Source organism: Dermochelys coriacea, chromosome 1 (genome assembly GCF_009764565.3).
Source record: "Dermochelys coriacea isolate rDerCor1 chromosome 1, rDerCor1.pri.v4, whole genome shotgun sequence".
Classification (NCBI taxonomy): domain Eukaryota; kingdom Metazoa; phylum Chordata; order Testudines; family Dermochelyidae; genus Dermochelys; species Dermochelys coriacea.
This window is the reverse complement of record NC_050068.2, coordinates 247,074,443-247,146,531: the sequence shown is the minus strand read 5'-3', so window position 1 is coordinate 247,146,531 and position 72,089 is coordinate 247,074,443. Positions and strand designations below refer to the sequence as shown.

The 72,089-nt window shown below is 40.1% G+C and overlaps 1 protein-coding gene across 3 annotated transcripts; it reads left to right on the top strand.

Annotated features, from left to right (window-relative positions):
* Positions 1-18,783: 18,783 nt before the first annotated feature.
* Positions 18,784-71,049, top strand: MTPN (myotrophin). Of its 3 annotated transcripts, none has more exons than XM_043518544.1 (5): positions 18,919-19,283; positions 20,083-20,112; positions 43,445-43,558; positions 44,624-44,707; positions 68,795-71,049. In XM_043518544.1, exons 1-5 carry the CDS (start codon positions 19,212-19,214, stop codon positions 68,879-68,881), a joined length of 387 nt encoding a protein of 128 aa, XP_043374479.1. In that variant the 5' UTR covers positions 18,919-19,211; the 3' UTR covers positions 68,882-71,049. The 3 variants fall into 3 exon arrangements, with proteins under 3 accessions (XP_038266013.1, XP_043374479.1, XP_038266022.1); XM_038410094.2 differs by lacking the exons at positions 18,919-19,283; positions 20,083-20,112 and adding exons at positions 36,637-36,741; positions 38,808-38,966; XM_038410085.2 differs by lacking the exon at positions 20,083-20,112 and having other exon boundaries at positions 18,784-19,283.
* The last annotated feature ends 1,040 nt before the right edge of the window (positions 71,050-72,089 follow it).

Sequence of the window (72,089 nt, the reverse complement as noted above, 5' to 3'; positions counted from 1 at the left end):
CTCAGTCCCTGGAAAAATCATGGAGCAGGTCCTCAAAGAATCAATCCTGAAGCACTTAGAGGAGAGGAAAGTGATCAGGAACAGTCAACATGGATTCACCAAGGGAAGGTCATGCCTGACTAATCTAATCGCCTTTTATGATGAGATTACTGGTTCTGTGGATGAAGGGAAAGCAGTGGATGTATTGTTTCTTGACTTTAGCAAAGCTTTTGACACGGTCTCCCACAGCATTCTTGTCAGCAAGTTAAGGAAGTATGGGCTGGATGAATGCACTATAAGGTGGGTAGAAAGCTGGCTAGATTGTCGGGCTCAACGGGTAGTGATCAATGGCTCCATGTCTAGTTGGCAGCCGGTGTCAAGTGGAGTGCCCCAGGGGTCGGTCCTGGGGCCCGTTTTGTTCAATATCTTCATAAATGATCTGGAGGATGGTGTGGATTGCACTCTCAGCAAATTTGCGGATGATACTAAACTGGGAGGAGTGGTAGATACGCTGGAGGGGAGGGATAGGATACAGAAGGACCTAGACAAATTGGAGGATTGGGCCAAAAGAAATCTAATGAGGTTCAATAAGGATAAATGCAGGGTCCTGCACTTAGGATGGAAGAATCCAATGCACCGCTACAGACTAGGGACCGAATGGCTCGGCAGCAGTTCTGTGGAAAAGGACCTAGGGGTGACAGTGGACGAGAAGCTGGATATGAGTCAGCAGTGTGCCCTTGTTGCCAAGAAGGCCAATGGCATTTTGGGATGTATAAGTAGGGGCATAGCGAGCAGATCGAGGGACGTGATCGTTCCCCTCTATTCGACACTGGTGAGGCCTCATCTGGAGTACTGTGTCCAGTTTTGGGCCCCACACTACAGGAAGGATGTGGATAAATTGGAAAGAGTGCAACGAAGGGCAACGAAAATGATTAGGGGTCTAGAGCACATGACTTATGAGGAGAGGCTGAGGGAGCTGGGATTGTTTAGTCTGCAGAAGAGAAGAATGAGGGGGGATTTGATAGCTGCTTTCAACTACCTGAAAGGGGGTTTCAAAGAGGATGGCTCTAGACTGTTCTCAATGGTAGCAGATGACAGAACGAGGAGTAATGGTCTCAAGTTGCAATGGGGGAGGTTTAGATTGGATATTAGGAAAAACTTTTTCACTAAGAGGGTGGTGAAACACTGGAATGCGTTACCTAGGGAGGTGGTAGAATCTCCTTCCTTAGAGGTTTTTAAGGTCAGGCTTGACAAAGCCCTGGCTGGGATGATTTAACTGGGACTTGGTCCTGCTTTGAGCAGGGGGTTGGACTAGATGACCTTCTGGGGTCCCTTCCAACCCTGATATTCTATGATTCTATGATTCTATGATTCTATTACACATGAATCTACTCACACAAGGAAGTTCTCTTTCAACTGATTGTTTTATGATGAATAATGAATTTAGATACTATTCCCATTTACTTTCCAATCTCCTTAACAAATGGGAAGATAGTCAAAGTTGCACCGAGCTTAGAATGATACTTTATTAATATTTTGACCTGCAATCAACATTTGCAGTATTTTTTTAAGAGGAAAATTCAATGATGGAGAATCCACCATTGTCAGTAACAAGGGGAAGAAAAAGATTTCCAAGAAGCTATAGCAAAGAAGAAAATGTACAGATAAAAATTGCTATACATATTCAAATGTTAGTTGACATATTAAGATAAATGGGTGGGTCAAAGTTAGATAAAGTAATTTGAACAATTAGTGAGCAGGACAATATTTTCTAAACGATCAGCAAGAGCACGGTGTGCCATCAGCCATAACAAAAAGTATCTAAAATGTCCTCATGTATTTCTTTTTTGGACTGTTTCCTCAGATAAGTACCACTTTTTTCTGACTCCCTCAGCGTCCTGGTAGGCTGCTGGCAGGGAACAACAGTGTTTACTGCTGAGTCATACTGCTGTAATATAAATAAATTGCCTGGCTTATGCTGCAGCCTATAACAGTTATAATGTGGGATTCTTTAGTTTTACAATATTTTTGATTAGCCTGGAATGCTGCATACAAGTTAGTTCTCCCATTGGCCATGATCCAAAATTTGTTGAAGTCAATGAAAAGACTCCCATGGACTCCAGTAGGTTTTTGATCAGGCTCTTAGGGCTTGATCCTGCACCCACTAAAGTCAATGTTAAAGCTCCTATTGATTTCAATAAGCTAGATTCAAGTACTTAAAGGGCAATTTCCTCATTAGGTAACTTCTCTTTCCCCTACCTATCATTGGAACTATAGATCAGTTCATCTCTCATGTAAGCACATTGAAGTAAATGGTTTTACTCCAAAGGTTAGCTTGGTACACAAAGTTTGAAAAAAAACCCTTCCAATTAAAAAATGTTATCATGAATCAAAGTTTACCAACCCAGCTGAAACAGGTTCTTGCTTAAAGTTTGTGCACAATGCCAAGCTGGTAATGGTCGCAAGTGGTTTGGAGGAGAGGATTAAAATTCAAAATGATCTGGACAAACTGGAGAAATGGTCTGAAGTAAATAGAATGAAATTCAATAAGGACAAATGCAAAGTACTCCACCTAGGAAGGAACAATCACTTGCATGCATACAAAATGGGAAATGACTGCCTAGGAAGGAGTTCTGAGGAAAGGGACCTGGTCATAGTGGACCATGAACTAAATATGAGTCAACAGTCTAACGCTGTTGCCAAAAAAAGTGAACATCATTCTGGGATGTATTAGCAAAAGTGTTGTAAGCAAGACACAAGGAGTAATTCTTCTGCTCTACTCTGTGCTGATTAGGGCTCAGCTGGAGTATTGTGTCTAGTTCTGGACGTCATATTTCAGGAAAGATGTGGACAAATTGGAGAAAGTCCAGAGAAGAGCAACAAAATGATTAAAGGTCTAGAAAACATGACCTATAAGGGAAGATTGAAAAAATTGGGTTTGTTTAGTCTGGAAAAGAGAAGACTGAGAGGGGACATGATAACAGTTTTCAAGTACATAAAAGGTTGTTACAAGGAGGAGGGAGAAAAATTGTTCTTCTTAATCTCTGAGGCTAGGACAAGAAGCAATGGGTTTAAATTGCAGCAAGGGAGGTTTAGGTTGGACATTAGGAAAAACTTCCTAACTGTCAGGGTGGTTAAGCACTGGAATAAATTGCCTAGGAAGGTTGTGGAATCTCCATCATTGGAGACTTTTAAGTGCAGGTTAGACAAACATCTGTCCGGCATGGTCTAAGTCTAGACAATACTTAGCTCTGACATGAGTGCAGGGGACTGGACTCTCAAGATCCCTTCAAGTCCTATGATTCTATGATTGAACCTATGACCCAGGTATTAATTCACCTGTCTATAGTGGGCTTGATTCACCCCTCCTGATGCATTCAGTAGCTCTACAATCTAACTTACTAGATTTATTTTTTAAAAAATAATGAGGTGCAACATCTGTAAACAAAGACACAAAAGACTATGTTTATCTCTTGGCTGATAATTTCAATTATAAAAATAAGCATCATGGATCTCAGTCGAAGAGTAAATAATTTTCGTCAAATGTAAAGAAAATCAGCTAGGTCATTTTTAGGTCTGAAGTAGAAACTTTAAATATGAGAGCCACATATGAGAGTATGCATAGAATCCTTGAGCAATCATCTGTGGATAAAAAGGAGGAATACATACCTACCTCTATACCGAGCAAGAGAGAGAAAGCTAGTATACAATGCTAAGTTGTGGAAGCTATTGTGAAAATAGATAACTTTTCAAATCCACTTATCAAAGTGGTTGCATTTTTCATTTTTGAAAATTATATATATAGGCTCAAACCCAGAGGCTGGATCTGAACCCCATCTATTCTGACAGAGTCTGAATCCAGATCCCAGTTTTGCAGCGCAGGCCTGTCCATCTTTTATAAAATGGATTAAACCTGGAACACTGGATTCGACATATCCCTTCAGCAGCGTCTGCTGTTGAGTGGAGTGATTTATCTCTTCATTCCCAGTCCTGAGATCCAAATAAAGAGTGTTAGTAGCCCTTTCTACCCTTCCTCAATGCAAACCTGGAGACACAAAGGTTTAAGATGGTTATGGGAAGATTCATTTATATCTAACTGTTCCAGTTTTGATTAATCTGGCCTCTTAATGGTAAACAGACTTATTTTTAGTTTTGACATTATGTACAATTCTCTGTGGAGTAAAAGTCTCCTTCTAAGGATGACATATTATCTATTATTCTGAATTTCCTTAATTTATATTCTTCACTGCTGGATGTTTCACCTCCTTCCAACTCCTGAACTGCTGCTTTAAATTCATGTGCCAGTGTGCCACTGAAATTAATGGAAAGTTAGGAGAAGAGGCTACTTTGGATAATACAGGTGATATGTGGTTGTCAAACTAGTCCATTTACACCGTTCATCTGATAGCATTTGAATAACCCTTAACATTATTTTAGTATAGTTTTTAAAAATCCAGTATTAATGCATTTTCACTTAATTTCTAAGTATGTTTCATTCCTTTGACATTACAATATTACAGATAATATTTTAAATCTTCTGTCCATTTAACATCCCATTGTTGATGTTTTGCTAGAGATTACTTGTAATGTATGGTGTGAAATCTGAGTGTCTGATCTGGAAATAACAAGATCTAAATTGTATACAAAAGGGTTTTCTGCAAATGCACTGTCTCTATCTCCTGCATCTGAAAGGCCCAACCAATTCCCAATCAGTAAAACATGCTTCAGCCACAGTTCACAGAGTAAATACTAATAAAGCAAAAGCAATCACCGGGAGAAAAAAAAAATTAAATCTGAAGTGGAAGAAGTGTTACTCAAAGAGAAATACAGAGAAAGAAATGAGAATTCTTAGGGTCTGATCTTGCAGTCTTCATGCTAGCAAAACTGTGATTGATGTCACGTTAATTTTTCTGCATCATCAGTTCACGTGGATGTAAGTTGGACAGGGAGCTCCAGCAGTGATATTTTAATTTTTCCTTTTTTCTCTTTGGAATTTGAGGTAAATGGAAGTTTGACATCAGTGTCCTCTCATCAATTAAGTAGGGTACCAACTCAGCATCCTATCCTTAAAATATATCTCCACATGTTCTTCCCCTCTCCTCTACCCCCAACAATTGTACAATTCCACAAAATGCTCAGTTTAAGGTTGCACCAATGATGTGCACATGGCTAAATATTACATTATGCAGATATTGTCCAAAAGAACACAATGTTGAGTCCATTCAGTCTAACACTGTACAGACATTTCATTGCATTCACATTGTTTGGGCTAGCAAAAAAAGCAGCTGAAAGACCCCTTCATGTGAGCACCATTATATATGCTTTGCTGACAGGGATGGATCAACCCTTTTTGTTGCGTTGAATCAAAACTGAAAATATTGCCCTCTGGCCCACTCCACTAAGAGCAACAAATACATATAAATAAATAAATAAAAATGCTCCCACGATATGTATCTTTTGGGGGTAAATAAGAAATCAGTAGCAAGGAAAAAAGTTTGTATTTGAAGAACATAATTAAACCTGCATGCCAATACATACTATTTCAAGTAATATACTGCATTATGACTACACACTATTAACTATTCACATGTTTTGTTTTGAACACAATGCACATTATATCCAATATACATTTCAGTTCTTACATTAGGGGTTTTTTTCTAGACTATAAATTAGAAAATGAATCCACAGCATCATCAAAAACATGGCTCTATTGAAAATACCAAAAGTGAATTTGATCTATTCTAGGTCATCTGCTTCTTATTATAGATAGAGCTGGTAGCATAGCCTATAGTTAAGGTTGTCTGATACTTCCCATTATAAATCCTGTTTTCAATTGCTTGTAACTTTGCCAAGGTTTTACCACCGGTGAAACTGATGGTTTAATCATTGGTTGCCTGGCATAGGTTCTGGAATTGGGGGTGCTACCACACCCCCTGGCTAAAGTGGTTTCCTTTATATACAGGGTTTACAGTTTGGTTCAATGCCTCTCAGAACCCCAACTATGCAAATTGTTCTAGCACCCCATTACCTGGGCAACCTTAACTCAAGCATTTCTTAATTGTTGAGCGTTTAACTTTGCAACTTTATCATCCTTTCAATATAGTGGGGTTTTTTTACATAATTAATAATATATAGCCTGGTTACTACTCCTCATGGTCAAAACACTGTACAAACATTATCTAATTAAATCTCACAACTTCCAGGTTGGAGAAACTGAGCCAGAGATGTTAAGTGACTTATTCAAGACCGCAAGAAGCATTAGGACTCAGAAATCCGAGATTCCCAGCCTCATGCTCAATCCACTAGAACACACCTTTCTATTAAATGTAATTGTTAAATCTGATTTTGTTCTCTTTGTTTTCCATAGTATTCATGTGAAGCAATGACCATTTTGCTGAGGTCACAGTGAAGTATTACGTGGAAGCTTGTTATCTGCTCCAAAACTGAAGTTTATAGACAAAGTTAATGAAGCCAGTATCAGAGCTGTACCATCAGTTTCACAGCATAAAAGAGCAGAATAAACCATTTAGGATCAAATTTACCTGTGCAGCAGTTAGATACTGGAGTGAGGGGCTCCATAGAAAACCTAACATAAAAAGATCTTCCTGAATCCCCCATGTATTTATTATTACTAGAATACCTAAGCCCCCCACAGGCATTCTATGAATTTTCCCCCATAACACACCTGGGAACCATTAGCTCCATTTTATATATATGAGGAAACTGAGGCACTGAGCATTTATATTATTTGCCCAAAGTCACACAGCAAGGCTGCAGAAACAGAATCCAGATATCCTGAGCTTTAACCAGAAGAATGTCCTTTTTCACCAACTGCAGTGCCTAGGGTACACCAGAAAAATAAAATTTTCCTGCTAAGGAAAGCTGTAATAGCAAAAAAAAGGCATGGCTGTGAAGCTGCTCTACCTTTGTTATAACCTCAAAACACCCAGCAATGATTAGCAGCAGATAGAAAATTAGCACGTGGTGACATTTAATGATCTGCTGCCATATCTCATTCACAGAAAAGAACAGCTACAAAAAAAGGTTCTTTTTCAGAGTGTACCCAGTTGGAAGCAGTTATTCCTTTGCCGATATATTATATTCAAGATATTTGTTCTATTGATGAGGCCACTATACCAAAATGGATTCTAGACATAGGATTGCAGCAGCATCTGGAAGGTCACTGGGATTTGGTAAGGCACAAATCACTAGTACAGAAATATAAACATATGTTCCCTGGCCCTATCAGGTAACTGTAGGTCACTGTGTCTGTCCTTGTAGAATCAAAATGTATGTCCCTCATCCACAGTTCTGTACAGCACTTATAATTGTTAAATATGCAGATAGTTATGAAGCACTCAAATATAGCTGCACACAATACTCTGTTTAGGAATGTATAATAACTAATATATTAGGAACAGTAAGTTTCAGAACATATCAAATTTGTACTTACAGAAGTAGGATTATATCATGCCAGAATCTCACTCAGTATATACATATATGGATTTAGAGGATGCCATTACTGCCTATAATTTCAGGTCAAAATATCTTCTCAATTATGTGCCCTACCTGTATATTAGTGGGTGATATACAATATTTCATATAGCACTTATATGTGAAAAGTGCTTTGAGATCGATGGATAAGTAAGCATTACTGTCCCCATTTTACAGAAGGGTGAATGGATGCAGAGAGAACTTAAATGATGTGCCTAGGCTCACACAGTGAGTCAGTGGCTAAAATGGAATAGAAGGCAAGATCTTCCCCTATTGTAAATCAGCATAGCACCATTTATGTTAATGGAGCAATGCCAATTTGGCCCAGATTGAGGATCTGGTCAAGAATCCTGACTCCTAGTCTGCTCCCTTATCCACTATATCATATTGCCTCCCAACTGGTGGGGTCTAATCACTCATTTTAGTGCTCTAAAAATGCATGTACCATAGTCTGTAAATGTGTAGCTCACTTGCACTTCCATACATCCTTCAAAGCCATGTATATTTGCAATTACATGTATATTTTTTAAAAGAACCCTCTTCAAATAAACCATATATGCTCACTCCCAGAACAACGTGTTTAGCATATGTTTCACATACACTTTTTGCGGTTGGAAACATATTTGACAGAATAGGAAGTGATGTTATGCTCATGCATTTACAGATGTGGCTTTTTATGGTCTGCATAGAATAGATTACCCTGTTTGTAGGAAATCCATTACATCCAGACCCCTTCTCCTCATTCAGGCCTTATGTAACCTCTTTACCTTATGATTGAACTAATCTTATGCCTTTAGTCATCTCATTTTCCTTAACTATCTACTAGATGTTCATGAACAAGGTACCTGTCAACCATAAAAGGATACTTACTATATCATACAATGCCCTGTAATAGAATCATATATAATTTGCCTATATTACCATTAGAGGTCAGACAATATAGCATGACGAGATGTAGTATCTCTAACAGGACTATATGTCCAAATATATCTAGCAAGAAAAGCATATTACAAGTGTAATACATATATAAGAAGAAAAAGACTTCCTTTTCCCATCAAAAAACAAAACTGTATTCTTGAAACCTCATAACATTAGATACCAATATAGTGGTTAAGCAAACACAATTCTATAAAATATAAAGCCTATTTGAGTATGGATCTTCTTTGAAAGTATAAACTAGCACAGAGTTAAAGGTCCCAATCCTCACAGTGCCTCAAATCTATCCAAAATTGAAAGAGTTAACCAATCATGGGTTGCCATCACTATTGAGGTAATATTTTACTGGAATACTTTCTTTATACATTTAGCACAAGAAAACAAAACCTTCTGACATTTTTGTCTCAATGAGAAATGCAGCCCCAACCTTGGGGTATACATATGGAAGGTATCAAATTTTAATAATATCTGAAATCATGAACAGCTACTTCCCTGAAATACATTCTTAGGTTACATACTATCATACATTGCACAAAAAGTGAAAAGAAGGGAAATATTTTTTTAAAATTTGGTACCAACTTCTTAATATGCACAGTTGCCTGTGGGCTCCTTGGTCTCTGGTTCTTGAATATTGCTTAATATCTGTAACTGATAACTCTGCCAAAACACAGCAGATAGATTTGTCTGCTATGAAGGTATGTATGGTTTTAGTTAAGGCAGACCATTATAAGCGTTCTCTATCCACTGTGTAATGAATCAGTTATGTTTTAACCAGGTTTTAACTTTAGTGGTTATTAGGCATACTAATGTATTACAAAGGAAATTTAGGTTTACTTACAATTACATAAGATGTAAAATAATAAGCAAAAGACCTGTGTATAAATGGTCAGTTCACATACATATATTACCAGTGATAAGACAGACTAGTGACTTATTAATACTTGTGAGCTAGCCTTCATAATCTTGTTCCTCCTTAAACATTTCTAATACCTACAAAAGCGTAGGCCTTACATATTCCATATGGCTGCTCTAGATGTTAGAAATAGCATCAACTGTAGCAGGAGAATCACAAGACCCAACAATTCTGAACTTGTATCTGAACACATAAACAAAAAGGAAGGCCTAAATGTAAATGCTGTGGGCCTGCCCCTGCACGCTGAATAGTAGTTACTTGTATGAATAGCAATATTGCAGTCACTGGTGAATAAGGATTGTAGAATTAGGCCCAACATTTACAGTAAAAATCTTGTTCTGAAATGCTGCAGAATACATATCTCTTCTGTTCAGGTACTCTCTTATTCTTTTCAGAGTAGCAGCAGTGTTAGTCTGTATTCGCAAAAAGAAAAGAAGCACTTGTGGCACCTTAGAGACTAACACATTTATTTGAGCATAAGCTTTTGTGAGCTAGAGCTCACTTCATTGGATGCATTCAGTGGTTTTCCGATGAAGTGAGCTGTAGCTCACGAAAGCTTATGCTCAAATAAATATGTTAGTCTCTAAGGTGCCACAAGTACTCCTTTTCTTTTCTCTTATTCTTGTGTTCCTTGGTAGATGTTTCACATACACTGCATTGCAGTTTTATCAAAGCCAAGTCATGTGCACACAGCAAATGTCTCTGTAATGTTAATCCTCCTTGAATTCCTCCAAGGAAACCACCAGGTAAGGCCAAATGATTGGCAGTTTCCATGGAGAGATGCAAGCAGATGTCAAGCCGTAGTGAAACGCACAGTTTGTCACTCGCCTTTGTCACCACCTCCACTGTGAAACCACACTGAGTTTGACACTGCACAGCAGTTTCTAGTTGGAGAGTAACACCTGGTGGATAGAAAGAGAAGCAAGTATTACAAAGTTTTGCATAGGAAAATGCAAGCTTAATTATTAGCATATACAAATGTGACCTGAAATCAAATTTTAAAAGTGAACTGTGGTTAATACTACTAGCAGTCAGTCTGCTGCTCTGGGCTCCAGCAGAATAACAGAAGATACAACAACAACAAAAGAATGGCTATGCAGTAAGACATGCACAACAAGTGGCCAGTATATGTCTATTTACCCTTTTATGGCATAGCCATGCTGCTTCTATACGCTTTCCACCCATAGAGAAGTAGGTCGCTTGTTTTTAAAGTAAACTCATACAACTATAGTGGCACAGTAACTTAGCATATTGATCTATGTGAACCAAGCATGAATGACAGGAAACTTCATCACTTCATAGTGGATGAGCAGCCAGTACTGTACAGAGTCATCCTTCTAGATGAGATCTGGATACACGACCCCTTTATTCTTCACTGAGCCCTCAATATCTCAAGGCTCTGCTGAGAAATTTTAAAAATGGCATTAGTTAACTATTACGGGCATATTTCTAAATATTTAGAAATAGTAAGAAAAAGCAAAATATGTTAACTGTACCAACAGCTCTTTATTGTAGGATACTATACTTACTGCCACAAATGCTATGTCCCCAGCTTGTTGGGCATCATCCATGTTGAGGCCATAAGTGATCTGACAGAACACATTGCACATTCTTTGGACATACTGTTATTGTTGTAAGGCACTTGACCTACTCTCATGTAGAATATGGACATTATTGCTGTGTGAGGCTCTGCAATAGCGTTCCCAACATATCATTTCACCAAGAGGTGTAAATTAGAGAATAATTTATTTAGCCCCAAGATTGTTTAGGATACAGCAGAGGTTCTCAAACTATGGTCCGTGGACCACCAGTGGATAGTTCCCTCTAAGGTGTGTGCTTGGGTTGCCGTACACAAGGGAATGAAGGGCCACCCACCTAATTAGGTGGCTGGATCCTGGAGAAGACGCACATGTAAGGTGAGCTGGTGGCCTTGGAGGGGGAATAGGAGGTAGGTGGGAGGGGGCCGTGGGGTGAGAAGAGGGGGTGGGGGGAATTTGGGACATGCAGGGCTATGGCAGCGAGAAAAAGAGGAGACTTTCCCCAGCTCCAGGGCTGCGGATGCCAGGGAGAGATGGCTCTCCTCCCCAGCTTCAGCTCTGTGGCTGCTGTGGCAGGGGAGAGACACCTTCCCCCCTCCCTCGTTCCCAGCCCCAGCTCAGGGGCTGCCATGGTGGGTGAGAGAGGGAGAGATCCCCACACTCCTTCCCAGACCTAGCTCAGGGGTTGCCGCAGTGGGGCAGAGAGGGCACATCCATCGCATTAGAAAGGTAAGACTACTGACATTAAAATAGGAGTTGTGTGCTTTTATTTGTAGAACAAAAAAGGTTAATTATTATTAAGTTTCTTTATCTAGCACTTTTATCCAAAGTGCTTTACAATAGTTAGCTACCGGCACAAACAACATTTGGAAAGATCATTAAGCGGTCTGCCGAGACCCTCAGCAATTTTCAAGTGGTCCACACAAAAAAAATAAAAATAAAAAAATAAAAAAAATTTGAGAACCACTGGGCTACTGCATGACCATATTTGGCTAGAATGGAAGAGGCAGCATAGCATATGAAACAGCCCCAGAAAGATCTATGACTGGAGAGCATTACCAAATGTCCAGCAGAGCCTGTGTAATCTGCACAGCCCACGTCATGAGCACAGATGTACACCTACTCAGAAAAGCTATTCCCCTCTTCAAGCGTGTGAAAGGCGAACCCAGCCTATGCCGTGTGTGTAGATAGATAGATAGATAGATAGATAGATAGATAGATGATGGTGAGAGCATTATAACAGCTCTGCCTCGGCTAACAGGGAGCACAGTCAATGCATTAAATAACAAGAGGCCCAGGAGAGTGGGAAAAATAAGGAAAGGAGGAAAACATATCAAGGAAGACAAAAATAAATAGGATAGCATTTGAAGCCAGCAAAAGTTGCTGATTAAAAACTAACATCTGCTACTTAAAGTGACACTTGTGCTTGTGATATATTAGGATAGAAACTTCATGCTGAGAGAAATTAATGTTATAGCAATAATTTAGATTCCATCTCCTGTCCACATTCATACCACAAAGAGAGAAATATAAACAGAAAGGTTTGTAATAAAAAATTATGTCGACTCGGGGACAATAGTTGTGAAAGCATTGGATGAAATTCTGTTAGAATAGAAAAAAAATTCTAAATGTTCTATCGACAGCAAAAAGACATCTATGGGTTTGGCTAAGGACTTTCTTGACTTGTATATTTTCATATATGTTGGTCCTTAGACATGAATGTTCTTCAATAGCAGAATACATTCTATTTTGGAAGCTAATTCTCCTTTCGCAAACATGTTCTGACACATTTCTATAAAACTTTTTCTCCAAAGATTAGTAGTAGTAATAATTGATTTTCCACACCTAGAACTCAAGTATCTTGGCATATGACTGCCAGGATCTCCTATGTCACCCCTGCATTAATATTACTTTTCACTTACATAGCACCTTTCATCTGAGACTTACAAAGCACTTTACAACAGTGGGGAGGTTTCATCATCCTCAGATAGCTAATGGGGAAACTAAGCCATAGAAAGGTAAGGTTGGAGAAAAAAGTGTCCCTGTGGTATTGTGACTGATTGCTATTATTATTATGTATTGATTGTTAAATGCCAACAGTGTGATCTTCAGTGTCAAAAACACAAAAGAAGATATGGTCCCTGCCTTGAGGGACTTACAGTCAAAGATCCAATCATGTCAAAACACCTAAGTATATACATAATAACGTTTCTCACATAAGTAGACTGTTCAAGTAAGCAAAGTTATTCATATGCTTAAATGCTAGGCAGGATTGGGGTTTACGGGTCCTAATTCTGCATGAGATTCTGCAAGTACAGATCCCCTGAACATGTGCAGAGGCTCATTGAAGTCATGGGTGTAAGAGTCCCTGCTATCAGGTTTGGATGCAGAATAGGGAGCATGGGAAAGGATGTTAGGCCCCTGCAGTTTTGCCAGAAATGTTCCTCATATATGACTCAGAAGTCTGTGCTTACTGAGACAATCAAAACACACAGTAGACATTCAAACTGTAAAAGCATAGGACAGGCGACTGTATTTGCCAGAAATGCTCACAGCTAGATCCCTAAATATAGTTCCAGAAAACTCAAAAGGCTGAACATAATATAAATTCCTCTGCTCATATAGGGTCAAATTCAGGGGTGACATAAATGTTGTGTGTAACACATAAGCTAATCAGCCTGTCACACATTGAGTGCATGGAAGTGGGGGGTGTCTGGCAGGAAACACAACCAGCAGCTGTATATTAGATGATGTTGGAGAAAGCAAGCTTGACACTGGCTTATCTTGCACTTTTTTACACCCTTCTTTCAGTTTCTTTTTCTGCTAAAACCCACCCTTCCACTCTCTTATCATGTAAGTTACACCAACTTGCCCTCTCTTTTCAAAGTGCAATGTTCACCACCATTTAGGTTTCCTCTGACTAAAGTGCACAAGGATGTGTCAATATTTTTCTCTTTGGCATTTTTTTCTACAAAAGGGCAGAATTTCAGCCATAATATTTTAGCATTTGGAATTCCTACTGAGCAATGTCAGTACTATAAAATGTATTTTAATGGTAAAAAAACCCATATCTGGACTGTGTCTTAGGTTAGCAGTTAGATGTTGATCCAGATATTGCTTTAAGTGTGGTGATGGTGAAAAGTCTTATTGTGAAAATATCATCTTGTTACTTTACACATGTGTATCATCTTGTTACATTCCCTATGTGTCCAAATCTTATTTGCTTACTGGCAAAGGATTTCACCATAGTCAGAATGGCAAAGCCAACAGAGTTGTGAAAAAGAGAGCTGCATTCTATTACAACTCATTCATTATCAGCCAAACTATGAGCTAAATTCTTCTGAGTGTTACTTTCAGCTACACTGAACAATCACACACTTTAGGATCAGACCTCTATCTCTCTGATGCAAGCCTGAGGCTACCTGATGTTTAACTTTAATAACAACAACAGTGTTACAGCCAATTTAAAGAAATTATTCTGAAGAATGTGTTGTACTTTCTTCCCTTTTGCATTTCAGAGAGGTAGCTCAGTGGACTAAGCCTCAGATATTAAATACTTAGGTTTTATCTACCTTAGGTGTTTGCGTTGATTCTACCAGTCAGTAAATAGTTACCAATATAGATGCACTGGTGCAAACCCTTAGTGCACAATTTGTACTAGTTGAGCTCATCTTGGTTTTGAGCAGGGGTAAGCTTCATTGGTGCAAATTACAACTTTGTTTACACATGTGGTTTGCATTGATGCAATTACGCCAGTGCCTGACCACTGATCACTGAAATCTGGGTAAATTCCCAATGCAGACAAGGTCTTATGCATCCTGAACATGCTTGTTTAACTCAATCCAGGGTCAAGTGATTTCTTCATTTTTCCAAGATAGATAAACTCATGGAGAATATATAATTCCCTATATGTATTCTTTTACTGGAATTTGTAGTATAGGAGTTTCCTTGGTGCAACCTTCCCCAAAAATGCAAGTCTCAAGGAATCCACTGGAAGAAAGAGCCATTCACATAGTGGCCCTGTGCCACATTGGTTCTTAGGAAACCCTATCTCCTCCAAAGACTTCATCCAGGAACGCTCATACTGGCTGCTGTACCTGGAAATTCCCTCATCCCACTGTGGTTTCCACAGCACAGGGAGGTGAGGCACAAAAGTTAATACTGCTCTGTCATTACTAATTTTAATTTGGAGCCTTGGTTTCCCCAAACCTTCCATGTGCAGATTCCCAACTCCTTGGAGGGGCTTCCATGAGGTGTTGGAGAAATGGAAAATTATGTCACAGAAGCAGGACTTCCTCTTCCAGACTCCTTGGGTGAAGGCCTAAGTGGTTTTAGCACTTTCTAGCCACAGAGATGGAGAAGACAATTTGGACCTGTGCTTTTGTAAACCTGAAATAGTCAAAGCAGTCTATCGAGCATGTTGGCATCTATAAATGATATTGATACAGAAGAGAATTCAAGGCTGCAAGAATACTTGTTTCATGAGATGATTGGTAAGCCTACCATACTGATTTAGGGTTTGATCCTGCAAACCCTTACTCATGTGAGTAGTCTCACTGATCTTACTGAGACTAATTATGTGAGTATTGATACACTCAGTTTGCAGAATCAGGCTCTTATTTAGTAACTGCTTCACTAAGTGATATGTTATGGGGTATTAGGCATTGCCAAGGATTACAGGCAGTGAGAAGCAGCACCAGCCCAGGGAGGCACATGGATGTATTCATTTCTATTTCAAGGAAGCAGAATACCATTCTTCTCTGCTGCAGGAGGGGAGCACAACTACTCTTACACTTCTTTATAGGGTGCAGCCCCAAGTGAGCTGTAGCTCACGAAAGCTTATGCTCTAATAAATTTGTTAGTCTCTAAGGTGCCACAAGTACTCCTTTTCTTTTTGTGAGCCCCTTACTTAGGGATTCATGGGCCAGTGCAGAGAGGGTGGGGCCATGGCCTCATCTCATTCTGGTCCCTTTTGTTGTGCCAAACACCCTTGTGGGAATAGAGTGAACAGTTCTTGACCCTCCAAATGCAATTCTGCTCTCAGAAAAGTGAGGAGAGGAGAACGTTGTATACCCCCTCCTTCCCTCTCTCTATGCATATTATATTAGGGCCAAGCAAAAGGATAAGAATAAATTTATTTCCAACAGCAACAAACTCTATTCAATCAAGTCATCAAAGATTCATGCAGCTGAAGAAAGGATTTATTTCCATTTTCTATGTTGATAAATTATGGGTTCAAATTGGTGGGAGAAAAAAAAATCTTTGTTCTGACCATGATGAGGTGAAACAATTGCTTGATGCACAACGTGCAGAGAATACTTCAGAATTTCCTCTCCAGTGATTTTAATGGGAGACAAAGTGTATCAAATCCGTTAGAAACGTAGCAAACTACTGAACGAAAATAATTATGTTCCCCAGTTTTCACACCTGTCACTCCAAGAACTCTGGTAACATTTTAATAACCGTACTGAATTTAGAGTGGTGTTAAGAATTTAGTGTATTATTTCCTGAGATGGTTTGATTTCTCTCTCTTGAGAAAAGGATTTTACATTAGATTGTATTTTGCATTTATGTTTGCTTATTACCTCTAATATAACTATTGTCTTTAATGAATTCTATGGTGCTATGGCTCGAGGTAGTATATGGTAGATTTCTTCTTTGACCAAACAGATGTAGTTCTCTCTTGAGCAAACAGAGCTTTTAAAATAAAGTATGGAGGGGTATAAATAGGTGCCTGTGTCTCCTGCTTGTTTTTTTAATTGGATAATTAAAACAGTTGGATAATCTTTGATTCTAGAAAATTTGAATAATTTATTGTGCTTATTTTATTCCTTCCTACCTTTATGATTTATTTATTTGTTGAAACATATTATTGCCCTTTTTTGACCTGAGCAGCTAGTCGTCATTTCAGGGCCCTTGGGATGTTCTGGTTGGAAGTAGAAATTGATGGAATCTGGTACTTTCTTTGATATATTTTTATTTACAAAGAATGTACAAAGTCCTGTCTCTGAAGGAAACAAACAGCAGAAAACAGTTTCAGTTGCTGAGAGCACCAAAAGCACTCTTTTCAGCCTGTACCCTGAACCAAAAACCTCTCCCCAGGTTTCTTCCAGGTTCACCCATAGTTCTTTAAGCTGCTCCTTTAGGTAGTCAGGCTCTCTCTCTCTCTCTCAGTTATTCTGTTCTGCCTTCCTTCCCACCCCACATACCCCCTTCCTACCCAAAATAATACTCAGTCAATGCTCCTGGGCAGGTTCACAAACTCCTTTTGTTTTAGGTGGGAATTTTCACTCAATTCATAACAAGGCTCCACCCAGCTCATGACAATTTAAAGAAAAAATGTTATTTAAGCTAGATATTTATATTTAACAAAAGAGAAATTCACTCTTGTGCAGAGGGCTTTGCACCACTTAAGTAACCACGGAAGCCTTCGAAAAAGGGTGTGAGTGGGAGACATAGCACAAGGATGAATTTAATTTCATCAGAAGTAATGGGGCTGGAAGCAAAGCAGCATTAACTTCTGGCACAGCCACTTACCAACCTTCTTATGCCTGGCCTCAGCACCTTTCTGCTGCCTGCTCCAATCTCATGGGGGATGTATGAGCATTTCCCATGCTTCTTCCACATAGTCAACCTGCTACAGTCCCACTAATCAGTGCTCCCCAATTCTTATTTACCTGAAGTACATACACAGAGTAGGGAATGGCATTCAGATTAGAGAAATGAGTGTAAGTGAACTATTGTGTCTGCCTCACCATCTCATGCAAACGAAGCAGAGCTTCCAATTCTCTATTTTTTGCATGGATTTTCTCTTTTTTTGCCCATTTTATAACAAAGTTGCTGTTTTAAAATATTTACACTTTTCCACACAATAGTTGGAGAAGTTGCACTTGAAATATTTCTGGTTTCAAAAGTGCAATCTCCATATGGCACTGTTTGCCATATCAGGCTAGAAAGGGATGACTGATAGAGGTAGGGACTGCCTCAAACACTGCCTCATAAATATAAACTACAGTACTTGGTTTCAAAAATCAGTTACATTTACAAAGTGGCAATTTATCACATTGTTTCTAAAACACAAGCACTTACATTGTGTTCAGTGGTGCGGAAGGTAGTGTCTATAACCGGTAGACATCATCCCAGTCTATAAAGAGTTTAAAATCTATGAGTCAGACTCTGTAGATCTGGGCTGTCCCACACACTCTATGCCACGTGGGTCCACTTGCAAGATCCTGCCCTAAATTTTAGACTGGAAGCAACAATCGAGGGACAAAAGAAAATAGGGGGGAGCTGAATGAGGATGTAAATATGATGTTGGTGTCACTCTGTGCACAATTTTAGCAACTTGATTTTCGTTTACATGTTAAATGGTTTGCTTTTGTAGGTCTTGTGCCAAGTACCTAGGAGTCCCTTGGATGAGGTTTAGGACAGTGGCTTGGTTGAGCAGGTTTTTGGAGTCTGTTCCAGATACCAGGGGCAGCTTAGAAAAGAGAGAATTGGGTTTCATTGGCTGCTACTTGGATGTTTCAGAGTAGCAGCCGTGTTAGTCTGTATTCGCAAAAAGAAAAGGAGGACTTGTGGCACCTTAGAGACTAACAAATTTATTAGAGCATAAGCTTTCGTGAGCTACAGCTCACTTCATCGGATGCATCCGATGAAGTGAGCTGTAGCTCACGAACGCTTATGCTCTAATAAATTTGTTAGTCTCTAAGGTGCCACAAGTCCTCCTTTTCTTTTTACTTGGATGTTATAAACTTCAGTTGTCTACAGAGTCTCTTTAGGGAAATGGGACATATAAGTCTCGGTTTTCTAGCAACAACAAAAGAGATGAGCAGCCTTCTCAGCCCTTTACTTCAAACAAATCAGGGCAGGGGCCGAGGCAGAGTTACAAGGGCGCAAGCAGCGGGGCGGGGAGCCCGCGAGAGGGTGGCGCTTAAGAACCCTTGAGCCAGGCACAGCACTGCGGCAAGCGCTCACGCCCTCAGGCTCCGGAGGCGCATGCTCAGTGAGGCAAGCCCGGAGGCGCATGCGTAGTTGAGTGGCCTTTCTCCGTTTGGGTGGAAGGGGCGGACCGAAGGAAACCCGGAAGCGGAAACGCTGCGGGGAAAACCGCTTTTCCCTTCCGTTAGGCGGATTCCCCTTCCCCGTCTCTGTTTCCGGCGCAGAGCGAGAGCTGCGGGCCCCGGAGTGTTGGGTTATAACCGCCGCTCGCCTGTGTCCCCTCCCGTGGCAGAGCGAGAGCCGGCCGGAGAAGGCTCCCTCCCCGCGACCTGATTCGCGCTGCCCCGCCTGCCCCTCTCCGTGTGGGTGCTGGGCCCTCGCCGCTCCCGCGTCTCTGTCAGGCGGCCGCGATGTCTGACAAGGAGTTTATGTGGGCCCTCAAAAATGGAGACCTGGATGAGGTGAAGGACTATGTGGCTAAGGTAAGAGTCGGGCGGGGCCCTGGGGGGGGGAGCAGCGCCCCGACTGTGCGCTTGGGTATAGTGGTGGGTGCGAGAGAGAGAGCATAGGCCTCCGCTAGCCCCACGTTGCCGGGGGCCAGGCTGGGCGCTTGCAGGGGTGACAGCGCTGTGGGGAGCGCGGGGTGTAACAGGCCCGGCGGCGAGGAGCGAGCGGGGCCGGGAGTTGTTTGCTGCCGGGCGCGCGGCGCCCAGAGGCGGGGAGGAGCGAGCGGGCCTTGGCGCGCGCGCGCGGGGAGGTAGGTGTCCGGGCCTGGGGGGTTGCGCGCGCGCGCCCCCGGGTAGCGGCTGTACGCCCTGCCCAGCGAGCTGAGGGCTAGCTCGATGCTGGGCTCTCCTGACTTACCAGGACTGTCTCTACGGCTTTGGGCTGGTCTCGCTCCCATCCTGAGGATTGGGGCCCCAGCAGTACCGAGCATGTCCCTTAGATGCAGGAGAAGGGTAATAAACATCTGTGTAGTTACTGTAAGGCCTTCCTGTGCACTCCAGGGATGAACTCTGCCCTCAAGCTGTTGCTGCTACCATTGAGGATTGGGAATTGCACACATTGGAGGTGGGGGAGGGAATTTTGCCTTGACAAATCTTCAAGATGTTGTGGGAGGTAGATGTGCTCTCTACCAAGGTGGTAGAGATGATTCTAGCAGAGTTTCTCAAACTCATTGCATGGACCTGCATCTTAGTGTCTTGCAGGCCATCTTTCCTCCTGACAATTGCTTCCAGTAAATACTTCCCTAATATTACATGTATCTTTATTGTAGTATAGGCAATAAGTGTTTTAATTTCTCTGAAAAAGGTAATTGTCTTTTGATAATTTATCTCCTCTTAACTTGAAGTAGTCAGACACTAGGTTGGTTTGATTTTTTTGTTTCTAGTAGCTTTTGTAGGCCTCCAGGTTGTTGTTTTCAGTGAATATCCAGGGTATCTGCAAAAACTGTTGAAAGGAGCCAGCACTGTGTGAATAGAGAGCTCTCCATGGGCCACTGTTTGAACACCTGTGAAGAATGTCAGATATACGTTGATGCTTTAGCAATCTCCAACTTTAGGAGCAATCTTGAAATGGAAAGTAATTAAAATGGGGGAAGACCTGTTTTGTTTTTGTTTTTTTGCTGCTGATTGCTGCTGTTTATTCTTCCTTCCCACCTCAATTTGAAGCCACCTTTATTTTTTTATGTTGAGCGCTTCTGATAGAGCATACTAGCTAGTGATAGAAAGACTTGACTTAATAGATGTAGTGACTCTTTCTTTCTCCCCTACCTATTAGTTGTGTCCATCAGATTGTTGTGAGGAATTTTTTTTCTTCTCCTCTCTCCGGACACACATTCTGCCTCTTTGGTCCTCTTCCTTCTGTCCATTGCTTTCCCACCACTAGCATGATGTAGCCCTCAAGAATCTTACCAGACTCACGTAAACTTTATATTACTGTAGCAGAGATTTCCACTCTGTATGAGAGAATGCTTTTTACTGGCTGTGCACTCAGAAAACTGAGTACTGTTCATTTTCCCCCTTCACCTCAGTCCTGGTGACTCCCATCAGCACTTCTGAAAGTCTTCCAGCTGCCCTAAACAAAGCCATCCTTTGTTCCAGTTTGTTGTTATTCTAATCTTAATTATGCACATTACCTCCAATGCTGCAGTCATGCCCTTTCTTTTCATGTAAGGAGCTCAATCTTCTACCATGTTAATAACTGATTGGTAAATGTTTTCAAGCCCTGACAGAAAACTACAAATAATCATGAAAGACAAGTGTTGGGGTGGGCTGCACCAGTGTGGTACAGAAGCAAAACCTTGTTGAGAAGCTCAGGCTCCCCTCCACTTGTGGCCCTGCAGGTTTTAAAGATTCTGTACCCTGGATGTGCAGTTCTCTTTTACGTCATCCACTGGGCTGGCTATTAGGCGTTCAATATAATTTAAACTACACACTTTCATTTTCTGCTTAGAAGTGAGAAGGAGCCATAGGCCAATAATGTCATTGCTGTTATTTAGCCGAAGTGTAGCAGCACTAGAGTCACCTGTCTGCATACTTGGAAAGACAACACTGCATTGGCTTATGTTCAGTTAATATTCGGAATGTTATTGGTCTAACTGTAAAGATCAGAAATGTTCATTATTTAAAATGAAAGCTTAAATTCTGCAGAAGTTGAGGGCTTAGGCCTCTGTGTTTGCTAGTGAAAGCTTCCCATTGGCAAGTAAATGTTTTAATCCTTCCTTAGCGTTTCCTTTATGCTTAACATTGTTATGTTCAGCAGCTGCAGTCTTCTGTTTTGACTCTTCTATTTCGATTACCTAATTTTTACTAGAGATGGAGTTCTTGTGCTTTATTGTATAGGCCAGGGGTCAGCAACCTTTTAGAAGTGGTGTGCCGGGTCTTCATTTATTCACTTTAATTTAAGGTTTCGCATGCCAATAATACATGTTTTTTAGAAGGTCTCTCTCTATAAGTCTATATATTATATAACTAAATATTGTCATATGTAAACAAGATTTTCAAAATGTTAAGAAGCTTAATTTAAAATTTAAATTAAAATGCTGATCTTACGCTGCCAGCCCGCTCAGCCTGTTGGGGGCCTGGGGTTCTGTTCACCTAGGCCGGCAGCTGGCTGAGCGGGGCCTATGGCCGGGACCCCAGCTGGTAAGGGGTAGGCAGCCAGAACCCCAGACCGGCAGTGGGCTGAGCGGGGCTGGCAGCCGGGACCTCAGACTGGCAGTGGGCTGAGCAGCTCAGCCCGCTGCTGGTCTGGGGTTCTGTCCGCCAGCTTCTGCCAGCCAGGGTCCTGACTGCCAGCCCCAGTCAGCCTGCTGCCGGTCTGGAGTCCCAGCCCTGTCAACATAGAGTAGGTACCTACCTTCTCCCTGGTTCTAGCCATTCTCTTCCTCTCTCTGCACTGAGATGAGGGTGGGAGTGTGCTGAGAACAGGGCTGGGGGTGAAAGAGCAGGCTGGGGGTTGGGATGCAGGGTCTGACCAGGAGCTAGAATGAGGGAGGGGGCTCAGGATGGGAGTGGGGATGTGGGGGAGTGCAGGAGTCAGGGCAGAGAGCTGGGCATGTGGGCTGGGGTCGTGGGGGTGCTCCCAGCCCCCTGCCCTGAGCGGCTCACAGCAGGGGGCTGGCGGGGATATGCCCTGATTCCACCCCCTTCCCCAAGGTCCCTGGAGCAGAGACCATGCTGCGGCTCCGCTTTTACCTCCCACTCCGTAGCAAGTGCCGTCAGCTGCAGGGAGGGAGAGAAGGAGGGACAGGAACTGAGCACGCTGGGGGAAGAGGCTGGGGGAGGGGGAAGCTTGCCTGCCCTGCAAGGAGTGGGTAGGGGGCGGAAAAGAGCGGGCTGGGCAAGATTTTTAGTGGCACGTTGCTGTCTGCCCATGTCCGGCAGACAGCAGCATGCCATTAAAAATTGGCTCGTGTGCCATAGGTTGCAGACCCCTGGTATAGGCCATTGGATAAGAAGCAACAGCAAATTTTTACTTTGTTGCACCCTTGTTCCTTGGCTGTCTATGGCTAATCATTTCCCTTTTCCTTTTTGAAAATGAATAGTGTCTATTGGCTTCAGATATGCCTTTGCTGGAGATTGTAGGATGGTAAGAATTCTGTGTGATCTCTCCCTCCTGCCTTACCCACTCAAATTCTTAAAATTCCATTACAGGAAGGACCATGGAATAAGGTCACTGCTGTTGTGTTGAGAACGGTCCTATGTGCAGTAATGTAGAAGTGATTCTCCCTGGGCAGAAGGGAACCCAAACAGAATGGAGAAGTGGACGGCATACATGGGGAAATAAATGACTACTCAAAAGAAGTGAATGGGGGGGTTAGCTTTCTGGCAGGGCATATACAGCTTTTACAGGGCTAGGTAACTTTCCCCCTCTCTTGGAACAGGAGTACTTCTGTATTTCTTTAGTAAAGGATTTGGGTAATGTTGTTGAGTCTGTTATTCTAGCCTTAATCACTGGATGGATGGATGGAAGTACTGGTGCAAACATTTTTATAATAATCTTTTGATCTATACTTATCAAAGCTTCTGTACTTTGATGGCTGAGACTGACATCCTCTCCAGGCTGGCCTGGAACATCACCCATGTTGTTCCCCTCTAAAAATGCTGAAGTTTGTATCCTCATTTGGCAAACCATCTAGTTTACCAGCTGTAAGACAGATCAGCAGGTAGCTTGTGAAACTGGAACTCTCAGCCAGCAAACCAGAGTTGGCTCACTGACTGAGAGTAGTGTAATGGGAAAGTTGGAGATGGGCAACATTTCTAGGTGGCATTCAACTGGTGGGCATGGCTGGTGTGGGATTCTTGGTTAGTGAAAAAAGGTGGTTCAGGCTGCTGTGGAGTGCAGCTAATAGCTATGCTTCCTCCCCCATGATGGGAATGGGTACAAAGAGGGCCTTGGATTGAATTAAGAGAGTGCTAGTGGGGACACAAGACAAGACTAAAACAAGTTCACTGACTTGTGTGGAACACTGCTTCCACCAGTTGATTACAATTGTTTGGAGCATAATATTAGGTCTTAGAATGAGAGAGAACTTGGATCTTTGCTTGCTAAGGCTGTCTCAATGTAATGCAAATCTAACACAAAAAAATTGTTCTAAAGCACTGGTGGCTGGAACTATTCTTCTAACTGGTAAATTTAAACTTCTAAACCAGTTAGAAGAACAGTTCCAGCCACCAGAACCTTGTCATAGATGTTGATCCACCTGGTTTAAACCAAGTTAGATTCCTCCCCCCCTCCCTGGGGTGATGGTAAGGCGTCTACCCTGGGGAAAACAGCCAAAGTTGGCAGGTTTGAGAGTTATCTTTATCCTGCACAGTGTAGCCATAGCCTAAAGTGATGCATCTTCCAATGTAAGTGTGTAGCCGCTCTTTATCACTGGGAGAGAGCTCTCCCAGTGACAAAATAAAACCACCCCAAACAAGGGGCAGTAGCTTCGTCAACAGGAGAGCAGGTCCTGCCAACGAAGCGCTGTCCACACTGATGCTTTTTGTCCTTAAAACTTTTGTTGTCAGGGGTGTGTCTTTTTCACACCCCTGAGCGACAAGTTTTAATGATGAAAATGCAGTATAGACAAAGTCTTGTATTGCTTTTCTTAACTTCCCTTTAGTTGACTGAAAGAGTATTGTTGACAAGCTCCAGAGGGAGCAATGTCAACACTTGAACAGAGGGAGGAAGTAAAATCTCATAAGGGGCTTCTTGAGATAAGGAATCTTGGCAGACAGCTTCTCCAAAAACAAATTGGAAAGACTGAAGAAAAGAGCATGATTTGAAAGCAAATTTAATAGAAAAAGAGTAGCAGAAAGAAGAGATAAGGTAGAGGGGGGTGGGAAGTAGGTGGAAAGGGTTGGTGGGATTTTTTTTTTTAATTTATAAAAGTCGAGGACAAATGAGAACGAAGAAATTAGTTGCTTAATTTTAGATCATGTTTTCAATTTTTTTGAGTTTCTGCTCAATGTATCCACCTCTTTGTTCCCAGGACAAACAGAACTAAACATCATACAAGATATTGTCCTGTCTGCCTTCTTAACGCCACATACTTCTTACACTCGGCCCGAAGTTTCAACATCTTGTGGTCTGTAACATGAGCCAAGATTTTCTTGTGTTCAGTAGTACACTCAGTTACATCTGTACCATCCCAGTTTTCTAAGGGGATGGGGGTTGGAAAAACCTTTTTCCTATTGTGTAATCATGATGGATTCTAATGTTTGTTATTTTGTGGCTCTTAAAATACATTTAATTGTACTGGGCCAATGTAAAATAATTTTCTGTAGTACACAGCGTTGATCATAGTGCATAAAGACAGGTCCAGCCACAACTGGTATGATGTGGAGAAGTACATGTAAACTTGTTTATAATATGAGAAAAACAAAAGTCACTTAAAGATGGGCAGTCAAATAATTCACTTTTTCTTAAAACTGTTAGGTTGTGGATGGCAAACTTAGAGTAGGACATGAATGCAGCAGTAAGGGAGCATCAAGCAAAGCCCTGCAAATGAGTGTAGGAATGGACTATAGAAGAGTTAATACTAACCAGAAAAGCCCTGACAAAAATGTAAATGAAAACACCTCCGTAGCCCATGTGGAGATAGAATATATAGGCTAGAAGTATTAACACAATCCTGTCACTGTTCAACAGTAAATGTTAAACAAGATCTGGGATTTGGCATACAGAGACCACAGCCTGCTTAGTACCATGGCATAAGCATCATTGTATCTTTAATAAAAGATTTTAGAAAAGAAGGAAAAATAGGTAAAGCCTTTGGAAATGAAAGCATTATTTAATGACATCTCTTGTTTCCTTTCTCTTTAGCTGGAGAGAGTTTTTTAAAAGGGGGAGGGGAAAACCTTGTTGACAGTCTCTTAAATGGTGGTAACTGTCCTTTTTGGGAAAAGAAATTAGTTGGTATGAGCTGGAGCTGTTGCTGTTGAAGTCTTTTCATCCCAGTTGGTGGTTATGATTCAGCTGGTGGTTATAGGGATGGTGATGTTATCTAGCTCCCTCTCTCTGGCCTGGTCTGGTCAGGATATTTTTCAGGATCAGGTTAATGAAGGCACGGGGACCCTGGAAATGGGGGCAGTGTTGGTCATGATAGCAAAGCTTATTCCAGTAGTCTGTCTGTCCTTTCCGTTCTTTTGTATGTGACCCACAAAATTTTTCTTTTAAGGACCCTAAAATTGTGTGATGATTGGAATAGCCCATCCCCTCATTATTTTGTCCACCTATTAGGCCTACTATCTGACATCAGTTTTATTTTATTAACTTTTGGCTCCATATCATTTGTTTTTAACGAACATAATTTCAACAGTCCTTGGAGATAACAATGTTGCCTTTTTGGTTTACACTAATTCAGTTTGTCTGTCTGGTTTTTCTTGTACCTGTTCCCATTCACATTCGCTGTTATAGGTTATTGTGACATTTTATTAATGTACTCACAATTAGGGTGAATTTGTAGGCCCAGTTGCCACAACAGTGCCCAGATGGGCTTCCAAGCATGTCCTAAGGTCAAAGGTTTGACTTAATTCAGGGAAAGGCAAGTTCCATAGTTGAAAGACCTTCATAGATATTGCCCTGCCGGAGACCTTTTTTTTTTTTTTTTTTTTTTCTTCCCTCTTCTGTCTGAAACTATCCCTGTATCACACAGGGAAGTTGTAGTCTCTTGGATAGGTAGGTCCCAGGTCATTGAATTCTTTCTTGTAGGTCAAAGTCAATACCTTAAATACCAACTGGAAATCAATAGGTGACTACTGTATACCATAGCAATATAATACGCACATAGTATTTATTGATTAACAATTAGAAAGCTGAATTCTGCACCAACTTCAGTTTCAGGAAGGACTTAAGATCTATTTTAACTCACTTAGAGTACATCGCTTCAAAAGGCATAAAATAGCAAGATCCATATCCAAAATAAAACGTTTCAACTTTCTGGTCATACAAAAGTCAGTGTTGGCCTTTGCTGCCACTTGTCTAGTGACTTTCTTGTGTAGTATCTGTGTGTGATTCTTAGACCAGGTAGCTGGCTTTCATCATACTCAAGGATGGCTAAATAATTTCCAGTTGGCTCAGTTGTTCCCTGATGGCCTTCACCAGCCATGAAGGACATGAGTCTTCAGCATTTTAGTAACGTACTTAGCACCTCTCATAGCTCAGATTCTGAAAGAAACTCAGAGAAGACTAACACACTACTGAGGTTTATTTCACTTGTCACTTTTAATAATTAAGAAAAATCAGCAATTTGAGGTCAATCAGGTTACAGTTCTTACATGGGAAGAAGCATTATATAGGAAGATTTAGGGTTGTGTGTGTGTTGGGGATGAGAGGTAGGGGTACTGATCCTGTAAAGGCTGTGTCATAATGCATGTGCATAAGGGGGGCAAATTTAAGATTGCACAGGCAACCTAAATTCTAGCACTTCCTAACATTCAAGTGCTCGATTTTTTGGTAAGCATGAATGGGGATCAAATTTATGAATTTACTCAATTTAATTTATAGCTAAATATATTTAAAGCTGAAATCTAAGAAGTTGAATCTGCCAATTTGATAAGTGTTGGTCAATATTTGAATCTAATTTAATCAGGGTTGACCCCTCTTTACTGAGTGAGGAAGTACTGGCAAACTGATCATGATGATGCTAGATTCCTTTTAGATCAGGTCTTGAACAGTATTTCTCAAATTGGGTGTTTGGCGCTCTTAACCAACCAACAGTTTAAATCGCTCAAAAGCACTTAATTATAGACTCAACAGTTTATAGATCAAGTTTAGGTACACCAAATGTTCTAAGCATGTACTGAATATGTAACAGTCTTGTGAGCAGTAGTCCTAGACTAGGGTTGAGGTACAGTGATTACACCATGTAACAAATCACCAAAATGTCTGATTACTTATCAATTCTTTAGTACCTTTAATACATTTATCACACTTCCAGTACTTCTCTGAGCAGTAATGCTATTTTAAGGCACTCTTAGGAATGGAATCCCTGTTTGAATTGTTTGGTATGAATTGGAGAAATTTTAAGTAACTGCTTAAAGCTGTATTTTGTGGTTCTTGCAACAATTTACTTAGCCATTGTTTCCCTTTTATAAGCCTATAACATTACGTACAAAAAAATCAAAATATAATTCATTGGAGTCTCATCAGACAGCATGTATACTCACCAAGAAATATTCTGTTAGTTAAAATAACTGAAAGAAAATCTCTAAAATTAAATCTCTTCACTACTTCTTCTCAAGCCCGGTAACTCTTGCAGGGGGGAGATTTGGACCTCATTTCTGTTCCAAATGTCCAGTAACATTTCTAGTTTTGCTGCAGCTTCGGTGGGTTCATCAACTATGGGGTCCACACAGTGGCCTCAAGTTTATATATTCTGTTTCAGGGTCCATTGGAGGAGGGCAATCCACTTCTTTTCTATTGGACTCTGTTTGGGACAGTGTTCTGATTTCAGCTCTGTTTCGTCATCTACTGGATACCAATGGAAGAATCAGTGCAATAAGTTTTTTTCAATTCTTTTATCAGTAGAGCCCTGCAAATCCATAGATATCCGCATCTGTGGACCATTTTTGTGGATTGCAGATCGGATGCAGATACAAGTTTTGTATCCACGCAGGGCTTTTATTGGAGGTCTTTTATGTTTGAAGTGAGTTAAAGATTGTATTTCAGTGTTAATCAGACTATTAACTGGAATCCACATTCATAGCAAGTACTTTTAATATTCTGAAGTTATGTCCTGGTTATCTTTCAGAGCCGCTGTGCCCTTTGGGTTGCATCTAAAATACAATAAAATACCTGTGGCTGGCCCTGATCAGCTGGCTGAGGCTGCAGGGCTAAAAATATCTGTGTACACTTTTGGACCCATCTCAAGCCCAAATGTCTGTGCTACGGTTTTATAGCCCCACAGGCCAAGCCCAGCAAGCCCAAGTGAGTTGATCTGGACTCTGAGACTGTGTTGCAAAAATTTGTTTGTTGTGGTGCAGACTTACCCTGTGTGTTTGTGTTTAAAGTTGAAGGTGGGGGAAGTTCATCTAGGGGTGGTGACCTTTTTGGCCATACATGCTCTATGCAGTTACTTAGAGATACAAAATGGTGAGTTAATATCTTTTATTGGACCAGCTACTTTTGATGAGAGAGACAAGCTTTCGAGCCACACAGAGCTGCTCTTTAGGTCTGGCTGCAGTTACTGAGAATCGTAGTGGATTGATTTAAATCAAAGTGACTTTAATCACTACTCTTTAATCATGATTGAAATCAGGAAGCAGGAAACCTAAATTTAAATGTATTTAATCTTGTTTTGCATTTGTACTTTAGCTTTCTTTCCCCTAAAGAGAGGTTGATTCTCATTGGTTGGTAACCATTAAAACATTCACCACTAATTTAGTCTTTACACGAAAGTTTGTACTTCTTGCTAACCAGGAGTATACACAGGATCTTTACATTTATTTGAGCCATTGTATAGTTTAAGATAGTTGTTTGGATTTTTTTTTCAGTTTTACGTTCATTAATAAAATGATGGATGATTCATTTCTTGCATACTAGATAAATTTCTTAATAGTGATGTGTCAGACTGTATTTGGATGGAAATTGGAATTCAATTACATTCACAAAATCAGCATTTTATAACATAGTTAAATAAAGGTTACATTAAATGTGCTGGATACATAAGAAAAGTAAGTTCATCAAAACATGTTTTGCATTTAAAACTACTTTTATTAAACAAAGAAAGTATTGTCTGTAGTTAGTATGAAGTGAGATGTACTAGTTCTAATCTTGAAAGAAATGATAACCAGAAACAATCAGTTCAGTTCACCAAGTTTTTATTTATAGTTGGATTGAGGAGAAAAACAAGCTTTCCTTTTTAAACTTCAGGTTTATGGAAATGACTGGAATAAACTAGTTGTGATGGGTTCGGTCACAGAGACCCCCTTGGGCCTGTCACCTGACATGCTGGAATTACCTCAGAGCCCATTTTCCCTGCCAGCTTGAGACTCCAGAACCATGCCTTGTTGAACCAGACACGGTAGCCTGCTGCAACACAGACCCAGGTCTGGTCCATGGCCCCAAAGTTGCAGACTTTAACCAAAAACTGCTCAGCAGGTTACCTGCCTCCAGCATCCAGACACCCAGCTCCCTATGGGATCCAAACCCCAAATAAATCAGTTTTACTCTGTATAAAGTTTATACAGGGTAAACTCCATAAATTGTCCGCCTTCTATAATACTGATAGAGAGATGCACGGCTTTTTGCTCCTCCAGGTATTAATCACTTTGAGTTAAAGAAATAAAAGTGATTTTATTAAGTATTAAAAAGTAGGATTTAAGTGGTTTCAAGTAATAACAAAATAAGTTACTAAGCAAAATAAAACAAAACACGCAAGTCTAAGCCTAACACATTAAGAGACTAACTACAGGTAAATCTCACCCTCAGATGTTCCAATAAGCTTCTTTCACAGACTAGACTCCTTCCTACTCTGGGCCCAGTCCTTTCTCTTGGTACAGTCCTTGTTAGTTCCTTCTTTTCACCTAAGATGCCTGCTGGAACTTTCTCATGACTGGGACCACCTCTTTGTTCTCTTCCACCCTCTTTTATATCTTTGGCACAAGGCAGGAATCTTTTGTCTCTCTGGATCCCCACCCGTCCTTCTAAATGGAAAAGCACCAGGTTTAAGAGAAATTCCACCATTCTTCCTGGGATGGCTTACAGGTACACAGGAAGGCTTGCAAGTAAACAGCCATTTACAACCAATTGTCCTAGTCAGTAGAGCCATCAAGATTCTAAACAATCATTAGTGGCCCACACTTTGCATAATTACAGTATTCAGAGTAGCAAACCTGTTAGTCTGTATGCACAAAAAGAAAAGAAAAGTACTTGTGGCACCTTAGAGACTAACAACTTTATTTGAGCATAAGCTTTCATGAGCTACAGCTCACTTCATCGGATGCATGATATAATTACAGTAATACCTCAGAGTTCTTTTATATTTCTAGCTTCAGATACAAGAATGATACATACAAATAGGATGAACATGCTCAGTAAATTATAAACTTTGTAATGATACCTTACAAGAGACCTTTTGCATAAGGCATAGTCCAGTTACATCATATTTACATTCATAAGCATATTTCTATAAAACATTATGGAGTGCAATGTCACACTAGTCATTGAACTGAACTACCTGAATAAAATGAAGTGAGGAATGTTCTCTTTGCTCCTGCAGAAGAGTCTATTGCAGTCAGAAGATGGTATAATCTTCAACAAACTCTTGTTCTAGGTGCTTAGCCAGTGACTTATACCAGTTCGGTGATTTGACTTTCTTTAAAACTTTGGCAGCAAGCATGTACTGCTTAATATTTTTATTTTATTTAAATTACTTTAATAGATTAGATATTAATATAGGTTGTCAATTTTGAATAGGCTTATTTTTAAAAAGTTATATTTAAAAAAAATTTTTTTTTTTACTAAAAATTCACCTTGTTGTTGGTTCCTGCTTATGTGTTTCTACCGTGAAAGCCTTGTAGGATCCTTCATACCTGACCCAAATTGGAATATTTGGAAATGCATTGCTTTACTATATAGCTAGCCCTTCTAGTCAAGGAGGGGTGAATGTTTTACAAGAGGATGTAATGTTTTAGAGCCTTGAATGGGGGTTGTAATAAATCATTAACTCCATTTCACTCATAATCATGTGATAGCAAATTCTTCTTAACAGTAAATTTTATTGCAAGATTTTATTGGAAAATTGATATTGTACATACAACAAATATATTAAACAAGCAAATGATTTTTTTTTTAGAAAGGTTTTCCCATATGAGTTCAGAGCTGAAATTTGTACTCTTTAAGTTTTTGTGAATGGTAGTAAAGTCCATAGACAAACCCTTTCTTATATCCAGTTGGCAAATTAATTCCAAAAAAACTTCAAAAACAGACTCCAACAAGAGACTGCTGAATTGGAATTAATTTGCAAACTGGATACAATTAACTTAGGCTTGAATAGAGACTGGGAGTGGATGGGTCATTACACAAAGTAAAACTATTTCCCCATGTTGTTCCCCACCCCCCACTGTTCCTGAGACTTTCTTGTCAACTGCTGGAAATGACCCACCTTGATTATCACCACAAAAGGTTTGTTTGTTTTCTTCCTTCCTTCCCCCCTCACCCCCCCCTTCCTGCTGGTAATAGCTCATCTTAAGTGATTGCTCTCCTTACAGTGTGTATGATAAAACCCATTGTTTCATGTTCTCTCTGTGTGTGTGTGAGAGAGAGAAAACCCATTGTTTCATGTTCTCTCTCTCTGTGTGTGTGTGTGTGTGTGTGTGTGTGTGTGTGTGTGTGTGAGAATCTCTCCACTGTATTTTCCACTCTATGCATCCAATGAAGTGAGCTGTAGCTCACGAAAGCTTATGCTTAAATAATTTTTTAGTCTCTAAGGTGCCACAGGTATTCCTTTTCTTTTTGCAAAGATAAGTGAAAGCCTTAGCTTTGTCTGGGACCATACTGATATGTGTATGGACAATTAAAAGTCATGCATTTTCTAATTCTCATTATAACCAGACATTTGTTTGCTACACCACTATCTGATGTAGTTTCCCATACATTTTGTGAAAATGGCAGGGGGGTTAACTTTCTGTAGACAAGAAGGCTACTTTTCCATACCAGTAGGCTGGGAACAGTTCAGTAACACTGATATTGGAGCTAGCTTGCTCAGATCTCAACTGTTTCCTGCCACAGATAGGTCTGTCTGCCCTCTGGTCTTGGAGTATTTTACTAAATTGTCATTTGGCACCCAGGTGGACTGAAATACCATTTTCCACTTAGTATATCCCTGCAGGGACAAACAGTCCAAAGCTGCAACAGTGCTTAGTTTTTGGTTAAATTCTGTGCTAACTCTGGACAACCACATCACTAGCATATAGAACTACCAGATGGGCAGCTCATGGTTGTCAAAGAGAATGGGAACTGGAGTATGCTCAGTTGATATGTCAGGTGTGAAGATTTCTTCCCCATCCCTCAAAAATGTTCAGTTATGATACTGTTAGATTCAGAAAAAAGTTCATGGCTTACAGAAAGTTTACATGTAGCCACCTCTAGTAACTGCACTTCAGAATCTTATTTGTTGCTCTACTTCTGATACTCAGAATTATTTTAGCTTGTTTCTATTCTGCTTTCTGTTGCTCTTCCTGCTTCACCCAAAGAGTGATACTTTAGTTCTTTTGAACTCTCAATCTTCTCTCTTAACTCAGAAGAAAGTCTATGATAACAAGGTTTTTTGGACAAAGGATTAAATGGGAATCCTGAGTTAAGACATCTTTAAGTAGCTTGAGAGAAGCTAGGCCACTGGTCCATGGATTCCCATGTCTTACCCAGACGTTTAAGTTCCAGGTGATCTTCTGTCACAGGAAATCAAAGGAAGAAATGGGGTAACTGTCATTCTTTTCCTGCACTGTACAGTTTCTGGGGGTGAGCTTTTTTGAGACTTTGGCTATCAATTCAACAAACTATTTAATTGGTCATCAGATTTCTTGAACACTCTTTCCCAACAGTATTAAGTCATTCCTTTTCTCTCTCTAGCCTTTTCCCCTTATTTATTTCTGTCAGTGTTTTGTTCCTCAGTCTATTGATGCTTCTCTTAAATATGGCTCAGGGAATGAGACACCATGCTTGGACCTAACTGTTATCACTAGGCCACCTCTTTTGGCTTGCTCCTTTTTCTGTTCCTGTATACAACACTTCCCTAGAAATGCCAAAATGAAATCTATGATAACTTGGTCAGTCTCACCCTGTTCCTGCTGTGCCACAGAGGAAGCACCATATGCAGGAGAAGTATAAAGATGTTCCACTTTTGTCAGATCTCATTTTTCCTCCAAATCACATTATTTTCTTGTTGCATATTGTTTCCTAGCAGGAATGAAAAATGTAAAATGGACCAAGTTAGTATTTCACTCCATAACTGCACTGCAGGGAAAAATGTTATATGCAGGAATGAACTTGAGTGGGGGCTCAAAATTGGGGGTAAGGGGAGAAATACATGATGTCTGTTCCAAACAATTTAAGCACTTACCCATGTATTGGTCACACACATAGGGCTTGTCTAAACTAGCAATGTTAAAGCGCTGCCATGGCAGCACTTTAATGTGGCTTGTGTAGTCCCATCTAAAAAAAACCACCTCCATGAGGGGTGTAGCTACCAATGCTGGGGGTGTAGCTACTGGCGCTGGTACACTGTCTACACTGGCTCTTTACAGCTCTGAAACTTGCTGTGCTCAGGGGGTGGTTTTTTTTTCCACACCCCTGAATGAGAAAGTTGCAGTGCTGTAAAGTGCCAGTGTAGACAACCCATAATCTTTTGCAAACTGAGTAGTTTTCGCTATAGTTTAAGATGGGTGCCAGTCACTTGCATATAACATAAAAAAAAAAACAAATTATCCTCTACTAATTTGATTATTCCATACTTATCAAATCTTTGTACCACCTGGTGATCTAAAGGTGGTGCATTATATCTTAGCTATACTGACATAACCCCATAGTGTAGATGTAGCCTACAGCAATTGAAAGGGTTTTTCTTGTTGCAACAGTAACACCATTTCTCTGAGGGACAGTAGCTAGGTCGATGGAAGCATTCTTCCATTGACCTAGTTGTATCTATGCCAGGGGTTAGGCCAGTATAATTACGGCTCTTGGGGTTGGATTTTTCACACCCTGGCGTGTGATAGATATTTCAACCTAAATTTTAACTGTATACCAGGCCTTACTTTTCTGGCTTGCAAATATAGTGTATTCAGTGCAGCTGAGAGGCTGAGAATGTTGCCACAAAGGAAACTTACTGGCAGACTTAATTTCATACTTTACTTTAAACAGTCTTGTTGTCGGCTAGTCGGACATGAATAACAGATTTATGTTGCTATTCTAGCCAATACTTTAAACTTTGAGCCTATGTTGATTTATTTACAAATAAAATGTTGTTAATTAGTACCACTCAGTCAGTTATTAGATATTTAAGATTTATTCCCTTGGAAGTATTTCACTAAATATTCTAACCAGGTGAGTTTCAATTTGAACTCGATACCAATGCTTAAAGTGTATGGGCTTTATTTTCATTTCTGAATTGTGTGTAAAATTTCTAGTTTGTTTTCTGAAGTCAGGAGAGGGGGACAAGCTTCTAGAAGCTCTCTCTAGAAAATGTAGAGTTCATCCTTGCTCTATAGAAATACTCAAATGCTTTGCAGGGTTTTTTTTGTCTAAAAATGCTGATACAACAGCCAAAACACAGATGGCTCAGTGGTTCAGTTTATTTAGCAGTTTTTCTTTAGATTGAGACAAAGGGCTTCAGATTGCATTTGATTAGAGTTGGGTAAATTGGATATTTGTTTACCATTGACATTACAGCCACCAAAGTAGACCTTTTGTTGTCATAAATAAACAGAAGTGTAATAGTGCTTAGTACTTTCAAAGCCTCTTTACATGCTCTTGAGATTTTTTTTTAAATAATAAATTAAGATTTATTAACCAGGAAAAGGCAATAAGAGTTTTTTACAAAGTTGAAGCTGATAAATATACTCATACAACTGACAGGTTTCAGAGTAGCAATGAGTTACATTCAGGTTTCAAAAGGTAATAAAAGCTTCTATGATAAGCAAGCTCTATATGTCCTTTAGGGCAAACCCATGCCAGGTACTGGGGATCTTTTGCGTATGCTTAGTAATCCTTGTCCCTCAGAGTCCAAGCAGCATAAAATATAAAGCTTTTCCTTCTTAGGGCCTTTTATTCCTCCCCCGCCCACCCCTTCTACTTCAGGTTGCACATTCAACCTTTGGGAGGAATTCAGTTGCATGTCTCCTCTTAGTGGAAGGAAGTGGGGTGGGGGAGCAAACAACAAAGTATTTTGTCCTCTGGTGTTCCACAATGGTTCCTCTGGTGTTGATGGACCTTCTTTTGTTGGGCAGGAGAGAACACCTCCTGTGCCAAATTAGTATTTCACGCTTGGTAATGCTGCTCTCCTGACTGGTGATTTACAGTGACAGATCAAACATGGGATACAGATATTATAAGCGAGATTTATTGCATTGCAGTAATTTACAAGAGTTCCATAAAGTCTAAACACTAAAAATATTTTATAACGTACCTATTTTAACAGTACTAACACACAGGTGAACCAGACTGGCTCCAACTATGTATTTGTCAGTATTCAGTTGAGGCCTAGGGGCCTTGGCATTAGTTGGCACCTGGTCTGCTAGGACAAGTATCTTAATTTGTCAATTTTCCTGGGAATTTAAGGCCTTGTATTTTCTTGTTTTATGCTATGCCTGTTTTCCAGGCAAGGCATAAGTGCGAGGGTAGACATGGGTCTTACCTGCTTCTGACATATAAAAATGCCTTACACGTGAGTACTAGCACTTACACTGTTGCTACACCATGTGAAGATTTGGGATGTTTGCAAATAGGTATGCAATCTTCCTGTGTGGATGTACTCTAGGAGTTCCTGGCTCCCAGCCCTGTCCTCAGTCACCTCGACTGCACTGCCTAGTGAAACTAATTGGAGAAAACAGGCTCTGAATCTATCCCAATAAACACTTCACCTTTTCACTGCCAAAAATACATTTCTTGACACTCCATATCTGAACAGTCTCCTCTCACCCCTTGTCTGCCTGCTCAGTTAATGTTTTGAGCCTGCCCTACAGAACTCTGTTCCTTGTAGTAGAGGCTGCTACTATTTTCACTTCTATTCCTTCCTCCTACAGAAAGTAGAGAGTCTGTCCAAAGTAGTACTCCTGGAAGAATTCTGCCCCACTGTGCATGTGCAGAATTCATGTCCCATGGAGATTTCTTTGCTTCCCCACAGAAAAATGACTTTCTGACAGGGAAGAAAATGGAAGCTGCAAGAGTGATCAAGCACCATTCTCTAGCAGTACAGGTACATCGTTTCAGGCACCTGGAGCAGCTGGCGGAGAGGTAAATCACCGTGGGGCTGGGGAATCGCCCCAGCCAGTAGCTCCTACCCAGTGCCAGGATCAGCTGCTTGTCCCAGCTGTCTGGAGGCGGGAGAACATGGGACAACTTCTTCCCCTGCAAGGAGTGGCTGGGGCTGTGTCAGACTCACCCCCAGAAATCTCTCCCAGCTGCAGGAAGCTCACCATCCTCCCCTGCTTCCTGCCCCCATCACTCCTTAGCTGCAGGATAGGGGGGTCACTGTATGGGTAGCTGCTCCACCATCTGCCCAACCCTGGTGCATCCAGACTTCCATATCCAGACACCCCTGCCAAGCCTCACCCCGTACACCCAGAACCCCCTTGCTCTCCATACCTGAACCCCCACCTCACTGAACCTCAACCCGTGCATCTGGAATCCCCTGCCTCCGGACCCCCAGCCCTGCACCCAGATCACCCCCCACTGAACTCCCTGTACTCAAGCCCCCACCCTGAGCCCCCCATCCAGACCCCCATGCCACTCACCCCTAATTAGCTGCAGACAGACCCCCACCCTCCCCGAGCCCCAGCCACTTTAACCTGGAAGTCCCTGCCCCTGGAACCCTCCCACAACAAGCCTCTGCATCCAGATCGCCCCCACAACTAACCCCCACCTCCAGCTGAGCTGCCTACACCCAGAATGTCCCACACAGAACCCTCTCACCCACACCTGGATTTCCTGCACTTTGAGCCCCATCACACTTGGATCCTGCCTGGTTGAGACTGCCTGCCCCACAGCTGGTACACCTCGCTCAGAGGGGCAGGGCCCTAGTGTGTTTGTGGGGCAAGCCCTGGCCTTTGCTGTGTTAGGGTCAGGTGCAGCTTCACTGCTGAGTCCATATCCCGGGGGGTGGAGCTTCATGGTGATCTCCCACCTCCATGTAACCAGTGGTCTGTGCTCCCCACTGCCATGCTGGAGCCTCCACATTTATTTATTGACAAATAAAACTTGCAGAATTTTTTTGGCACAGAGTGCCCTCAGGAGTAAAAGTATTTCTCAAGCCATAGGTGGAGGAGGGAAGGAGCACCTAGGTAGAAGAAGTAGTAAGCAGGGGTACTCATAGTTCTTTCTTTCTACTCCAACTTGAAACTGAGCTGATTTTGTCAGTGTCATTGCTTCCTTCCTTCCTGCCCTGCCTTGCCTTGCTCCACCCCACCCCCAAGACACAAGAATCTGAGATCAGTGAAAACTGACTCAACCAGCCAGTTTTCACTCTGTTGTAGCGTGTGGAACCACTGAGCAACAACACAAACAATGGATATTTTTAAAATGAAGACTTAAGCCATGTCTACAACCACAAGTGCTACAGCAGTACAACCATAGCATCATAGCTATGCTGGTGTCGTACCATAGTGTAGATTAGTGGTGTGTCAAACTTTTCCAATTTGTACCATTAACAAAAATCTGTTCATGGCCCCCCTTTATTATTGCACAGCCAAGGCTTCCCCCAGCTCCGCTACTGAGGTAGAGCAGGACCAGGACCATAATGGGGTTGGGGGAGGAGCTGCTCTGGGAGTGGGGCTGGAGGCATGGTGCTCCTTCCCTATGTCCCCCCCCTCCGTCCCTGCAAGGGTGCTGGCCTGGAGGCAGAGCAGGACTGGGGCTGAATGGGGTTGGAGGAGGAGCGGCTGGGGGCAAAGTCTGGGGGCAGAGTAGGGCTGGAAGCATGGCGCTCCCTCCCCATCCCGCATGGGGGCTGGCTCAGGCCCCACCACACACCCACGAAACATTTTAGTGGGGCGTGCTCCACAATTTAGGAGCCACTGGTGTAGATACACACTACTGTAGTGTAGGTAGAAGGGGTTTTTCTGTAACTTTAGTAAGTCTGTGTCCCTGAGTGATGGTAGCTAGGTTGATGGAAACATTCTTCCATTGACTTGTCTGCACTTAAACCGCAAGTTTAGGTCAGCTTGGCAGTGGTGCTTAGGGGGGGTGGATTTGTTTCCATGGACTCAAGGTCATCCTTTCCTAGACATCACTTTACTCTAAATCCCCATCAGAGTGCTGTTCTTTGTACCGACACCAGTAACTGAGGCATCTTATCCCTCCAGAATCTGACCCTCCTGTTACAGATGTTCAGCAGACAACAGAGCAGATGGACTCTCTAGTGCCTCCTCTCGACACTTACTCTACACCAGATGAGGCCACTGTCTTGGAACCATCCTCCCCAGTACTGGATGTTACAAAATGTACCAGGAATTTATGAAAAGGTAGCCACCTCCGTACATATTCAGATTGAACTTGGTCCAGGATAATCCACATAAATTAGTGGATATTTTGCATTCTGCAGGACATACTAGAGTGGCTATGCCTATTAAAGAGACCACTTAGTCCATGAAAATTCTTCGGCAAACTCCCTATTCTGACACCCACTTCCAAGAGGACAGATAAGAGGTGCTAAGTTCCCCCACAGGACATGAGGTTTTTTTATTCACATTTATGAATGCTGTGTAGGTGACCATTCCCATTTTTAGGCAAAATTGATTTATTCTTTTGTTGCTGGCATGTGTGACCCTCTTTGTATGGGGCGGGGGCCTACCAATATCCAACAATAAAACAAAGCTAAGACACCGGATGTACCTTCTACTCTCTTACCCATATCTCACCATTCCTGCACCCACTGTGCACTGCAGACTGGCCACACCACATTTTCAACATACAAAATTCCACATTTGCTGCTGCTCCACTCCACGTCTAAATTTGTCATCAATAAATGTCTTTATTTTTCTCTCATGCTCGGTCAAGGGGGAACATATGGTTTGTAGTTTTTTGCGATACTAATAGAAACTATCATCGGGGGTGTGTGTGTGTGTGTGTGTGTGTGTGTGTGTGTGTGTAATAAAACCAACTAATGTATAATTGGGAATTCAGAGAAATGGCAGAGGAAAAACATTTTGATATAACCTGTAGCTTTAATTTATTTCTTATAGTGCCTGTTGGACAAAGTGCACCCTAATCAAAAATTTGAAGTACTCAGGGTTTCTTACTTAGCTTTTACATTAGAAATCTCAAAGGTTTTAGGTGCCAATTTTAAAATCAAATGTCCAGAGTTAATCCAATATTTACAAATATTACTGCCCCTTGGCTTTCTTGATATAGTCATCTGTTGATAGTGGAAAAAGAGTTGGAAATACAGCTCAACTGCAGTGTTTAGCACTGAAAGCTTTCCTTGAAATTTTATTTCAGGGAATATCTAACAGATTAAACAAATCTCTGAAGAAGATTTAATATTTTCTAATCTTGATTGGGAATTTTTGGGGAACATAAATTAGAATTTATTACCTATGGTTTCTTCTCAAATTCCTTTCTGTAGAGAAGTCTCATTTAATTAAGAAAAAAAGCTGTTCTTAGTCTGAGGGTACATCATTGAAGTCGTATTACTTTCCTTGAAGTGACTAGTTTATCCAGTAATCTAAATTGTGCCATTCCTATCACCAGGGATCTTGTTGCATTTGATGGTTATTAGTGAGAAATGGAAGAGGTGGTATGTGGAGGTGAACTTGTACTGCATTTTAGGATTTGAACAGGCAACCCAGAATAAAAAAAAAAAATCCTTTAATTACTCCAGGAGTTGGATGTTCGTGTTAAGGCATTTCTTCACAGTTTTATTCAAGATCACAGCTTCCAAATAAACAGTCTTTTAGTTGCACAGAGGTGACATTTTAAAGGGCACTGAGCCAAAATGGAAAGATACTAGTCTAGTATGGTTTAAGAGGTTAGCAGGAAAATAATACGATTTTAAATGATCACTTAATTGTGTTACTTGGAATTTATAATTTATCGTTAAACTTACTCATTGTGTCGCCTTAATGGGCTGATGTCACACTGAATTTTAGGGACAAAGACACAATCTAATTCACTTCTACAATTTGAGCTGCAAAAGAACTGAAGAATTAAATTAAATGATTGGACTTAATTAGAAAATTATTCAAGCACAGATACTGCAAGCCTGTCCTGGGAGCCTTTCATTAACAAATGAAAGAATGGGGGCTGGAATTGTTAAATTCCCAAACTGTCTAGTACAGTGCAGAACCTTGTCCAAAACTGAAATCTCAACCTAACCTGACTTATTTTTCCCCTCATGGATGTATTGTTAAACAGTTTTAATAAGCATACTGTTAGCCACATTTTTGTCAATGAATAAACAATCTGAAATATATTTTGATAATGAATTGCCACATTCCAGAAGCCTGTTGACTGTTATTGTCAAAGAATGGAGAACTCTTAAAATGAGACCTGTTAATTTTGAAAAATTGGAATGATTTTTGAAAGAACTTGATTATTTGTTTAGTTTTGAACAGAGACTTTCAAGAGTCCTGTCGGGGAAGGGAGGGGCACAATGAAGGACAGAGGACTTCAGCTATAAAATGTTCAGTATTAATATAATTTTAAAAGGTTACCAAGGTTTTAATAACCTTATATTGACAAGTTGCTTATGAAGTTCTCCTAATTCTTGTACCAGAAGAACAATTTTACTTGAACTTTTTCCAGCGGGTTTACCAATTTCTCTGAAAAGTCTATGAATATATAAAAGGAGCAGATCTGAAGGTGAGTAGTGTGTTGACATTGGTGAGTGGGTTTTATTGCTATTCCTTGTGCATCAACAAAATTGTTTAGTGCATTTGAGTTGGTTATACTTATGTGTATAATCATAATCAATAAATCAGTAAATGTTAAGGTAGAGACAAGTCAATATACGGCAGGTTATTACAAATGGAAGGTGGAAGGCACAACAATGTAAACTAATGGCACCTTATGCTACCGTTTATAGTTAAATTTATGTGGGTAATATTGGCTCTAATCTAGCATTCACCTACAAAGTAGAGTTGTATTGGATTATTTGTTACCGATTAACTACGTGTGTACAAGCTTTCGTTCCAGAAAGTGTCATCCCAAATTAGCCTCTTCCAAAGTTACGCTAATGCCAAAAATACAAAGGCATTCAGTACATTGTTTTATAATGGAGTGGGATTGAGAGATACAGAGGTGAATGGACAGAGCTTAACTTTCTCTGTTTTGGAGGATCCTAGTTATTTTCATACCTTTCTGACCATGAATATTTATGCTGAGTTAGCCAAAACTGGCAGCAATCTGGCTAATTTGTATTAACAATGGAACCTACTAAGCCATTGACATATTCAGAGTAAAGATTCTCCATGAAGTTAGTTGCCTAAACTTTCCAAGGGAAAGATAAGGGAGGAGAAAATATCCTTGTCTCGTGCTATATTGAATATAAAGTGTACTCTTATTTTATCCATAAAGACAGGTTTCAGAGTAGCAGCCGTGTTAGTCTGTATTCGCAAAAAGAAAAGGAGTACTTGTGGCACCTTAGAGACTAACAAATTTATTAGAGCATAAGCTTTCGTGAGCTACAGCTCACTTCATCGGATGCATCCGATGAAGTGAGCTGTAGCTCACGAAAGCTTATGCTCTAATAAATTTGTTAGTCTCTAAGGTGCCACAAGTACTCCTTTTCTTTTTATCCATAAACAATCAGTTTAGAGTGCCTGAAGATGCATGTGTTCAGAATACTCCAGCTGTAATTATGGCACAGCATCAGGTGTCCATAAGTAAGGTTGCAGCTGGTTCCATTACAAGCCCAATTTTGGCCACCTTTTAAAATTTACAAATTCTGTTGGTCTTAAAATGGGCAAACTGGGACAGAAATACAACTTATTTTTACCAAATTCCAAGCAAATTTGACACTTTCAGAAATAACTCTCTAAAAATGATTTGTTTAGACAGCTCTTCCGTTTTCCACTCTATAACCAAAACCACCCAAGAGTGAGAATTTTGTTTGCTGGACTCCCCATGAATGAGAGTTAATGTACAGAACCAAAGTTTTAGTTAATATTTGAGTTAGAAATTTTAATCAATTCTTGAATTTAAATACAGCTTTAAATTAGTGACCAAGCAATGTTTAACTTGATCTCTGGAACTCCTAGGCCGGTGTGGTGGTGGTGGTGATGAGGTCCAGCAGACTTCCACTGGAAGCAGAGCAAGTTGGGGCATATTTTTGTGAACTTAATGAGATTTGCATGGTGGGAGTAGAGACTGGCAGGCTCCTCATGGTAAAGAGCCTGAAGACCTGTAAAAGCTGCTAGAAACAAGCAGAACAAGTTAGCCTAGCTATCTGTATTGGTTAGTGGGAGTCATTGGTATGGTAGCTGCCATACGAAAGGAAAAGGGGGTGGAAATAAGAGCCATTCTTGGCTGTTACTGGAGCTGCCATCCACCAACAGAAGAATGCTGAGAAAATGAGGTTAAGCAGCATATACAGTAGGGTTAGAAGGCTGCACAGTTGGTTTAGAGGAAAAGGGAATCGAGCTGCATGAAAATATGTGCAGAGGGAGGGGAGCAAAGGGAGACAGGGATGATAAAATGAGACTATCTTCAAAGAACAAACATTTTTTGGATTACATATGTCTTAAGAATACCCAATACTTTAACTTTCTAAGTAAGCAATTGCTGTATTTGACATACAGATATTCAATCGAGAAGGGAGGTAGACTGCAAGCAATCTCTGGAATGTTGTTTACATCTGAAAAAGCAGAGGAACCCCAGTCTCTTGGGTTTTTTCTTTAGTGGTAACTTAATGTTTTCTGAGACGTTGGACCTTCTGTTCCTTTTTTTAAAGGATATTGCATAAATAAGGAAATCTAACATGTTTTACTTGGTTTTTTATAAGGGTGAAGATGTCAACCGAACGCTGGAAGGTGGGAGGAAACCTCTTCACTATGCAGCGGATTGTGGGCAGCTTGAGATTCTGGAATTTCTGCTACTAAAAGGAGCTGATATTAATGTATGTTTAGCAAATTGCAGGCAGACTTTGACTTACTTTTGTGTGCTTTGTGTAATTGTTTGGGTTAGATGCGTAAAGAGCTTTTTGTGGAAAAACTCATTGTGAAAGACTGAGGCAAATGTATCAATTTCATATAATAGATCACTGAGTGAAATGTTTTAAGAACAAAACAGAGACTTGAAGCTTAAACTGACATTTACATGTACATTTTATAGCATGTAAATTACACACAATGCAGAAATCAAGTTCCATTTGCTTGTTTCCATTAAAAATGCAGATTGTCTGGTCAGTGAAAACCAGGATTCAGCAGTCTCATCTGGCCTTTTTGAGAGTTTAAGATATTGTGAAGTTGTTATACATTGCTATATTGGGAGAAGATTCTTGTTTAAACTTAAGTTATGACAGATTGGTGGCTAAGGCAAACTTTTCTCTCCTATTTAGCCAGAGATTTGTGAGGACTACTGCTAGCACCTGTAAACAGTACACTTCAATAATTCTGCACACTTTTTTAAAACCCCCAAACTTTAGAAAGTTGTTTGGAATTGACCAGTTAACTTACAAGTCTCTCTTCTTTGCTTCCTTGCATTGGGGAGAGCTGGACACTTCCTTTTCTCTTGTGTTCTCTCTTCTGCTTTCCTTTTTGTTCTGTTTATATCTTGCTGTGAACCTGTAGCTATTCTGTATAGATTGGCATTAATATATCTCTAACTATTCCCCCTCCACCCCGGGGGAAGAGGTGGGGGGGAACTAAACGGACTTTCCAGCAAGACGAATAAAACAAACTTGGTGTTCTGTAGCCAAGCTCTTGTGGAGATATGAGCCAAGAAAGTTTTCCAGAAAGTTATCAGTCTGCAACAGGAAAATCCTTTTAAAACAGTAACTTTGAAATTCCTGACTTCTATTTGTTTTTCAGGAGGGTGGATGCATTAAAAAATGGCTTAGTTTTTTGTTAACTTTTCATTATAGTATAAATCAATGTACATAATGTAAAGGCTGAAGTGTTGTATTTAAAAGGGTAAGTGTGAATTTGTGCTTCAGTAATGGTCTTTGTTCCTGTCTTTACAGGCTCCAGATAAACATCACATAACACCACTTCTATCAGCAGTTTATGAGGGTCATGTCACTTGTGTGAAATTGCTTCTGTCAAAGGTGAGACTTAAATAAATGTTTACCCAATGCTAGCTCTTATAACTTGCTCATTGATGAAGTTCAGTACTCTGACTTTAACGGTAACAAGGTGGAACAAGTGGGTTCAAAATAACTGAACAGGATAGTCATTCATGTCATCAGACCAGAGGCTGGCACTTCATTACGCAGAAACCAACATTTGGTGCTGCTGCTTACTCGGTGCACATGGGCTAAGGGAGCAGTTGGGGGGGGGGGGGAGGTGATTATGTCTGCTCATTTTATGTAAGACTGCCATTTGGCATTTCTTTTTTTGGTAGATGCAGCACTTGGTTGCTTTTTCAGAGTCCAGCATATTTGCTGGAAGGATGACTGGGGAAAAGTCCTATTTAAAAATTTCCCTTTTCTGACTATTTTTAATTCTGAAATGTCTTTTGATCTCCCTACTCTTATTTGGGCACTGTTATCCAGCACCCAGAGCCCCACAGTCTGTATTAGTTGCAATAGAAATAGAAAATCTGTTTAGTCAGTGGAATTTTGTTACAATGAGAAGTAATTTTACTGAACCTTTGAGATCACTGTCAAAATGGTATACGGCTTTCTCAGTTGAATGACTTGCAGGTGTAAATGTACTGTCAGGTTTAGCCTCTTTGCTGACATCCTACAGTTTCTGTAACTTCATTATTACAGAACTGATGTACTTTCAGAAACTATTAAATGCATAAATTAAGATTGCTCTAAATTTATTCCTGATATCAACTTAATGAATGAAATCTGAAATCAGTACTATTATGATCTCCCCCTTCCTGGTGCATACCTTGTTCAACACTTGTTCAATCTTTTACCCCTTAGCTTCCTCTCAGGACACATGCCTGTAAAATATCAGGTGATCTTGGCTGCTTTTCCTAACTCTATTTGGGGGCCCTGCAGATCTCTTCAAAACCCCATCAGTTAATTCCACCTTCAACTTCTGGATTTGAAAAACCACCAAATTTGTAATTACTTTTATTAAACACAATAACTTTCACTAATCCTTCTATTACTTACTCCACTAGGGAAAGCGTAATCTTATAAGAGCCCAGCAATGCTTCCTTTCCTGATCACAGTCCAGCTCCCTACCCCGTCTATGATCCATCTTCTTCAGGAGCCAACCGACAATTCTTCAAATTCAAAACCCGCAAAGTTCCAAACAGGCAGTCTGGGTGGAGCTTCCATTCAGGAGTCCAAGCTCCTGTGTTTTTGTGCACCCAGCTGCATATATTCTTTTTTTCTTCTTTGTTCCACAACATACCGCAGTTTACAATTTTGCTTAATGCTTATCTGCAGCATCTCACTATACAATTTCTATTCTTTGGGGAATTTGCACAGTATTCATGTCCCCCACAGATTTCTTTGCTTCCCTGCAGAAAAATGACTTTCTGACAGGGAAGCAAAGGAAAGCTGCAAGAACAGTTACGCACCACTCCCTAATTGCACAGGTACGTCGTTTTAGGCACCCAGAGCAGCTGGCAGAGAGGTAAATCACCGCAGGGCTGGGGACACCCCACCCAGTGGCTCCTACCCCTGAGCCAGGATCAGCTGCTAGTCCTGGCTGGGCTGGAGGCAGGGGAAGACAGGATTTCTTCTTCCCGTGCTAGAGTGGCTGTGTCAGACCCACCACCAAAAACCTCCCCCAGCTGCAGGAAGCTCCGTATCCTCTCCTGCTTCTATCACTCCTCAGCTGTGGGGGTAGGGGTCACTGTATGGGGAGCTGCTCCCCCATCCACCCAGTCCCCATGCATCTGGACCTCCCATATCCAGACACCCCTGCCAAGCATCACCCTGTAAACCCAGAGCCCCCCCAGCCCTCCATACCCAAGCCCACCCCACTGAATCTCAGCCCCTGCAACTAGAGCCTCTTTGCACCCAGGTCTCCGGACCCCCCACCCCTGCACCCAGACCACTCCCGCCCCCCCCAATGAGCTCCCTACACTCATACCCACCCTGACAAGCCTCACCCCCATGCACTACCCTGAGCTCCCACATCTAAATCCCCACACCACTGACCCCCAAATAGCTGCACCCTGGCATGTATGATCACAGCTAATGGAATATGAATTCTAAAAGAGTACATGAATATTAAGACTACATGTCTTTGGTTTTTATCACAGTAGTACTGCCAAGTTAATTTTACTTTTTAAACTTTTCTGATGTGGTGAAGTACTATAGCACTTCTCATACACAAGTTACGGAAATGCAATCTCAATGAAATTACTATAAAGTGAGTGCACTAAGTTGAAAAATGGTACTCAAAGTAGTTATCAATGGTTCGCTGTCAAACTGGGAGAGCAGATATATTGTGGTTCTGCAGGGGTCAGTCCTGGATCTGCTAATATTCAATATTTATATTAGACTTGGATGATGGAGTGGAGAGTATCCTTAAAAAAAAAAAAAAAAATCTGCAGATGACCCAAATCTTGGAGGAGTTGCAAGCACTTCGGAGGACAGGATTAGAATTCAAAACAAGCGTGACAAATTGGAGGATTAGTCTGAATTCAACAAGATGAAATTCATTAAAAACAAGTACAAATACCCAACTACAAAATGGGGAAAACTAGCTAGGGGTAGTACTGCAAAAAAGGATATGGTAGTTTATAGTCATTTGCAATTTGAGTAGTCAGTGTGATGCAGTTGTGAAAAAGGCTAGTGTTGTTCTGAAGTGTATTGAAAGGAGTGTTGTATGTAACACTCTATTTGGCACATGTAAGACCTCAACTGGAGTATTTTGTCCAGTTCAGAGGAGAACAGCAAAAATAATAAAATTTCAAAAATCTGACCTATGAGAGAAAGTTAAAACCTGGTAATGTTTCCTTTTTGAGAAAAGGAGAATGAGGGGGATCTGATAAGCCTTCAAATATGTTAAAGGCTGCTATAAAGAGGATTGTGATTAGAGGACATGGAGATCAACCAAAGACAGGACAAGAAGTAATAGACTTCAGCAAAGATTAGATATTAGGAAAATTTTCTGACTAAAGGGTAGTTGGTCTCTGAAATAGACTTCCAAAGTAGGTTGTGGAAGCCTCATCAGTGGGGATTTTTAAGAACAGGTTGGACAAAAATCTGTCGGGGATGGTCTAGGTTTGCTTGTCCAGCCTGAGCTGAGACAGACCGTGATGACTTTTTGAGGTCCCTTTCAGCCCTGTGTTACTGTGATTCTGGAAGGGGTGTGAGATTTTCCTTAATTAGCCAAAAGCTTCAAGTGCATTTTATCCAAGTTAAACATTGATCCTCGCTGTTGTCCGAGTCAGGCTTTTTCATAAATATATCCCTGTCCACCTGGTGTATGATAGAGTTGTGACTATATGTTTAGAGTCCTGAAAGCAAATGTCAACCAGTTCTTAAGCAGTGGCAGATAAGCTGGATATGGCCATAATTCTATTACAACCTTGTGTGTGTACCTCCAGATTAATTACAAATCTGCAGTACCAACTTTGTGTAAACAGCAAGTTTACCGTGAAACTCGTTCACCAAAGCTTACTATGCTGTGTTTTGCCAAACACAATGCAGACACTGGTTTTCATCAGCCATTGTTAGCTCATGACTTAAAAGAACTTCATATTTTATTACCAAATGTCTTAAATAATGTTTTCCAATACACAGAAACCGCCTAAGATTTTTCTGGTGGTTTGTTTGAAATGCTTACATTCTAATAAACAAGCCCAAGGCGACTGAGTAATTCAGGGAAAGTAGCATCAGTTTTCTCATTCTTCAGACAGTTTAGTGTTGCCACTGTTCCCACTTCCCTCAATTAGCCAATACCAATGGAAGCAATGGATTCAAATGTTGCATTTACTGGGACTCAGCTGTAGTTGAATTTTCTGACCAGATCGGTTAAATGTCTGAGGCGGTGTTCTCTGTGATAAGACAGATCTGTTTAAAGTATTAAACACCTTAGTACCCTCGTCCAAGTGACATATTGCCATGCTTTGTCTGTTCTATGGTCTGAATTACTTATGCTCTTGAAGTGTAGTTACTTCAACTGTGAAACCATCTTAAAATGTAGTAAAGTCTGCATGTGACTAACTTGAAGTTAAATAATTTATATTTTGAAAAATGATTGGAGGAGGGAAGGCCATTTTACAAGCTATAGATCAAGCAGAGAATCAAGAATATCTAGGAGTTGTGAAATGGGAGACTTCATAATGGGGTTTATAATGGGGGTGCAAAGTAGAGTTTCCAGCTTAATGATGGCTGGATCTGACACTGTATGTTAAGTTTATTTTGAAACACTTCTAAAAGACTTCACATCAGAGCCCACAGAGGACTGACTGCTTAGCTTTTGTGTGTGGCTAAACAAGACTGTCACGTTCATTACAAATCCAACTTTCATTTTGGTTGTGTAATTTTCCGCTTGCAAAAAAGATCCTTTGATGATGATTCTCCTGTGTCCCTACCATCAAATCTTTCAGGGTTGTGAGCTGGAGTTGTATTTAACTGCCTCTGCAAATATAGTGAAGTAATGTTGCAGAAAGAAAGTAAAAGAGCTTTCATAATTCCAAATATAGTAAAGACGTAGATTTAGAATGTTTGTTTGTTTGTTTTTACAATGGGAGGGAATCCATTCTACCCTGTCTGAAGACCTGTATCAAATGTTCTGTCAAAGCTATAAGAGGCAAATAGGTTGCTATACAAGTGGTGTTCAGAACCTGTTATTCTGTTGGAAATAGAAATAAGGTTAGCTTTTGAGGTGGAGGGCCTCTTTTTCAGCTGTCAGCTTGAACATAAGAGAACATTTTCACAAAAAATGAATTTTTGTCTGGTAATCCTACGTAATTAACTGATGCCTTTTCCTTGACTGAGCTGAAGGAAGTTAGGTCCAGATCTTTGAAGACACCGGTGGGGTAGAAGTGATGCTGTCCCAGATAACCCTAACGGGTGATGGTTCTTCCAGAATAGTATAAATGTCAGCTGGAAGACCAATTAACTTGTAGCAGGACTGGTAAACAATAGTGACAGATTTGCCTTCTGGGCCAATTCTCCATAAATTTAGTAATCCTACTGCTACGAAAGATACTATTTTAGCTGCACCCCCCCATTGTCTCAGCATGCTACATTTCAGTTACTGTTGCCTATTCAGGCTGAAAACATCTCTTCTGTTGCTTGATTTTTGAATCCCAGCTGACTCAATCCCTAGATCTTGATATGCCCTACCCCTTTCTCCACACACTTTCTCTAAAATGTTAATTTATGCACTTCCTGACTTCTTTGCTCTGAGCTGTGCTACCTTAACATTGCATAACTAACTATTTTTGCATTTAATAATGTGCCTAAGTGGATAGTTGATATAAGTAAAGGAACGTAACAGTTTAGTGAAGTAAGAAGAATATAGGCCACTTTCATAGCTGTACCTGAATTGTGGTAATTAAAATAGAATAAGGAATCCAGTGAAGAATAACTAGGAAGTATCTAGTAAGTGAAAAGGTGCTGAAGCATGTGACCCATAAATGCCCCCATACCAATTAATTTCCTACCATTTGCTGCAGTATGTGGGTACTCAAGATTTTATTTAAAACCAGAGGTTTTTACTGTGTCAGTACATTACTTTTTATATAAGACTCTGAAGACCTTGGTTAGAGTACATTCTGTGCACCAAGAACTGCTCAAAGAGTGAGTGCAAAATGTATGCTAGTATGAAAGTGCAGTTTATAAAGAAGAAAGTTAGGCTTAGTCAAGGTGACCTACAGTAATCGAAAGCTTTAAAAATTCTGGAGGAGAATGATTTAACCGGTGTAGGAAAACTGTTTGCTCTTACACAGAGCATAAAAACAGGGCTTTAAAGATTACTCTATTTGGCAGCAGTAAAAGCATTTAGGCACAACTTATTCGCATAGGCTACTAAATGTATGGAAGAAGTTAAGGTCCATTGAAGCAAGAAGCTTTCAAGCTGTGATCTATCAAGATGAGATTGTAACTGCAAAAATGTTGAGAGCCTCTTGAAATTGCAGGACAAAAATTCTGGACCATTTGGTTTTTAATACTTCACAATTAATCAAATTACAGTGTCGAAACATTGGGAGACATCAAAAGAAACCTTGAGCCTTGCAAAGTTTGTAGTTAGTGTATACAGGTAAGACCCAATTATATCAAATGCAGTGTTATCCAAAACTATCTTGGCCCTCATAATTAAGACTTCTGTAAAATTTGTACTGTAGCCTACATGTGTATACATAACTCTGAAGTCTAATTGGGGTTTATCTTGTAATATTTAGCTATGTATTGGAAATCTGAGCTTGTCTGTGGCATACAAAGATGTAAAAATTCCTGTACATCATAGCTGACTGCTTCTGATACAGTCTTAATTAGAATTTTATTTGGCCTCTGTTAAAATAGGCTTTCTCCAAATTGCCAAGTTCGTGTTGGCTCTCTCATTAGCAGTCATTGTGGGTGGGTTTTTTTAACTCCTAAAATTAGGTGAATACTTAATTAATTTTTTTGATCTAGTCCCTTTTGAACACTTATAACATGGACATCTGTCCATTAATTCACTTTCTAGAGGCATCTGGCATTGATCGATAAAAATCAGGGAAACTAACTTGAGGCTGAATGTTTATCCTTCACCTGCCTTGTTAGTGGCAATAAGACGTGTACAAATAATTGTTTGGTATTGCCTTCAATACCTGGACACAAGGGGGAAGATGGAGGATTTTAAGTGAAACTTAATTCTTACCTCTGAATTTTCTGCCTCTTGCTGTTTTTCAGCCCAACTCTTTAAAACTTTCATGCATTTTTTTTAATGAAAATATTGAGAGGTACAGTTTCTTTAGAGGGTAATATATGAGAGTCTGCATTTTAAACTGCTCCTGATTAGACATGGTGTACTCCATTAAAGCTGTCACGTATCTTGGCAAAACTCAGTATAACCTCTGCAGGGACAAAATAGATAAGAATATCTACAGAAGCTGTAAATGAGAATTGAGTTGTACTGCTGCACGTGAAATTTACATAGCAGCTGTCCAGTACTATCGGCTCTTATTGTTAGATGTACAAAATATTACAGTGAGCTGAATGCAAATAGGGTTTGCAAATGTGCAAGACAACATAACTAAAATATTAATTACTGCAAAAAACACTTTTTAAAAACAGCTTGCCTCATTCACTATGTTAATGCTAATGATGTAGCTCTTGGCTCACTTCATATACTCTAGGTGGCAATGGCAATATAATAGTGTACCAAGTTTTAAAGATGGCTAACCCAGATTAAAAATTTCTCACTATTGGACATTTACCTACCTACAGGCCCACTGCTGGCTCTGCTTTGTCCTCTCTTCCAATTAAATAAGGGGCTCCATTTCTTTGCCTCTCATCTGCTTCAGGAGAATCATTTTCCTGGCCCTCCCTAAAATTCTACGGCCAGCACTGGTCCTGTTATCAGAAATCTGGTGTACTGCACTTTTTGAACAGGCAGAAGTCTGCTTGCTATGCCTATAACTGAATGCTACATGGTTGTAACATGGTTTCTGATTCCAGATTGAATAGAGCAAATTGTTGACTTAAACTGTTCTGTACTCTGGTCCCGTTTTGGTCATGGAAAACATTTTAAATATATATATTTATTTCCAAAAGAGCATCTTGATTTAAATAAGATATCTTACTGAATTGCTCCTACAAAGGATGAAGGAGTAAATACCCAAGAGGAAACTAAAATCTTATTCTGAAAAAAGTCTGTAAAATAGGTGACAAGAGTTTTTATGTTAAATGTTTTTGTTTTTTAGTAGTGAAAGTTCTCCCTCAGTCGGTGATGGACCTAAAGCATCTGGGAACCTGGCTGAACTGTAAAACTCAAACTCAATATGATGGGGACATAAGTGATCAGTTCGTAAACATTTTTTTTTTCTGGGCAGGTGAAGGAGAGGAAGGAAAGTTTATTTAAAACTTTAATTGCTTTTAACTTAATGTTCTATAGGATTCTCTTTTTTTAAAACTAGACAGTTAACCACTCAATAAGTAATACCTATTCCTTATATGAAAACGTGTCCACTAGGAGACAACAGAAGCCAACAGTGAGTAGAGCTGTAACCTGCAGACTAGATTTTTAGTTTGTTTTATAGGCCCATAGATAAAATAATTGTACTATCACTTGTTGAGGAGACTGACTTCCTAATAATAATAATAATAATAATAATAATAATAATAATAATAAAAAAATTGGAGGTAGTGTTGACAGCTGAAACCATAGTACTACATCCCAGAAAATACTATAACTGTCATAACCATGCCTGTCTGCAAGTCTTATCTTAAGAAGCAGTATTTTATGGAGTGGCTGGTGGCAAATCCACAGGAAAAGATTGTGGCTAAGTTTCCATTAAAAGTAGAGTTTTCTGCTTTCTAAAATCCATCTCCACCCCCTCTCACCTTCCATTCCACTCCACTCCCACCCCCCACAAAATCTGCCCAAAAAGCTGTGCAAGTCAAGAGCTAGGGTAGAATTTATGGGGAAAATTCCAAGTAATTTAAACAGTCTTTTGTGAGATAAAGCACATTTTAAGTGTTTTTTTAATAGCTGGTAACTTTTTTGTAAGATCCTAGAGATAAAAATGACAATTGAGAGAAGACTTCATTTGACGAATTTAGAGGAGATATAGTACATGGTACTGTAAAGGTCAATAATTCATTACCTTTGGAACAATGGACTACTATTTATTCACCCATGGATCACTGGCAATCCCTACTTAGCTGAACTGGTAGCTTCGTTCACAGCTTTGGCATAGCTCCCTGCCTGCTCCAAACCTACCAGGGTACATAAGTACAGAAAGGGTTGCTGGTCTTGAAACAGTTCAGCTGCCCAAGTTAACAGACTTTCTGTAATTCATGTAAGTCCCTGCCTGATGTACCAGAGTTGGTTCATCTGACTGGGGGAAGTGGTTGGAGGAAGGAGGGGAGGGGACAGATACGTAAGCAGTATTGGAGGTTACAGTCAAGGGGCCCCTTTTGTAGTGTTCCTGGAACTCGGCTCACTTAGCCTCGAGTCTTCAGTAACCTCTCTCCTGCAACTGTTGGTGGAGGTGGAGATTCTAAGCAAGATTAGAAGGCAATCATCCTCATCAAATTTGAGATGTGAAGGGCAATGGACCTTCTGAGGCCCTTATCAGAATCCCATAGAGCCCTGCAAATCCACAGATATCTGTGAAGGGCTCTATCCATTTAGACACTACAAAATCACTAGAGCCTTTTGGGTTCTTTTTTTAAAACATTAAAGCAAATTAAATGTCTTGTCCCTTAGATTACATATTTAATTATTTACGTTTTCCTTTTATAGGAAAAATCTTAGCTGATGAGCCACATCCTGAGCTGCTGCAAGAGGAACAGAACTGAAAACTCTGTCCCTACCAGCACTCCTGGTCCCTGATGTGTTTCGGGAAGGGAGAGGTGGCAGGGAGGCAGAGCTGACTTGTGGTTCTTCGGGCTGCATTTGCAGCAGCTCCAACTAGCTAACCAGCTGTGATTCACCAGGCTTGGCAAGATGCCTGTCTCAGAATAATAGCTCTGTTTCTGAGACAGTCAACAGGAAGTCCTCACCTTCCACTCCCCTCCCAGTTTATTTAAAACTGTCATAGGATCTGAAGTGCCAACCTGACTTCTCTGATTCCCCTGACTGTGATCTACCTGAAGATTACCAGTAGTGGAATTACCTGTATGACAGGCTCATCAGACAGGCCCTACCTTCAAGAGGGGAATTACTTCCAGGGATAGGTGGGGAATTGCCTTCTGATCATCTGTAGAATTCACCAAGAAACTTTGTGAACAGAGTTCAGGTTGCCAATTGGTGTGGGGACAATGCTGCCTTAACTGTGCATTTCTCGGTTTTCTAACATTTAAGCATTAGGTGTTGAATATCCATATTCAGGAAAGATACAAAGAGAATAGAGCATTGAGTGCATACATCCTTAACTCTACATCGTTTCTTTTTAGAATCTTCATATGCATAAAGTTTAAGCCATCTCTGGGATTCTGTGTTGGCCCTGGTAAGAATGGAAAACCAATTTTGCAGCATTTGATTGGCATTGGAGAGTAACCATCAATAAACTAGATGCTTGAAATTTCAGTGAACTTACATCTTTATGGACTTGAAATGCTCAGTGGAATTTCAAGTGGGGGCTAAGAGAACTTTCTGGGAGCAAAAAGATGTAATTGGCAATTAGTCAAGTATGCCACTTTTAATGCTGCTGCAGTTGCTGCTGCTTACTTCTGAGGGCATTCTGCGCCAAAAAAATAAAAATTATGTGCACGATCTTTTAAAATTCTGTTAATTTTATTTGTCAAATAAATATGGAGGCTCCAGGATGGCATTGGGGAGCACAGGCTACTGGCTGCACAGAGGTAGGAGATCACTGTGCAGTTCCTCTGGGACACGGACTCAGCAGTGAGGTTGCACCCAACCCTGACACAGCACAAAGACCAGGCCTGCCCCAGAAACCCCCCAGGACCCGACCCTCCATGACACGTGCACCAGGTGTGGACAGACAGGCTCAGCAAGGCAGGATCCAAGTGTGGAGGGGCTTAGTGTTGAGGGATCCAGGTGTAGTTTGAGAGGGTTCTGTGCGGGACAATCTGGGTTTGGGCAGCTCAGTAGGGGATCCAGGTACAGGGGGGATCCTTGATGCACAGGGGCTTGTTGGTGGGGGTACGTTCTGGGGGTCTGAGTGTGGGTGAGTGAGCATTGGCGGGAGGGTCTGGGTATGAGGGGGTCTGGATACACAGGGGTTGGGTGAATGGGGGAGCAGCTCCCTTTACCAGGATCCCTCCCCCTGCAGCTGAGGGGCTATGGATGCAGGAAGCTGGGTAGAGGGGGAGTTTGCAGAGCTTCCTTCAGCTGGGGGTGAAATCTGGGAGTGGGTCTGACCTGGCCCCAGATGCTATGCAAGGGAAGAGGAAATCCTGTCCTCCCCAGTCTAGCCAGGACTAGCAGCTGAGCCCGGCACAGGGTGGAGTCCCCATCCAGGTCTTCCTCAGTCCCGCCTCCTGCCCCACGGTGATTTACCTCTCTGCTGTCTGCCCTGAGCCCCTAAAACATAATGCACTGCTAGGGAGGGTCGCATGACCACTCTTGTGGCTTCTCTTTTCTTCCCTGTCAGAAAGTCATTTTTATGGGGAGATACAAAGATATCTGCAGGGGACATAAATTCTGCACCTGTGCAGTGGCACAGAATTCCCCCAGGAGTAACTTCTGGTCAGTTCTTTACCAGTACTGACATTGGTTACAAGGGAGCATTCTCTCTCAGGCTTTGACCTACTAATGTAGTTGCACTGAAGTTCCTGGGGAAATGAAAATACAGAACAAAATTTACTATAGTAGTTTTGTACTTGCCTTTTAAGAAGTGCAAAAACGTTTTTCATGTGTTATGGAAGCGTGGCCTTTTGGTTAAGGTATTTGAACTTTTGGTTTAATACATCAATATATCTTAAGATGGTGATATTCTACAAGTACAAGCATTTTCATGTGAGATGAAAGTCAAATGTAATTACTTATTACTTGATCTATCCAAGAGGCAAGACTTTTACATTAATGTGCAAAATAAAATACAAAATAACCTATTGATATTTAGCATGAGATTTGTAAGTGATTCAGTATAAATCTGATAAGACTCTTGCATAAGGCTTATGGCACTGAGACACTTGTCTCCTGAAGTGCATGGTTTCTGTTCCCTTTCTGCATGGTTTCCCTAAGCCACATGCTTCTGCAAAAGTTAGGGGTGTCTGTTTCTCATAGTCGTAGCACTTTAGAACTCCTACATCAGTGGAAACACTCAACTGTTTCCATTCAGACTTTTTTCCTCAAAAAAGTAGAAATTGATTTGCTCAGTTTTCTTTATTACTTGCAGCAAAGTGAGGTGTATTTGGAAAATTTTGAGATTGCAGGTGATTGAGTGTTCTCAGGCATTGCTGTCACACTAATCATAGTGATTGGCTGCAGTCTATTACAGGCATGATTTTGACAGATTGGTTCATTAAATGTTTTCACATCAGTTGTCTTTTTCTGATGGTTCAGGCCTGTCTTCACCTAAAACACAAGCACTGATAAACCATCAGGAAGTTGCCAAGATGAACCTGAGGGACAAAAGTAACATTTTCTTTGGGATTATTGGTAGAGAAGGGTGAGAACCCTTCCGAATTGTGTTAACCCTAAAACCTTTGTGTCAAAACTCACTAACTCTTGTTTAGTGTTTCTAGCCCCTCTGTTTGCAACTAGTTATGCAATTTGAAAACAGATTTAAGTGGCAAGAATTAGACTTTGTGGTGGGGGACATTTAAATGTATGCAAACTCCTTTCTGTCCATTACAAGGGTGTAAAAGAGTTTGAGGGAGAATGCCAGTTCCTCTGGTACAAAACCAAAATGGTGGGTTACCAAAATCACTCACTCCTTTTATTTCTTTAAAATACTGGTTATTTCCCATCAAAACTGTCATCGCTAGCAAAGCATAGCTGGCTAGGAAATAATCAGAATAATAGATACAAATCCCACAGTTTTATGCCAGGCTCCTGAGAATGTTCTAAATTAGTATTTTGATTTGAAAAAGTTGTATCTAGGGAAAAAATAGAACTGTATTTGCCTATTTTAACAAAAGGCAGTTGTGGTCTTATACTGTCCAATACCTAAACAATGGATAGTAATATAACTGATGTGAAGTTTTAAAGTAGGAATGTGAAATGTTGACATTCTGAGGTGCAGAGCAAACTTTGGGGGTCAACATACTTGGGTTCCTGCAATGAATTAGCACTTTGTCATACCCATTTAGAAGGAAAATTGGGCTGCTGAAGTAATCCTCTTCTTTTGTGGCACAGTAAGATCTTTCTGACAGAGCATGCACCGAACATTAACTGTGAGACTGCATTTTCAAATGAGTTTGAGACATGACCTGAGATGCAATTTTAAAAATAACCTTCCGAGCAGTGATACTCAAACCTCAGTGGCTCAGGAGCAAAAATAGCGATCAGTGTTACGCAAAAGAGCCACAGTAGTGTGAATTCGTTGTTTAATTTACTATAGTACTATATTTAAACAGTATGATGGGAAACATTTAGTGATTATTTTCATATAGAATATAAAGTAATACTAAAATACTTGGTTAATAATAATATATTCTCACAGCAAAATAAAATAATATCAGGTCAACTACAGTCTGTTAATAACATAGTAAAAGCATCCTGATTGGTTATTAATTAAATCAGTGTTTTAATATTATGAGCTGCAAAGAGCCACAGGAGACACATTAAAGAGCCGCTTGAGGCTCACGAGCCTCAGTCTGGGTATCACTACGATAGAGGGTAATTTTTTTTTGTACTTCACCTTTGCCAAAAAGTGTGCAGTAAATTCTCAAGATTTGCATATAAATAAAGTTACACTAGTCGTGACGTGCACGCTTATGAACTCCCTGGCAAGAAAGTTTGGTCTCCCTAATGCTGTTTCTGACTACTTTGACCTATATTTAACAAAAAAAAACCTCTTGTTTTTGGAGGCATAAAAGTTGGCTAATAGCCAATAGGTTTACTTATCAAAGCTTAGTTTCAAATCCTTGTTGGGTCTCAACTGAAAATTAGACTGGCCGTTTCCTTCTATGTGGGCATGTGGCTGAATCCCAGTTTCTCAAAGATCTTTCTACTCCAGAAAGTCTTAGGGCTCAAATAATGACAACTTTGTAAGGTTGAAGTGCCTTGGCAATAATGTGTGGATAAGCCCTACACAGTTCTTGAGTTAATCTTGGTTCGGACCATCACTGAAAATTCCTTACTTGTGAGCACTAAACTTGCCCACATGTGGTGTGTTTTTTTGTTTTGTTTTTTTAAAACCCTGTTTCTTCAATTGCATGGAATTAGGGTTATGCTGAAATACTGTAAATCACCCATTTAATTTCTGTTGAATGCAGAAAGATATTTGATGCAGAAGTAATGTGTGACTTCAGATCGAAAAATTAAAGGAAAAAATGGACTAAAACTATACTGCAATTGTTTGGGGAATCAGAACTTGGGCAAAAAATTTTGAGAAAAGCAGTGCAGTATTTTTTGTTTTTAAAATTGGTGGGGAATTAGGAAGCACAATCTGTTAAATGTTTCAGACCTCTGAGCTACTAAAATACAATTAGGGATTGTGTTAGGCACAGTATACGTGATATGAAAACACTGTACCTACCCCAAAAAAGTCTAAGGATGAAATGAGACAGGATTAAATACAGTAAATTCCTCAAGACTTGTTAGACAGTACCTGTTTTTTCTTCCCCATTCCACTTAATCTAACCAGAGGAAAATATAATTTGTCTGAGGGTCTATAACAGCTTCTTCTGAGATTTTAAGAGGTTGATTTTCTTCAGTGCTACTCCATTATTTAACCAGAAGGTGAGGAAGTATTCTCAGACCTTGGGAGTTCCATCAGATCACGTCTGATGCATTTCATGTAATCTGTCTTGAGACTCCGTACCAAAGTGAGTCTCATGGGGCAACATGTTCTGTTGCTGCCAAGTTAAATTTTTTTTATAGAACTGCCATTTAGATTATTACTTTAAAAAAAACTGTCTCAACAATGTATATTTTTAAAATTAAGGGATATACTTTAAGTCTAATGGCTTTTCAGAGAGCTCTTAAAGAATTGGCAGGTCTGTAATTGTTCTAGATGATTACTAAGGTTACAAAGCAATTAATAAATGCCAAACAATATTAGTGCTCTAAATAAAAGTTTCCTTCACAGTTAATAAATCATTCTCTGCACTCCAACTAGGAGGGAGTGGGGAAGGAGTATTGCTTTGCAAGTCTGTCTTTCAGCTTGTGGACAGCTCCAGTAGGTAACGCTTGTAGCATCACAACACAGCATTGCCCAGATCCCTTTGTCTTTTACGTTCCTGGTATTTACATGTGATTTAGACATGAAAGAAGCCTTGGTAAGAATAACAATTAACATAAGAACGGCCATACGGGTCAAACCAGAGGTCCATCTAGTCCAGTATCCTGTCTTCTGACAGTGGCCAGTGCCAGGTGCCCCAGAGGGAATGAACAGAATAGGTAATCATCAAGTGATCCATTCCTTGTCACTCATTCCCAGCTTCTGGTAAACAGAGGCTAGGGACACCATTCTTGCTCATCCTGGCTAATAGCCATTGATAGAATTTATCTAGTTTTTTTTAATCCAGTTATGGTCTTGGCCTTCACAACATCCTCTGGCAAGGAGTTCCACAGGTTGACTGTGTGTTGTGTGAAGAAATACTTCCTTTTATTTATTTTAAACAATTAAGGTTTTTGATGTAGCTTCTTTCATCCAACTGGATCTTGAACTTTATTTTGTCATTTAAAATTTGATGCATGATGAGGCAGTGGTTTTCCTCAGAAAAAGTCCCAACTCTTGGGGCTTACATCGACCTAATTATGTCTGTGTACAGACTACAGCTTTGCTTCTGCCGATTGCAAGTGCCCTACTACAGAGGCGTAGGGCTTATTTTGGTGCAGTTAGGATGACAGTGTCCATGTAGATGCTCTGTTACTTATATTGACTCTTGGCTGTCATTCTTGTCAATTTAACGGCTCTGTGCTGCAGCAGTGAAAGCCAGGCTATCAGGGTGGGTGGGTACTCCAGCTAGAGCCTGGCTGCCCACAGGCTCCTCATCCCACTCTATGCTGCCAGCCAGGCTACTGCCTGGTGGCTCCCGCGGGGATCTGTGGTGCTGTGCACAGAGGCTCGCTGTGGGGAGCCCTGGTACTGCCCCCCACCTTACTCTCAGCTCCCCACAGCCAGGCTCTCGGTGGGGAGTTCTGCATCCAGAGTCCAGACAGATCCCGGGCAGCTGCCGGGCTACCAGCAGAGAGCTGAATGGGAGCAGCCCCCTTCACTGCCCCTCTTAAGTCGTTGGAAGAAAATCTTGACTTTGAATCAAATCTCTGTCTGTTGAGCAGAGAGAGAACATCTGTAATTGGTACAGAAGATCTGAAGAAGAAGACTAACAGAAACTTCCCTGTTTTGTAGTTCCTTTTGGTTAATCTCTAATGTATTCTAGCATTTCAGTTGGGTTTAGTGTGCAGGTGTTGGATGGTGTTGGTGGCTTATGGTAGACAGGAGGTCAAGCTAGATGATCTGGTGGTCCTTCTAGCCTAAAACTCTGACTCAGCTTGTTCACCTATACCACCTTATTTTCAGACTGGAATACAAATTAATGTATTCAGAACCTACTTTACTGTTGGAAGCAGATGGCATCCTTTATTTGTGCTCTTTCCATTGTAGTAATACTTTTATGCCAACGTACAAAACTAAATGTTTCTGCCCTGAAAACTTATTTTATTGTCTATTACACTACCTAGGTGCTGCATAGTTAGAAACAAGAGCTCAGGACTTGGTCTGGTCTGTAACTTAAAAATTTGGTTTCCTTGCCAAAAATTCTAACCTTCCATTCTGAAGAACATTTTAACTGTTTGAAATCTAAGCAAAATAGATTCAAACATTATATGTACAGGAAACATTTTAGTCAATGTCACTGTCAGTGTACATAGCCAAAAAAGCAAACTGCTAAATCTTGCCCAGATGAATTGTGACACAACTCTCAAATGTATGTAATGAATTGATAGTATTCCAATTCCTATTCACAAGTGTAATTTGGTATGGCATCATGAGAATCCTGAGAGTCTACTGCCCTTAAACATATTTAAAAATTCCCTCTTAGACATGCATATGTGCTACCATTACTGCGCCTAATGCTTTCTTCCAACACGCAAACAGAATGGCTGCGGTCTTGGTAACTGTACTCCTTTTGTGTACAACTACACTGCACTAAAAGACCCATAGCATAACTGCCCTGGGTCAGCTGACTCTGGCTCAGGGGACTTAGGCTTCAGGCTATAAAATTGCAGTATAGACATTTTGGGCTTGGGCTGGATCCCACGCTATGAGATCCTTCTCCCTCGCAAGGTCCCAGAGCCTGGGCTCCAGTCCGAGCCCAAAAGTCTACACTGCAAATTTTAGCAGCGAGCCCAAGTCAACTGACCCAGGCTCTGAGACTCTCTGCCATGTGTTGTTTTTTCGCAGTGTAGACATACCCTTTGTTCCTCTACCCAATAGTGCTTTCCCATGTGCTGGGAGCAGCAAAGGCATTATCTTCAGCTGTTGTGCATTGAGTACAAAACGGATTAATCTCTCCAGCAAGCGGCCCTCTCCATAGTCACAGCAGAAAAGCAACACAAACAGTAGGAATGGAAACTGAAGATGCTACTGAGTCTGGAAGTACACTAGTCCCTCCCAGTCAGTGTGGAGGCATATTAAAATGGTATGGGAACATTTCCATTTTTGCTGACTATGCTCTACCTTCTCTGTGTATAGAAAATTTCAGTCTCTAGTCCCATCAGTAAGGGTACTTGTAGAAAAGTGTCAATCTTTATTAGAAAAAGGTATTCTCTGAGGGATTTATTTTGCATTTTTCATAACTTGTTTTTCAAGTTGTCATAACTTGAAATGCCTTGAAATGATATCAAATCATATTCTGTTAAAATTTAATTAGTCTTAAAATAAAATGTCTGTTTTCATATTTGTACTTCCAGAAACTCCAACCTAGATTTGTGTAAAACAGTACACTTTTCAGGTGACAAAGTTCATGCAGATTTGTAGGGATTCATATTATAAACTCCACAAAGGTCCTACAGAACCTTTCAGATACTATCCAGTCTTGAAAACTTCACTGTCAGAATCTAATTCTGTCCGTTGACCACACTTTACTTTGCTCCAATTTTATTGTTCTACATAAAAATAATTAGTTTTGGTATAGAAGTGCAGTTGCTTTGTAAAGTATAAAGGACAAGTGCATTTGGTCCTACTATTGCTTTAACGACTCCATTCTTGTTTTATTCTTACATTTAATAGACACATTTTCTAGCTGTTGTACAATTAAAGGGCTCATGGTGTTAAAACAATATTATCTTTCAATGCCACCTGCTGCTGTTTCCTCAAAGTGGAGCTGAACTACAGGAATAACTTTAGTAGTTGAATATTGTAACTTTGGAGTAAAATCACTCCTTATCTACTAGTTACTTCCACTGCTAAAACCAGACTATATACAGAGCCTGGATAGTGTAAAGAATCTTAGCACTTTACTGACCTTCCAAAATGTATGTGTATTTTTGAAGTTTTGTCATGTTCATCTTCCCTAGAAGTGTGTTCTTGGCTTGATTGAGGTGGTGTGAAGTATTTACGGCAAGTTACTATGAACTTCCTCAGTCCAATATCTCGGAAAAGTGTGTCATGAGTGTTTTCAAAAAGCACTCCATTTGGCTCTCGGCTTTTGCAGCATGTCTGTCCCCATGTGTTGGAAAGTAGCAGAATGTATGCAGACCTTGCTTAGTTACCATTTGGGCTTGACACCAGGAAAATCAATTTCTCTAACTTATAATTCAGTGCATCTCACTACATTGGGCACACTTAAACTTTTACCATTCTGAATGTTTCTAGTGGCGTTCCCCAGTAGTGACACAACTTTTCACTAGAACCTAGAATCTTTCAAATGACATTAACTCTGCCCATTGTGTTGGCACCTAGCCCAGTGGGGTGTCTGGGTGCTACAAGATAAAGATAACTTCTTATAGGTTGGGTTAACATGAGTAAATATGGGGGAAGCTTCATTTCTTGGAAGACAGGATTAGGAAGGTAAATAGATCAGCGGGCTGAAAACAGAATGTTTGTGCTAACTATGATCGGTAAATGGGTAAGTGAGCTAAGGGACACGTATCAGAACTAGCTAAGATAAGGAAAGAAAACTCCCAGTGGGACAATCAGGTAATGATTGATTGAAATAAGTTGGGAACATAAAGATGAGATAAAGGGTAAATTATATAGGAACAGTGTTGTGGACACAGCATGCTGTTTAGGGATTGGTTTCTATGAAGTAACCAAGCCAATCCCACATGTAATACAATGTATAGTACGTGTAATGTAATGTGTAAGTGTGTATATAAAAGAAGAGATTTGCTGTGTAATTTCAGGAGTGTGGTACACCCTACAACCACCCCCTATGCTTGAGTCTGATCAACTCAGCGTTACAGTGCTGTATGCCAAATAAACTAACTTGAGTTGTGGGACTGGAGTCCAACTGAGTTAATGGGGATCTGAGTGGAAGAGGTCTTGGGGGGAACCCCAAAACTTCTGTGATACACAGTAGATGCATTTTGTTGCCCTAAGGGATGTGGTGCACATCTTTGGGTGGCAAAAGCGCACTGATTTTACAGATGCTTGCTTTGGCTAATGCTGCTAGCATGTTAGAGTAGAAAGGTGAGGAATGAATGTCTTCCTCAAAAAGAGATAAGAGTGAAGTAGACCAAAGGGCAGAAAAGCTGGCTTAACATTTTTTAATCTGTTTGCTTCAGATGGGGAAAGAAATGAAAACTGTAGAATCACCTTGCCCATATTTTCAAAATGTCTTGTGGTTTTGAAAATTGAAAACTTGGGTTTTTTAGGCATTTTGACCTAAACTTATGACTTTTTTGCATTGTGCAGAAATGCACAAACAGGAATCTTTCCTTCAAGTGGAGAGACCATTCTTATAAACCAGAGCACTTATTTTTAGGAAACTTAGTCCTTTGTTAGACTGTAATATCATGGGTAATATGTAGTGGGTTTTATCCTACATGTGATTAAACAATTTTATAACTCTCTCACACCTTAGATAAGAAACTTATCTATGTTCGCTTTTTTGTAGTATTGAAGAAGTGTACTATAGCAAATGCAAAATTAATCTTGATAAATTATGCTTATTTTCTAACAGTTTTAATTTGTTTAGAATTTATAATAAACACTGATCAGATTCTCTCAATCATTTGAACACACCAGTATTTTATTTTTAGTATGCCAATAGGGATATCTCTGGTTAATCCTTTACCTAATTAACAGTCAGCTTGCAAGCTCTTACAGCGTGTCATCTGCCAGCATCTTGGGAACATAACAATCAGGGTTCAGACTCAGAACAGAATGTCTTAATGGCACTAAAAGATGACCTTATAGCCATGGACGTAGGCAGAATTTCCATGCTCAAACTGCTCGACCTCAGAGAGTAAACAGCAAGTTATTGCTAACCCAGCTACCTGATGTAGCACAGCACTGCAGTGGCTCCAGTAGTTCCTCTCCAGGAGAACTGAGTGATGATGGGTAACTGCTTCAAATGCACTTACTTGTGGCATCCCAGAGGGATTCATGCCATCCCCCATTGTTTATCACATGGGAGATGCCACATACTCAGCTGCCAACAACATGACATGACACTCAAGTGTGCTTCATTCACCACTCATGCAACCACTGCCGCAGCTAAGATGTCATAGGGCCTACTAGGGATCACTGTTCAGATGAAAAGTAGCTGGTTCAAGTTGCACTAAGGCAACAGCATTGATGCTGGTTAGAAGGGGAAAATGATCTGAACTAGCAAATATTGTCCTCACCTTCCATTGAAGGCATGCAGCACCATTGATCAAACTGGTGCAAAATGTCATAGAGGACCCAGACATCTCACTAAACTTTCATGACCTGGTGGTGGTGGTTTAAAAAAAATAAAATAAAGCCTTTCAATTCCAGCTCACTGGGAAATTTGTACAGCTCAGAGGAAGGGGCCTGCTCATGCTGTTACAGTACTCAAATTACAATTGGTAGGGAAAGTTTACATTGAATATATGGACATTGCTTTAAAAATGAAGTACAAGAATGTACAAATGTTAACTGTGCTGCCTGTCCTGCAGACACAGTGAGTGTTGTCCAAATACTAAACCTCTGGTTCCACCATATGTAGTTTGCTGAAGGTCACATAGCAATTTAGTGTCAGAATCCAAGTTAGAACTCAAGTTCTTGGCCCCTATCCACAGGCTAAACCTTTTGAACAGTTCCTCTTCTACTGGAAATAAGTATTGAATTTCCAAAGGAGACCAATTAATCTAGCACTCATTTCTCTATTTGGGATTTTGCATCAAGTTGGTGATACTGGGAATAGGGCTAATAAGTACCTTTTTAGGAGAGATCCTACATTATAGACCACTAAGTAATATGTGAGAGGTTATCGTCCTATCTTGAGATTAGATTTGAGTTCGTTTTGGTTTTTTTTTGGGGGGGGGGAGAAGTTACCATTTATTGGGGTAGTTTAAAGAAACATTTACATTGAAGGCCTTCAGGAGTTTGCTTTCAAGTGCAGTATGTTCTTTATTCTTAATCATCTAAGTGTGGACTTGCGTGAAACTTGTAACATGGTTTCATTTTAGCAAGGGCCTTACTTTATGTTCTCACTTAGAGATATTAATATCCTTGGTATGAGATTGATTTAAATCAATCTTGCAAAAAGTCAACCTAATTTGAAATTGTGTGCTATTGCAGTTTTAGATTAAAATGTATGAGCTAAATTGAAAATGCTGTTTAAAATGCTACAGTCTTAAGTGAGAGTATTTTATATGAATTTCACAAACCCGCTGAATGTAAAACAAAAACAAACTATTAACACTCTACTTACAATGATTCTATTCAATTGAGAGTTACCAGGAAAAAATGTAAGCACAAAACTAAATTACTTTAGCGAGAACTATGAAGTATAGAGATATAATACACTAAAGTTGAAATTTGTAAATTGCAATCAAATATATCACCAGAACAATACTAGTGTTGTAATGCAACATTTTCAATTATAATTTGAGAGCAAGAATAAGAGTCTTATTATCCAATTAACTCATTATCCAATTTTACAATTATGGTAGGGTGACCATATGTCCCGTTTTGGCTGGGACGGTCCCTTTTTTTTTTTTAAGCCCTGTCCTAGCCATCCTGACTTTATTGGCAAAAGTGGGCATTTGTCTCATCTGCTCTTGCCAACTTGAGTGGCTAGCAAGAGCAAAAGGGACAAATGCCAACTTTTGTCAAAAAAGTGGGATGTGGTGCGGAGGTACATGCAGGGGGTGAGCGGAGATGCCAGCCCTACACAGGGTGGGGAGGCAGGGCTTTGGTGGTGGGCGAGGGGGAGTTCCAGTGCATGGGCAGCAGGTTAGGGTTCAAGTGACCAGCAACAGTCTCACCGGGTGTGAGTGAAGTGGTAGAAATATATACATAGAATTCATAATCTTTCATAGAATTAATAATCGTACAGATTCCCAAATTACCACAGGTGGTCTAACGACAAAGGATGTTAACGAGGCCCTGGGATTTGTCTTTATTGATATTGATGAATATTAAGTGTGAAACTTACTTTTAGGTTTTATGTATGGATTTAGTCTACTAAAAAAGAGGAACAACTAAATGTTTCCAAGTGCATAATAGCTTCTCTAGGATACAGCTAAAGCAATAATTCTGTATTCTTCTACACTTTTCTTCCATCAGTATAGTCTTAGTATGAAATTTAAAAAAAGTATATTCTTTAATTTTAAGGATGAGGGTAGTAAATAGAATTAAAGATGGAAAATTTCTGGTAGTCTCTGAAATCCTTTTATTTCCAGAGTAATTCTATTCACTGAGCATACTTCCTGGCACCTTGTCCAATCTAACTTTGTCACTATCAATGGGTCTTCCTCCTCTTCCCAGGGAGTCTTTTTCACAGTTTCATACTTCATTTTTAGGCAATATCTTTCCTGAATAGCTTTTCCTTTCATCCCATTAGTTCTTTTACTCCACCTCCACTTCCTTTTGTATTTCCACCATTAATCTGCAAACTTACCATGTCCTCTTAGTATTTTAGCTAAACTACCCATAATTTGTCCTTAGTCTCCACTTTCATGCGCAATGTGACTACACAAAATGCAAAGTAAGTATAATTAACCAGGTGCAAGGCAATGGAGATGGGTCCATTCCACTTCTAACTTTTCTGTTATCTCTACTTCCAGGTCTGATATTTTTGTTCTCTTTTGAGCTTCCTCTAATCTTTTTGGTCCTAGAGTCTCTAGATGTACACACTATTGCAAGTGTAGTTTAACCTGATATGTAAAGAAAAGGTGCTGTTGCTTTCCTTCTTGGAAAGATGTTGCTTTTGGTTTTTCCATTTTATTCTACCAATTTTATGGCTTCACGCTTTTAGAATGCCATTTTAAAAAGTCTAGAAACAAACATATCTTCCATAGTGTCTTAACCTCATCCCTCCCCCCCCCCTTCACCGCCAGACTATACAGTGATCACCTACTGCCATGACATGACATAAGGGAAGGAAAATTGGACAATTTTTTAAAGGGGGGGGGGTGAGACAAGTAAGTAACATTGAATTGCAGTGTGGAACAGCCTATTCATATTCCTGTAGTTTAGGACTGACCAGATGAAAACTCTGTACTGTGCTAGGTTTGGGTCTTATACATCAAAACAATTTTCTGCCATTCATTATTTTTGTTTCCATTGCCTAGAACATTGTGGAAAGCTGGGTAGTAAAGTCACTGTCATCCAAATTTCAGTACTTATTTAATTTTACGTTATTTAAATAGTAAGCTGCACTGGGTCTTGTAAAATTAATTTGGCCATCATTAATGACCTAATATATCGAAATTAGGGCAACGTACTGGTGAGCAGGCTTATTGTTGAGAATTTTGATGTGATGGTGGACAGTATTATTCCTTAACTTTTGTCTTGTTTAATTGATTCCCCCTCATTATAGCTTAGTAGGCTTTTTTGAAGGTATTTGTATTGTTTTTGAGAATATAGGAGAACATTTCTATGAATTAGTAATGGGGGAACTATAGTGACTTATTGAACTTTGCATCATAGCAAGTATGTGAACAAATAAAAGAATGCATAATGAAATGCACTGTTTCATCCAGTTTCTGATATCTAATGGGCTATGCTAGTAAATAATATGTACTATAATTCATAAAATAGTTTTAATGTGATCTTTCTGCAGCACTTTGTACCATTCAAAGTGGAGTGGCAACCATTTTTGTGTATTAGCTCAACTTCAAAACCAAAAGATTGAATATATTTAGCTATGAAACTAAGTAGCTTGTGGTTTCTAACTGAGAAATATACAGCATGTAAAGGAAATTTGTGAGCAATTTAGTGAGTTGTTCAAAATAGTTCTCCAGTGTGAGTAATGACTAGTGTGCCAGAACCCCTTCACAAGAAACTGCCGATATCAAGATGCAAACTCCCTTAAGTGACAAATCTTCTCATGTTTTTACAGGGTGCTGATATGACTGTGAAAGGCCCAGATGGACTAACTGCCTTTGAAGCCACTGACAACCAGGCAATCAAAGTTCTTCTTCAGTGATGGATGGACTGATATAACTGTCTTTTCTGTGGCCTCACACTGCTGCCTGTCTTTAACTCTTTGTATCTTCCAGCTTCTTCAGCTAAATACTTTGGGGGGGAGGGGAATTCTCAATGAATCAAACTAACTAGGGGTCTCAATCAAAACGATAATCCGTTTGGAGAGAATGGAAATCAGTATAATCAGTGTCCTTCAGGATTTGTTTCATGCACAATCTTTTTTCCATTTCTAGTGAAAACAAACTTCTTCTGCAGGAGGGAGAAAGAACATGCACTTAAAAATTGGGTTGTAGGCCTCCCTGATCAATTCTATTAAGTTTTGTGTTGAAAGATCAATGTAGACAAAAGTACTGTATTAAGTACTCTAAAACGCTAACTAAGAGGCAGTAGTCCAATGCTGTTAGTGTCTGCCATGATATAAAATGTAGTAATTGAGGCATTTGGGTTGCTTGTATCTTGATAGCTATATCCTTCTGCTTTAAAGCATATGTTGAAATACTGAAGACTTCTGATACTAGTTAAAGGAGCTATCTCCACCTTGACTAATCAGATGCCACACTAACCTTTTTTTGACTCCTTGTAAATCAGGAAAGATCAGTTTAGGCAAGACCTTGTTATATTCCAAAAGGCCTGCCAAGGTACCTTTTGGAGGATTGAACTTCAGGATTTCCCTCCCCCACCCCCAATGTGTTCTAGTCCAGAACTGACCAATCTAACTTAAAATATTTTGGGGTCTGATAAGAAATGTCACTGCAGTTTACCCTTTTGGGTTGTCAGATGGAATTTCCTCATTTACCATGTCAATTTAAACAATATAGGCACATATGGTGAAAGCTCCAGGCCCTCTGGTACGCAAGAAGAATTTCTCTGCTACCTTAAATGATTTAAACTTAGTGCTGCTGGTAATTATTTAGATGTTCTCACTAGAAACGAATATCAGAGTTGCTAAATGTTTTTTGCTATAGTTTCAAAAAAATAGTTCTATGAAGAGCTTTTCTATATCCTACTGTCAGGAAAAGGAAGACTTAAATGCAGTTTCACTGAAATCTGTAACTACCACCAGAGAAAAAGTAAGATTTTTTTTTTTTAATGAATTTCCTAAGATTCTTCATCAACTGGCTGAAAAGGCACTTTTTTAATGTCAGGACTTCATGGAGAGCAACGGGCTTCTTCTGAAGCTCCTGTTGCATTACTACAGCATGTATGATCCCACAAATATGTTTAAATTTCATCTGGAAGTTAATGTACTAGTAAATATTACAGCAGTAGAACTGATAACTAATGGAAGCAGATTTAAGATTATAACAAGGGATTCCCACCCCATTCCACCCATGAAAGTCTGAGCTTTTGATTTTCATGTTTAATTTGCATTAGACACATACCAGCTCACCCAAACAATTCACAGTACCGTTTTTTTAAAGGCATACATTATATAAAAGAATATATTTACTTTTGGGATGTCAGTATATGCTGCTTTCAGGCATTATGGTAACGTAAAAAATGTGCATCGTGTTTAATGCAGAGTATGTTTAAACAAAACAAGGAAATCTTATTTTGATTTCCCATATCTGGAATTGAGGTGATGTCAGGAGGGTGAGCAATACAATATTTGGTGATTGCCATCCAGATAAATATATACTGAGACATTTTGGGTTCATATTTTAACCATGTTGCTATACTGTTGCAAATGAACTTCAATTATAAACAACCCTGTATTTAGAATGTAAATGAGAACAAACCGAGTTATACATATGCAGCATCCCCACAGGATAAAAAAAAAAATCAGGAATACAGTCATTCTGGCCAATGAGAAACTGTAGTGAGCCATTATTGATGGGTTTCTTGGATTTATGGGAGGTATGGATGGCAAAGAAGAGTGGAAAGATTAGAAATGTTTTAAAAACTGTAATCAATCACTGAGTAACTGATAAATGAATGAGCACATTTGACTAGCTGTTCTTTAATAAGCCTTTTAAAATAAAGAACTCTGTAATCTATCTCTAATCAATACTGGACTATCATCTCATTACGATAGTGTGGACTCTGAATACAAATTCTGACTTTCTGTAAGATATCACTGAAGTAATTAGTTCTATATTGGCATAAACTAGTCGCTACTTATGCTATTAAAATACTAGTCCAAATTGCAGTTTTCTGAAATCTTTTTTTTTTTTTAAATTTCAAGTTTGTAGTGAGTAGTGTCAACAAATTGTGTATCTGGCCATAACATAACCTCGTATTGTCCTTTTCTCTTTGCCTTAGCCTCCCTGCATATGCCACCTCCTATTAAGTGATCATAATTGTAGCACTGGATCATTTGAACCTTCTTTGTGCTAGTTCTTCTGGTGATACAGTAGAGGCTATCTAGCCTTAATTTCCTGCAATTATGAAAACACTTGAATTTTTTTGACCTATTTCATGTGAAAAAACCTGCAAACACTCTCTAACAAGACAAGTGTGTGTTTAATTTGACTGCAATATGAATCCAAGCCACTTTGCCAGAATAGATAAAGGATGATATTTAAATGTATGTTTTTACTAAAGAAGAAAAACTTGTTTGCTTTTTGCTCTACATAAAGGGTTGTCATTTTTTGTCCAGGTTTTAAGAAATATTAAACACTTTTGTCCATGCACAAAACAGAAAGATCATAGATTTGTTCATTCACTTCCTTTTCATCACATTATGTGAGAAATTGCCTGGCTACCTGTTTCTCTCACTAGCCCTTCGATGGGTGAAATTGTCAAACTGTAAATTCTTTTACGCACAGGAAACTGTAGAATAGTCTAACACAAAGGCTTAAATATCTTGTCAAAGCCAACTTGAAATGCATACATTTGGAAATCTACTTAGTTTTTATTGCTCTCCCTTTCAATTTGGGTTGAATGTTTTAGAACTAAAATGTATCTTGGTTTTTACATCCTCTGCTCCTCTTCCTTATTTAAAATAAATGCTTGAGACTTAAATGGAGCATCCTCCTCCTTTTAATACAATATTGAATGCATTAATTTGTCTGTAGAAGAGGCTGGTAAGAGTGGAGTGTCCTAGTTCAAGCAATTGCAGTGTTGCATGCAAAATTTCAAAATGAACTGTCTTAATTATATTTTGTAAATGAAGAAACAATCATATCTTTCTACGTAGTGATGGAAGAAAATTAATGCTTTGTGCATTTTGATATTCCTCTTTTCACCAGTGTAGTTATTTTGACACA

What these genes read in the sequence shown, in the direction of transcription:
- MTPN (XM_043518544.1), top strand. Translation starts at nt 19,212, where the DNA reads ATGTCTGACAAGGAGTTTATGTGGGCCCTCAAAAATGGAGACCTGGAT. An exon ending in TTTTAATTTCTCTGAAAAAG is followed by an intron (nt 20,113 to 43,444) that starts GTAATTGTCTTT and finishes GTTTTTTATAAG; the next exon opens with GGTGAAGATGTCAACCGAAC. An exon ending in TAAAAGGAGCTGATATTAAT is followed by an intron (nt 43,559 to 44,623) that starts GTATGTTTAGCA and finishes CTGTCTTTACAG; the next exon opens with GCTCCAGATAAACATCACAT.